Source organism: Cajanus cajan, chromosome 9, assembly GCF_000230855.2.
Source record: "Cajanus cajan strain Asha chromosome 9, NIPB_CcT2T_4, whole genome shotgun sequence".
In the NCBI taxonomy this organism is placed as follows: domain Eukaryota; kingdom Viridiplantae; phylum Streptophyta; class Magnoliopsida; order Fabales; family Fabaceae; genus Cajanus; species Cajanus cajan.
In genome coordinates, this window is record NC_138525.1 from 22,996,526 (window position 1) to 23,068,614 (window position 72,089).

Sequence of the window (72,089 nt, forward strand, 5' to 3'; positions counted from 1 at the left end):
GATGAGGGCGTGGTCTCGAATCTCATCCACAATATCTAGATTTGTACAAGTCTCTTTCGAATTGGTGTGTTTGATGAAGTGAGCTCGGCGAAATGATGGCTCTTCGATTTCTACTAGGAGCATTGCATCCAATCCGTACACCAAACGAAATAGGGTCTCTTCGGTAGTTGACTGAGGCGTACGCCTGTAGGCCCAAAGCACCTCAGGTAGTTGTTCGGCCCATGCACCCTTAGCCTCTCCAAGTCGCTTCTTTAACTCGGTCAAAATCACTTTATTGGAAAATTCGGCTTGGTCGTTCATTTGGAGGTGTTCGACTAAAGTGACCTTGTGGTATATTCCTAGGCCTGTTAAGAATTCGTTTAACTTCCGATCGGTGAATTGGAGGTCGTTGTCCGTCACCAAGACTGTTGGGATGCCAAATCGAGTGATGACATTCTTCCATAGAAATTTTTTAACTTGATGGGTTGAAATGTTCGCTAAGGGCTCGGCTTCAATCCACTTGGTAAACAAGTCCACGACCACAATGAGGAATTTACATTGTCCTTTTTCCATAGGGAATGGTCCGAGTATATCTGCCCCCTAGGTGGAAAAAGGCCATGCTGGGGGAATACAATGTAGTTGCTCGGCAGGTTGATGAATCAAGTTGCCATACTTCTGGCATTGCTGACACTTCTTCACAAATGATGAGTAATCGGTATTCATTGTCGGCCAATAGTACCTGACGCACAGGAGTTTAGAGACAGTCGTTCGTGCTCCAGAATGTATTTCACAAATGCCCTCGTGAACTTCACGTATTACATAATTGGCCTCTAGGGGTCCAAACATTTGAGGAGCAGGGTAGAGAACTCACGTCTATACAACTGATCGACGATGATAACATATTTGTTAGCTTGTGTTCTTAGTCATTTTGCCTCCACCAGGTTGTCTAGTATCACTACAAGAAATTTTGAAATTACATACGACCAAAATTCGTGGGTAATGCAAAAAATTCGTGGGTAACATTTCATTTTCGAAGGATTATAATCCGTGGGTAACTCTCCGACAGAATTTCCCACGGATTTTATCCGTGGGTATTGTTGATAATATTTTTAAAAAATATTTCAAAATTATATTAAATAACATCCTTATTTTGTGTAACCATCCCTCATATATGACCTTTCAGCAACTCCACTCCATGACACTTCACGCAACTCCTCATTGGTCAGAACCCTTCACCAATCCGAGCTCTTCATGGGTAATCCTTTTTGAGATATTCGTATGTTTTAGGATCAAAGATTGACCCCACAAACCCCATAAATTAACACAAGACTTTTTAGAATGCCTTGTCGTCACTTGAACATTTTTCTAGAAAACTTCCTAGAAGGTCACCCATCCCTAAATTACCCCATGTTATGTTAAGCATGCTTAACTATGAAGTTCTTAAGGAATAAGCTACCAAAGAGTAGATGCATGTTATTGGTAAAAATAGTACAAATTAATTTCTTTAAGTCATCTTCAATTATACAATCTCATACTTGTGCAATCTTTGGATCCCTCTCATTTGAGTATATCTCACAAATTACAATTTAATATAATACTATAATTTTTATCTAAATTAAAAAATATTAATATTTTAGTTTGTATGTTTCACAAGTTACATTTTTATTTATTATAATTAAAAATTATAATAAATTATATATAAAAATAAATATTATAGTTAAATCAATAAATTATATTTAAAATTTGTATAAATATATATTAAATAAAATTAGTAATTAATCAAAGAATAATTAAATTCTATAAATAAAGCACAAATGTCTTTCTTGTACCATAGCATTTTTAGCATAATTTTAAAAATTGGACCGGTTATCAAACCGGTTAAGGTACTGGGTCAATAGATCAAAGGTTGAATCGGTGGGTCACTAGTTGAATCGCATGACTTGATTTTTATTTTTATTTTTTAAAATATTCATTTTAAATGTATTTTATACTTATAAATTTTAATAAATTCTTATCTTATTTTAAATTTTAATTTTTCTATCTTATTTAAAATTATTTTTATTTTTATTTTGTAAAAATGTACATAAAAAAATTACATGTTAAACTGTATATTAGTACAAATTAAAAATATAAATAATATGTACATATATAATATGCTTGCAATTGATATCACAAAATAATATATGTAATATTTACATAGATATTATATTATTAAATATATAATTTAAAATTAATAATATATTATAAAAGTTATTTAAGTTGTATATATTACAAACAAATACATTAGAACAAGTAGTCATTGTTATATTTCATAAGACTCTTTGCTCTTCCATTAAGAGATTCAATTATTATTATTATTTTTTGTGGTTTATGGTCCCTTAAAAAAATAAAAATAAAAAATAAAAAAATGTGGTGGAATAGGTTTGACCCACCGGTTTGAACCGAAAAATTGACCGGTTTAATCCAGTTTAAAATGGGTCGACTACATAATCGATCCAACTTAAGATTTGGACCGACTGAATCACTAGTTCCCGGTCCAATCGATCCGACCAGCCGATTCAATTTGATTTTTAAAACATTGGTTTTTAGAGACTTTTCTTTAACTATAAGAATTTTATATATTTTTTTAAAAAAATTATCTAATTTAGTTTTTATTTATCATTATTACTTATAAATTAATTTATCATTTTTAACATAAATTATTAATAAAAAAATAATTACCCACAGATACATTAGTGGGTAATTATCTAATTTAATTTTTATTTATCATGATTAATTATAAATTAATATTATTATTTTAAAATAAATTATTAATAAAAAAATAATTACTCACGGATTTATCCGTCGGTAATTACCCACGGATAAATCTATTGGTAATAATTTAATTTAATTTTTATTTATCATAATTACTTATAAATTAATTTTATTATTTTTAAACTAATTATTAATAAAAAATAATTACCCACAAATTATCTCATTTAGTTTTTATTTATCATAATTACTTATGAATTAATTTTATTATTTTTTAAATAAATTATTAATATAATTATCTAATTTAATTTTTATTTATCATAATTACTTATAAATTAATTTTATTATTTTTAAAATAAATTATTAATAAAAAATAATTACTCATAGATAAATCCGTTGATAATTATCAAATTTAGTTTCTATATATCATAATTACTTATAAATTAATTTTATTATTTTTTAAATAAAGTATTAATAAAAAACAATTACCCACGGATTTATCTATGAGTAATTACCCACGGATAAATCCGTCAGTAATCACCCACAGATAAATTCGTGAGTAATTATCTAATTTAATTTTTATTTATCATAATTACTTATGAATTAATTTTCTTATTTTTAAAACAAATTATTAGTAAAAAAAAATTACCCACAAATGCAGTTGTCGGTAATAACGTCGATAATTTCGTGGGTATTGTTGAAATTATTTTTAAAAATCATTTTAAAATTATATTAAATAATAATCTTGTTTTATTAAAAATAATATAGTTCAAAATTGGTAAAATTATTATAAATGTTAAGAAATTATCTTTTAATTTTAGACTATCATGCATCAATATCATTTCTCTAATTATATATTTCTCAATTTAAATAAAATTAACTATATAATATTAAAATATATTGATAGTAAATTATTATTTTATACTATCATTTAATTATAAATTATATATATATAATATTTGGTATGGTAAAGTAATTAGCATGAGAAAATTAGTTAAGTATTTAAGAATTTAATTTGTTAATCTTTTATCATTAAATTTTTAAAAGTTACCGACGATTTTTTTTTCCATTTTTTTATGAACAATATTTTAGACAGATAATCCGTGGGAAATATCTGTCTAAAACATCATAATTTTCCCACGGAAAAAATCCGTGGGTAATATCCATCTGAAATTTCAGACGGAAAAAATCTGTGGGTAATATCCATCGAAATCAATTATATTTCAGACGGACACATATCCGTCGGTAATGTTATTTTTCAGACGGAAATTTATCCATGGGAAAAAGTTCGTCGGTAATAAGTATTTTTTTTGTAGTGTATGATCCCATGGGTGAAAAATTTTAAGTTTTGTTCGCCAATCGATGGGGTCGGCACTACTAATCGAATCCGCATCCACATTCCCGACTATTTCTGCTTCAACACACTGGGGTGGTTGATCTCTTATTGGATGATGGTTCTCAGTTGGCCTGGCTTCTTACTCGCAGCCAATCTAGCCAATTGATCAACTCGGGCATTGTCCTCACATGGGATGTGTGCGACTGATACCTCTAGGAACCCCACCTTCATCTTCTAATAGGCATGATAATATTTGATCATGTTGTGATCTCTGACTTGGAGAGTACCGCCGACATGTTTGGCCACGACTTTAGAATCAATCAAGCATTTAACTTTCGTAGCTCCCATCTCCTCTACTAATCTCAGTCTTGCCAGTAGGGCTTCATACTCGGCTTGATTGTTCGAAGCCTGTACAGAATCATAAGGATTGTTCTAGAATCATGCCCCTCGTCCCTTCTAAAATTACTCCTGCTCCGCTTCCTTGACAATTTGAGGAGCCGTCTACGTGAAGAGTCTACCAGTTTTCCTCAAATGTGTCATGCAGATGAAGCTCATTGATGAAATTTTCTAGGCATTGGGCCTTGATCAGTCCCCTCAGCTTAAACACGATATCAAATTGAGACAACTCAACTAACACCAAGCCATCATTCTTCTGGCCAATTCGAGTTTTCCCAAAACTTTGGAAATCGGGCAATCCGTGTGCACAACGACCCTATGACTTTGGAAATAATGCCTGAGGCGTCGGGACGTATGCACTAGGCCGAGTGCAACCTTTTCTATTAATTGGTAGCGGGTCTCGGGGTCGTGTAGTAATCAGTTGATAAAGTAGATGGGCATTTGACTGTCCCCTCTCTCTTAAACTAAGACCAAACTAACTGCCTCTTCAGAGACAGCTAGGTACAATTCCAACGGGCTTGAGGGCTCGGGTCTCGTCAGGATCGGTGGTGACGCCAAGGTCATCTTCATTGCTATAAACACAATTTTGCATGATTCATTCCACAAGAAGGTGGAACTTTTCCATAAAAGCTTCGTCATGTAACTAATCTTGTTAGACAAGCAGAGGAGGAATCAGGATAATTAAGGCGATTAACCTTTCAAACAATCATTGTAATTATTTGAGGTTGCTCGGGCTCCTCATGTCTAAGACAGTTTTGCATTTGTCTTGGTTAGCCTTGATCCCTTTAGCGGATAGCATGAACCCCATAAATTTTCCTCCTTTAACCCCGAAGGTGCACTTCTCGGGGTTGAGCCTCATGTTATGCTTATGCAACTCACTAGGTCGGCTATATGCTCGGTTACAGAGTTGAACTTGACCACCATGTCATCCACATAGATTTCAATGTTTCTTCCTATTTGCTTCTGAAACACCTTATCCATCAGTCTTTGATAGGTCGCCCCAACATTTTTTTAGCCCAAACGACATAACCTTATAACAAAATTTTACGATCTTGGTGATGAATGTCGTTTTCTCTTCATCATGCGGGTGCATCTTAATTTGATTATAGCCAGAGTAGGCATCGAGGAAGCTAAAGATTAAGTGTCCAGAAGCTCTATCGACTAGATGGTCGATGCAGGGGAGTGGGTAGGCATCCTTAGGGCAAGCTTTGTTAAGGTCAGTGTAATCGATGCATATCCTTCATTTCCCATTTGTATTTTTCACCAAAACTACGTTGGCCAGCCATGTGGTATACGTGATCTCCCTTATGAAGTTGGCTTGCGATAACTTTTGTACCTTCGCCTTCACGACCTTTCTCTTCTCGTTGCCCATTTTTCTCTTCTTCTAAGCGACTGGTCAGGCGTCTCGACCTACGGCAAGTCGATGACAAAGGAACCTAGGGTCTATTACGGGCATGTCTGATGCCTTCCATGCAAATAAATCTTTGTTATCACAGAGAACACATTTTATCAGGTTCATCTCGACTGTGTTTAATTGGGACCCTATGTGTGTGGTTTGTTCGGGGGCTTGGTTGAGCTGGAACGGCATGAGGTCCTCTACTAGCTCGACTCTCTCCTCCTCATCGACCTGAGGGTCGAGGTCGATGTTATCCATCATTCCTTGTTTTACTACATTGACACCTTTCGTTGAAGGGAGGTTAATAATGGGTTGTATCTTCAAACTAGAGAAGTAGCATTCCCTAGCTATTTTCTTATCGGTGTGAACGGTTATCCCTTGAACTTCATGCACAAGTGAGGGGTTGAAATAATGGCTCCAAGGGAATTAATGGAGGGTCGCCCTAACAGGATATTGTATGATGTACTGTCGTGCACCACAATATAACAGATTTTGACTTCTCAGAAAATTTTCTGATCAAAGCCAAAACGAGTGTATAGGTCTATGCACCCTCTCGTCATTACTCTTTCCCCCGAAAATCCTACCAGGGGTTCATTGTACGATTCTAGGCTTTCCTCCGGAATCCCCATTTGCACGAAGGTATTCTAGTATAAAATATCTGTTAAACTCCCTTGATCAATCAGAGTCTTCTTTACGATGCAATTGTGCACTTTAATAGAAATTACCATAGGATTGTCCTGAATGGGGTACACCCCGTAGAAATATCGATCAGAGAATGTTATGCGCGGCATTCGGGGTGTCTTCGGGTGCTCGACAATATTTACCGAATGCATGGCCCGAAGGTGCCTTTTCCGCGCCAACGAGGTGGCTCCTCCTCCTGCGAAACCTCTAGTTATGGTGTTTATCACCTTTCTTGGTTGATCATTACCTTCCCGGGAGTTCCTGGAATGTTCCCTCTACTCGGCTGAGCGGGATCGGCCTTTATGATCCCTTGCTTGTTGTGCTTCACTACGGTGGTAGGAGTTTTCTCTCGGTGGTTGACGATGGTCTGACGTCAAGTTGTGGTCTCGATGATTAACAAAGTTTCTCAAGTGACCTTGTTTTATGAGATCCTCCAATTTGTCTTTCAGTGCTGAACATTCCTCGATCGAGTGCCCTCTATTACGGTGGTACCGACACGTCTTTGCTTTGTCTGCCCTAGGGGAGGTGTTCGCACGTTTCGGTATAATGAGGATCTCGGAGGCAAGAGCCTGCTCCAATATTTTGGTCCTACTCGCATTGGGAGGCGTATATGTTGTGTGACGTGGTCCGCGCAGGGGATGAGTACTTATTTGCTCAATATTCCTCTTTTTAACGGGCTCTCGACTATCATTTCTTTGACCATAACCTTCGTCAACCCTAGCTTGATTTCTTGTTTCGGCCAACTCCTCCATTTGCATGTATTTTTTCCTTGGCATCGAAGATCGTTCATGTCTTCAAGCGGCTTTTTGCATAGGCTGTTCACAAATGGTCTTGGTTTTAAGGCAGTACTCAATCGATCCATCGCCACGGCCGGGTTAAGGTCGCTGATCTCCATGGCGATTTTGTTGAATCGGTCCATGAAGTTTTTAAGGTTTTACTTTTTCTCCTGTCAAATCCTCGCTAGTGCAAGTGAGGTCGTCTTGTACGACTTGCTAGTGGCAAATTGTAGGGTGAATTGAGATGCCAATTCATTGAATGAGTTGATGGAGGAACTAGGCAGGCGTGTGAACCAGCTCAATGCCCTACTTTTTAGGGAAGTGGGGAATATACGACATAACGCGACATCATCTTGAGTCAAGAGGGTGACTTGGTTTAGAAATACATTCAAGTGCTCTTCGGGGTCGGTCAATCCATCGTATTTCTCAATGGGCAAGCTCTTCTAGTGGTCATGTAGGGTAGATTCCATTATTCTCCAGGAGAATGGGTGTCTAAGAGAATTACTTGCAGTGCCAGCTTTGCCACTCACCAAAGAGTTAGCGGGCGTTCTAGCAACCTGGTCAGTTGGAGCATGATAGGCTGATTCTTCTAGGGGCGTAGGAGTGTTGGGGATCCAGTTTCTATTTAGGCTTCGAAGCTCAGCATTTTGGCGGCGGAGCTCGGCCAATTCCTTGGCGTCGACTTCTCTCTTCCTACGTATAATGGCCATCTCTTCATGCAATAAACACAAGTCGTCATTGAGATTTGGCTGGTCTTCGACGTTTGGTCGGCCTTCATGTCATGTGGGCTCCTGTTGCGTCTAGGGCATTCCATAAGGGTACCGCTCTTATCTGGGTATGCCAAGATGGTGTTCAACGTTCGGGGGTGGTTGGGTCGATGTTGAAGGTCCTTTGCGTGTAGCTACCATGTCTTCATCTCAGTTGGTGGAGTTAAAGGGGCTGAAAGAGTCCCTTCGGTCCCACGGTAGACGCTAAATGTTCATGTATTAGGAGACACACCATGCATATCACTGAATTACCATAGTCTTGATTCTCGATCGAGGCCTTCGCGTTCCACTCTACGTAGTCCGAGGAGGGGGTGCGTGCAAAAGACACTCCGACGCTTAAGTCAATAAGTGATCGGCATATTAAATGCGATAGTTCAGAATCAGTTACATACCTTATTGAGGGTCTATTTAATGCGATAGTTCAGAATCAGTTACATACCTTATTGAGGGTCTATTTATACTAGTTGTAGTTGGGCCTTGATTAGGGAATGGGCCCCGAAAAATTAGGGGATTAAACTGGTGTATTATGTAAATAATCTCATCTAAATTCACATGGCCTAATTTCGCATCGTCGAGTATGTTGATATCGTTGACCAATGTTGAGTGCATTTTTAGGCTTGTTTTGCACTCAACTTTTGGCACTCTTTTTGGGTAATTAGAGATAATATGTATGTTATTTCACTCTTTTTATTTAAATAATTAAGTTATATTATAAGAGTAGAGGAGTAGTAGCAATTTTAAGGAATTTCCTCATATTTTTGCAGAATTTTTGGCTAGGCAGAAATCCACAGCTATAGCTGTGGATCTGGAGCTCGGGCTGTGAAAATTTGGGGAAAAATTGTGAAGTTCCAGAGACTTGAAGCTATAGCTGTAGATCTGGAGCTCGAGCTGTGAATCTGGAGCTCGAGCTGTGAATCTGGGGCTCGAGCTGTGGAAATCTGGAAAGCTGAAGCTCGAGCTGTGAATCTGGGGCTCGAGCTGTGGAAATCTGGAAAGCTGAAGCTCGAGCTGTGAATCTGGAGCTCGAGCTGTGGAAGTCTGAAAAGGGTCCAGAAAGTTGGAGCTATAGCTGTGAATCTACAGCTGTAGCTGTGGAGATAAAAATCACTTTTCTGCCCCTATTTTAAAGCTGATATAAACAAAGGAAAAGAGAGAAACAGTGGGGTACAAAATTAAGGAAAGAAACAAGAAGCACATGAGCACTCAATTAAAAAGAGAGACAAGGAGCCTTAAATTAAGGAGAAACAAACAAGGAAAAAGGGGAAAATCATTAGTGGAAAAACCACTAATTGAACCAATAATGCAAAAACAGCTGTATATACATTGATTGGAGACTACAGCTGGAAAGGAACTGATTGGGGGCTGCAGCTAGGGAGTCACGTACAGGAGCTCCCAAAAACCTCTGTTTTTCATCTGCAACTTTGTACTCTCTTATGGAATTGGCTGCAGAATTTGTAATGGCCATGAGTGGCTAATTTCATTGAGGATTGGTTGGATGTAACTACTAACTCTTCTCCTTCTTAAATATATGCATTTTAATCTCATTATTTGTGTATGATTCTTTACTTAATGCTTATATCGGCTTGATCACCCGTTGTATGAATTTTTGGTTTTTGAATCCAGTTGGAAAACGTTTTTGAAAACCCGAACTGAATCTTGCACCTAATCAATTCTTGTTCTAGGGATAGACTTGATTTGGTTAGTCACATTGTTCAAGTTCTTGTTCTTAATGCGAAGTGTTGAACTCAAAACATAGAGGAATCATGTTTTGAGCTTAATGACTTTAGGATTCAACCTTGAGGAATCTTGTTGGATTACTTAATGAACGTGGAAATAATGGAATTAGAATAGCATTTATTTTAAGAAGATATATGAGTTAGCAAGTGCTTCCGAACCAATCCTTGTTTCTTAATCATTGTCCTTATTACATTTGTTTTATTGTGTTGTTTTAATCTATTTTCACTCATCTGAAATTTGAACATCATTTTCTTATAAATCATTATAGTAAGAATTACTAATCACTCAAATCCCTGAGGACGATCTTTAAATACTACTTCGAAACTTGGTTCACTTGCCAAGTGATAGGTTTGCGAAAATCTTCATCAAGTTTCTGGCGCCGTTGCCGGGGATTTGGTGCTATTTAGTAATTCTTAATCTTGTGATTTTGTAATTGTGTAGATAATCCATTTTGTGAATAGCTACAATATAGAGATATCTGTCTTGTTGTGTTTTGTGGATTCACCTTCCTGTGCAGATTTCTTAAAAATTGTATGAGAGGAAAAACTCCAGCTGAAGAATTGCATTTTGACCCTGAAATTGAAAGAACAGCAAGGAGGAATAATAGCAGAACAAGAAGGCTGAGACAGTTAGAGAGAATCCTAGAACAACAGCAGGATTTTCCAAGTTCTTCTACTTCATCAAATCAACCAATGGCTGAAGACGGAACAGGAAATAATAATGGTGGAAATGGACCAACTAGGCCTCCCAGAAGGACCCTAGGTGATTATGCACAACAACAGGGTCCTAGACATTTCTCTAGCATTGCAGCTCCAAACACTTCTAGAGCCATGGAGATGAAACCTGCCTTCCTTACCTTGGTTAGCTCACAACAATTTGCTGGCCTTGATCATGAAGACCCATACTCACACTTATCAAATTTCTATGAGTTATGTGGAACTATGGGAATTCCTAAGGCTGATGAGGAAGCTGTATATTTGAGGTTGTTTCCATTTTCTTTGACAGGAAAAGCTAAAGTTTGGTTACAATCTCACCCAAATCAAAGTTTGACAAGCTGGGGTGATGTGGAAAATAAGTTTGTGAACCGATTCTATCCTTCATCCAAGTATATTAAGGCCAAGTCAGAAATCACTACTTTCAGGCAAGGTGCAGATGAATCATTATGTGAAGCCTGGGAGAGATTTAAGTCATTGCTCAGAAAATGTCCTAACCATGGGTTTGAAGATATAGCTCAACTTAATTTCTTTGTCAATGGAATCAAACCTGAGGTGAAGATGTTATTGGATGCAGCAGCTGGTGGCACTATGATGACTGTGAGTCCAGAGGAAGCCACTCAAATCATAGAATCTCTGGCATCTTCTGATCACCAAGCAGAGCATGGGAGACATCAATCTCATAAAAGAGGAGTTCTCGATCTTAACACTAATGATGCAATTCTTGCTCAGAGCAAACTGCTGTCTCAACAGATCGAAGCATTGACTAAGCAAATGGCCAAGATTCCGCAACAGCTTCATGCTATTGCTTCTTCTTCAACCCAACAAAATCCTTCCTTAAAATGTGATTTTTGTGGAGGAGATCATCCCAATGGTCACTGTTCAGAAATTCCAAATGAAGAAGAGGTCAACTATGTGGGGAACCAACAACAAGGAGGTAATTTTAATTCCCGTAATTATAACACTAACAATTATATGCAGGGGAATCAAGGTTGGAGAAACAACAACAACAACCAAGGTTATGGATGGAGGAATGAAGCTGGACCATCCAATAGGCCACCACCACAACAACAACAGCAACATCAGCCTGCTTATCCTTCTATGCATGAAAGAACCAGCAAGTTGGAGGATACTCTGAACCAGTTCATGCAGGTGTCTATGAACAATCAGAAGAACACAGAGGCATCTATCAAGAACTTGGAGGTGCAGGTGGGTCAGCTAGCTAAACAATTAGCTGACATGTCTAAAGGCCCATTTTCAGCCAACACCAAGACCAACCCCAAGGAGTATTGCCAAGCCATAACAACAAGAAGTGGAAAGGTGGTAGGTAGTGATGTTGGGGTAAGTGAGAAAAATGAAAAGAAAGAAAATGTTGAATTGAGGGGGGTTGAGGAAGAGATTGAGAAGAATGAGGGAGAAAGCAATAAAAATGAGAGTGTAAATAGTGAGAAAATAAGAGAGAAAATTGAGATTGAGAAGGAGAAAAATAAAAAGAAGGGTAAAGAAGTCAATTCTACTGTTCCTATTAAAGACTTACCTTACCCTCATGCTCCATCTAAGAAAGAAAAGGAAAGACAATTCGCAAGGTTTCTGGACATCATCAAGAAGCTGCAGATTAATATTCCTTTCACTGAAGCCATGGAACAAATGCCCACTTATGCTCGGTTCATGAAGGAATTGTTAACCAAGAAGAGAAGAATTCTTGAAGAGGAGACTGTGGAGCTTGAGGCAGGTTGCAGTGCTATTATACAAAAGTCTCTACCTCAAAAGTCCAGAGACCCAGGCAGTTTCACTCTCCCTGTATCAATTGGTAATCTATCAGTGGGTAAGGCACTTTTAGACCTTGGAGCCAGTATTAATTTGATGCCTTTATCCATGCTGAAGAAGATAGGAGAAGTAGAAGTGAGACCTACAAGAATGACCTTACAGTTGGCAGACAGATCTATTAAGCTTCCATATGGCATAGTGGAAGATATGATAGTAAAGGTTGACAAGTTCATGTTTCCAGTTGATTTTGTGATCATGGACATGGAAGAAGATTCGGAAGTCCCACTAATTCTGGGCAGACCCTTCATGAAGACAGCTAGAGTTATCATAGACATGGATGATGGAAAGCTGAAGGTGAGAGTCCAAGATGAGGAAGTGAGTTTCAATGTATTTGAAACAACGAAGTTTCCAAAAGGCAACAAAGATTGCTTTAGAATTGATGTATTAGATGATGTGTACTTGGAAACTCAAAATGATTTCAAGAGCTCATTGCCACTAGAGAAGGCTTTGCCTATCTCTAATGAAGAATTGGAAAAGGTCATTGGTAAAGCTTGTCATCTTCCAGTGGGATTGGAACATAAAGCATTTTGGGCTTTGAAGGCCTTAAATTATGATTTGAAGGCAGCAGGGGAGAAAAGAAAGCTTCAATTGCATGAATGGGAAGAAAGGAGATTGAAAGCTTATGAGTCTTTTAAGTCCTACAAGCACAAAGCCAAGATATATCATGACAAGAAGATTCTGAATAGGAACTTCCAACCTGGCCAGCAGGTATTATTGTTCAATTCCAGGTTGAAACTCTTCCCTGAGAAGATCAAATCTAAGTGGTCAGGTCTTTTCTCAATTAAATCTGTCAAATCCTATGGAGCCATTGAACTTGAAGATCCTGCCTCTGGAAGGAATTGGCTAGTTAATGGTAAGAGGCTCAAGCATTATTTGGGTGGTGAGGTGGAGAGATCCACTACCAGCACACATTTGAAGGAGCCATGAACAAACAGGATTGTCAAGCTAAAGACATTAAATTAGCATGTTTTTGTTTTAATTTCATTAAGTTACTTAATTTTAGGATAATTGTGCTTGATGATTTACATGTTGTGGAATATGTTTAACATTTCTGGTTTAGTAAGTTTTGTTTGTGTTGTCAGTTAAGATTTTGGATGTCATTTTGTTTATGTGTGTGTGTTTAATATGTTGTGTGTTTATATGTTTTACATATCTTTGTTTATGTGGGGTTTGTAAGTAGTTTAATGATTTGAAGTATGGAGTGAAAGATCTTTGTGCATAGAGAGGTTTGGTTCAATGTTTATTGTGGTGTTATAATGGGTTTTGGCTAAGTACATGTTAAACTTAATATCTAGTATGGAATTTTGTGATGCTTTGAGATTGGGCTGACTGGCAATCCTTGGTTTTTGGGGCATAACTCTGTCTGTGGTTATCCAAATGATACAAAATTTATGTCAATAGAAAGATAAGATAAAATACTATAACTTTTATGAAGAAGCCATTTTCAAATTCCTTCTTCTACCATGTTAAATGTTCTAAAAACCGCAACAGTTTTAACTCACGCTGGCAGCCTGACCCATGTTCACTAAAACAGTCATATCTGGAGTTATAGACCTCCTTTTTGGGTGATTCCAAAACGAATGCAAAGCTAACATCCACAGCTACAACTTTCATGAAGACCACATGACCAAATTCTGTCATATAGAAGCGCCAAATTCCACAGCTAGAGCGCCAGGCTCACAGCCATAGCGCCAACTCGCTGTCTTGGCACAAATGACATACTTAAGTTCCACCGCTCCAGCGCTGGCTTCACAGCCATAGCGCTAAGTCTCTGGAGTTCCTTCTTGAACTCACGAACCCTCACAGCTGAAGCGCCCAAGGTCACAGCTAAGGCGTCATGTTTCTGTTTGGTCCAGTTTTACATGCTAAATCTCACCGCTGTAGCGCCAAGAGTTGTAGCCATAGCGTCAACTCTCTGCCCATTTCTTTAGAACTTCAAATTCTCACCGCTCCAGCGCTGGATTCATGGCCTTAGCGCCAACTTTCTGGAGTTTACTTTGGTTGTTCAAAATCCCAGCGCTGTAGCGCCAGCTCCATGGCCATAGCGCCATCTCTCTGTAAGTGCCATAATACTCAGCGCTCCAGCGCCAGGCTTCACAGCCATAGCGCCAAGTCTCTGGAGCTCCCCTTTGATTTTGAAACTGCACAGCTCAAGCGCCAGAACCCACAGCTAAGGCGCCAACTCTCTGTTTGATAATTTTGTGTCTAAAATTTCACAGCTCCAGCGCCAGTTTCCATGGCCTTAGCGCCAAGTCTCTGGAGATCTCCCTTGAGCTCAAAAATTCCACAGCTGTAGCGTCTCCTCCACAGCTATGGCGCTAAGTTTCTGCCTAAGATCAGTTTGCATATTAAATCTCCAGCTCAAGCGCCAAATTTGCAGCCTTAACGCCAACCCTCTGGAACCATTTTTGGTTTTAAACTCATCCACCGCTGCAGCGGTGGTGCTGGAGCTTGAGCGGTGGGGCGTGGAGTAAGTTTAAACAAAAAGGAGAGGAACAATTTTGAGGTCACATTTTTCTTACATCAAAACCCTCTCTTGGTACATGGATTACAAGAAAAAGCTCTCATCTTTCTCTTCTATTTCCTTGTTGCATGAAGATGGTTGTGAGATCTTAATCTCTTTGAACCTTTCTCATAATCTTTCATCATTTATGAACTTTTTGATTGATTTGGAAGTACACCAATGTGGAATTGCATGAGTTTGGGTGTTTGATTCTTCAATATTGCACATGCATGATCCTTCTCATTTTCTGCCTATTTTGTATTTGAAGAATTTCCTGAATGAGAAAAGTACTTGATTTGAACACAATGAAAGCTTGGAAAAAAGGTGATCACTGAAATGTTTCATTTTGTGAAGAAATGTAAACCTTGCATGGTAAGAATTCACATGCAGTTGTTTTTCTTTCTCATGTACACCACGTGTTTGGTTAAATGCTTGAGTGAATTTGTGTTCTTTAATTCAAGTGTAAAATCATTGTGGTTGGTTAATCATGGGATCTAGTAGGAAATATTTGCTTGTTCATTGGTGGCTTTGTAATAACTTTAGTGCTTCACATGTTAGAATGTTGATTGATCATTCCTTATGCCCCATGAAGAATTGTGATTTATTTGTATGATCAATCTGTGGATTAACTTGGTTGCCAGAATTGGTTGTCAAATTTTTAGATAGTTTGTTCAAAAGGTGGCAATTCAAACGGAAGTTCTAAAGCCACTCATAAAATCCCCGATGCACCATCCCCACCATCACCATCTGAACTGGCCTGGGGACAGTCCTATATTTTCTGGAGGGGGTGGAGATCAAGGTGAACAACTTCATGGTGGGGAGCAGGAGCATGAGCAGGCAATGATAAAGAAAAAGATGATGGAGGGTCATTGTCACCCTCGTTTTGAGGAAGAGAAGTTCCACTTTAATTTTATGCCATTTTAAATTCCAGTCATTTTAAATTCTAGTTATTTTAGGTTCTGTTTTGTTAATTGTTTGAACTATGTGGTAGTTTATATACTTTTTGTGGAAAAAAAAAATGTTTTGGGAAAAATTGAAAATCATTCTTGAAAGGTAGGAAATGAGGTGGCTTTTAGATCAACAAATAGTGAAAACACATCTTTTGATTCACCTTAAAATGGTTTGTTTTGAGACTTGTTTTGAGGTTGCACTCATCCAACTTTGTTTGATCATGAAATTGTGAGTTATTTGATTAGCATGGCATGAAAGATCAATAAATGAACATTTAGCCAAGCTGGTGAGTGAGAGTGACTAAACAATGCATATGTCATATATATTTCCACTTTTGAGAGCCATCATCATAGCATATGTGTTTGCATTGGTTGAATCTTGAATGATTGTTCTTGTGAGAAAGTTTTGGACAGGATCAAGGCATTCCATTATAAATAACTGAAATCTTTTTAAGCCTAGAACCAAACAGCCAGCCAGAATTGAATCTATTCTTCAAAACCTGTTTGAGCTTTAACCTTCAAATCACCTTAAACCTTTCCCAAATGCCAACTCATCACCCTCCAAAACTTTTGAGAGTGAAATGAAAATGAATTGGGAATTAAGTTGGGGTAGTTGGTTAGAGTTGTCAAGTTGAGAGAAAATGGAGAAAGTAAGCCAATGCAATTTGAAGGGAAGAGTCATCTCTCTTTCATGTTTTTCTACTTATAGTCAAGTGTGCTTGTTAGTTTCATCTTACCATTATCCTGTATTCAAAAAAAAAAAAAAAAAAAAAAAAATCAAAACAAATCAAGAGCCAAATAAGCAAGCACCTGTACAAAAAGTCTTAAAAGAGAGAGAGACCTCTTGAAATCTAGGCAAAGAACTTTAAGGAAAGAGGGTGTGTAATTAGAGGAAGATTTTGGGCTGAGAGATTTGGTTGGAGTTGAATATTTAGAGTGAGCAAAGTGGAGTGTTTGGTTCATGTTCATTTTACTCTCTTGAGTTTAAACCCTGTTAATCTGAAAAACCACATTCCTTTGTTAACCAAGCCTCAGTCAACCCTCAACTTTCCAAAAAAGTCCTTGTGATCCTTAATTTCTCTCAAAGAGTAGTACTGAAGAGATGATATCAATGCTTATGTTCATAGAAATGATGAATGGACTTGAGAGAAACACTCACCCTGGAGAGCCATTGTTGAGAGAGTATGTTCAGATATTGGTTTGTAATGTTCATGCTATGATTTGCCTTGCAATTTTTGTGTTTGGGCATGGTTGTTGTTGTGGGCACCTCAGTGAGTAGAAATTGGTTTTTGATGGTGAATTGATTGAGTGTTTACCTATTGTTGATATAGAAGAAATCTTATGGTAGGAAGTAACCTTTTTGGTTTTTGATTGGTATCTTGTTGGGGACCAACAAGAGATTAAGTTGGGGTAGTTGTTGAGTGCATTTTTAGGCTTGTTTTGCACTCAACTTTTGGCACTCTTTTTGGGTAATTAGAGATAATATGTATGTTATTTCACTCTTTTTATTTAAATAATTAAGTTATATTATAAGAGTAGAGGAGTAGTAGCAATTTTAAGGAATTTCCTCATATTTTTGCAGAATTTTTGGCTAGGCAGAAATCCACAGCTATAGCTGTGGATCTGGAGCTCGGGCTGTGAAAATTTGGGGAAAAATTGTGAAGTTCCAGAGACTTGAAGCTATAGCTGTAGATCTGGAGCTCGAGCTGTGAATCTGGAGCTCGAGCTGTGAATCTGGGGCTCGAGCTGTGGAAATCTGGAAAGCTGAAGCTCGAGCTGTGAATCTGGGGCTCGAGCTGTGGAAATCTGGAAAGCTGAAGCTCGAGCTGTGAATCTGGAGCTCGAGCTGTGGAAGTCTGAAAAGGGTCCAGAAAGTTGGAGCTATAGCTGTGAATCTACAGCTGTAGCTGTGGAGATAAAAATCACTTTTCTGCCCCTATTTTAAAGCTGATATAAACAAAGGAAAAGAGAGAAACAGTGGGGTACAAAATTAAGGAAAGAAACAAGAAGCACATGAGCACTCAATTAAAAAGAGAGACAAGGAGCCTTAAATTAAGGAGAAACAAACAAGGAAAAAGGGGAAAATCATTAGTGGAAAAACCACTAATTGAACCAATAATGCAAAAACAGCTGTATATACATTGATTGGAGACTACAGCTGGAAAGGAACTGATTGGGGGCTGCAGCTAGGGAGTCACGTACAGGAGCTCCCAAAAACCTCTGTTTTTCATCTGCAACTTTGTACTCTCTTATGGAATTGGCTGCAGAATTTGTAATGGCCATGAGTGGCTAATTTCATTGAGGATTGGTTGGATGTAACTACTAACTCTTCTCCTTCTTAAATATATGCATTTTAATCTCATTATTTGTGTATGATTCTTTACTTAATGCTTATATCGGCTTGATCACCCGTTGTATGAATTTTTGGTTTTTGAATCCAGTTGGAAAACGTTTTTGAAAACCCGAACTGAATCTTGCACCTAATCAATTCTTGTTCTAGGGATAGACTTGATTTGGTTAGTCACATTGTTCAAGTTCTTGTTCTTAATGCGAAGTGTTGAACTCAAAACATAGAGGAATCATGTTTTGAGCTTAATGACTTTAGGATTCAACCTTGAGGAATCTTGTTGGATTACTTAATGAACGTGGAAATAATGGAATTAGAATAGCATTTATTTTAAGAAGATATATGAGTTAGCAAGTGCTTCCGAACCAATCCTTGTTTCTTAATCATTGTCCTTATTACATTTGTTTTATTGTGTTGTTTTAATCTATTTTCACTCATCTGAAATTTGAACATCATTTTCTTATAAATCATTATAGTAAGAATTACTAATCACTCAAATCCCTGAGGACGATCTTTAAATACTACTTCGAAACTTGGTTCACTTGCCAAGTGATAGGTTTGCGAAAATCTTCATCAACCAAGTCGGCCGATCCTGATATTACCGAGTCGACTGGGTCGACCGCCTTAGATGTACTCGGCTGAGTCATCCACATTGGCTATACTCGGTCGAGTCAGTTACCTTCTGGTATATCCTCCACCACACATCTAGTGACCATGTGCAACCTTGTTTGTCTCATTTTTTCATGGCTTCTCACGGTTCCTCTTCAAAATCAAAATTTGTAGCGACTTTTATCAATGTAACATTGATCCCATATGAAAAGTTGACTATGATAACTAATTACAATACTCGAGCTGCCACTATCCAGTTGTGGTTCCATGGCGAAAGTCATGTTGAACACTAAAACAACTAAGCCAAGGACATTCCCAATTTCTTACCACAAATTGAGCTTTTTGGCAACAAATTAATGACTCTTTATGCAACATCCTACAATTCTCCATTACTCTCTACTTTAGTCACAAGACCAAGCTTATCTTACCTATTAAAAGGTTTATAAGAAGGTCAAGAAAGTTTATTCCAACAATGTCCATCACCTCTATACTGTCATAATTATTTTGATGAATACAAAATTAGAGAACATGGCTATATAGACCTATATTGGTAATCTCAATCATTTAATTGTTGATTATGCTTCTCTCGGGCCATTACTAGTGATGTACAAATTATAGCCAATTCTTTATGGTGCTTACTCTTGTTGGTCTCTCACTTGACCTTAATGTTGTCTATAGTCAATTTTTGTCAAGTTCAATTATTCCTACCTATGACTTGGTAAGTGAATAATTGTTATGTCGCTCTACTCCACATGCTTTGAGCCCTCCTCTATCTCACTTGGTGATTCCTTACCTATTGTCTCCCAATTTCCTAATCATGGTGGATACAATGAGGGTTGCAATGGTCAACGCCTTCCTCATTGTAATTACTACAACATGTATGGCCATGTTAAAGTCCAGTGTTGCACCAAGCTTAAAGAGAAATCAAAGCTTGTGAAAGATGCACAAGTTGCCAATTATACTCTTATACATATGTTATTATTTTCATTATTGAGTATAATGATCTTCTTTAACTTTGAGCAGCCTACTCGCCTCTTATACATGTCATGGTTGCGACTCAATCTATAATCACATAGCCTTTGTTTCTTAGGATTATTCTCTTGGAACTAGATTCTTGACATTAATGTCTCTAATTACATGATTGATAACCATTTTTTTTTATCTCGTTTGTCCTTTTTAGACTTTTTGTCTTCTGTTACTCTCTTATAGACGGCTCTAGATCCTAGTTCATGACATTAGATAAACACATTATGCTCTCAATTACTTTCTCTAAATTTTGTCTTATTTGTCCCTTGTCCATTTAATTTGTTTTCAATTAGCAAATTTACACCGTTGATTACTCTATTTTGCTTGTTAATAACATTGTTCTTGTTCAAGATCGATTTGCCAAAAAAATGATTGTAGTAAGACATAGCATGGAGGATTATATCAACTCTCAATGTCAGTTCCTAGGGTCTCTCATACTTCCCCGCATCTTGCTCATCAATGTCTTGATCATCTTAGCCCAAAAAAATTACATCTTTTGATCCCTAGTTTCTCTACAATTATGTCTACTCAATGTGATTCTTGTTAGCTAGGCAAACATATTCATCATACTTATAGTCTCAATGTCAATAAACATGTTACGCTAACTTTTGCTTTAGTGTAATCTAATATTTGGGGTCCTAGTTATGTTTGTTCAACTTTAGGTTTTTGTCAATACTTACAATCCCCATCTAATCATTATACTTACAAATCTTCATCTCAATAAACATGTTACATCACCTTTTGCTTTAGTGTACTATAATATTTTAGGCTATTAATTGAGTTTGTTCAAACTTAGGTTGTTTTTATGTCATATTTATTGATGAGTTTCCTTATGTACTTAAATATTTTAAATGAAAACATCTTTAAAGGTTTCTTTTGAATGAAATCCATAATTAGTTTGGTGTTTCAATTGAATTTTTGCATGATAATGCTAGCAAATATATGTTTTCCAAGTCTTAGACTTTTCTAACCTTGTAGGGGAATCTTCATGAAATGTCATGCACTCACACACCACAATAGAATGATATTGTTGAATAAAAAAAATCATTACTTGGTTGAAATAAATTGTAGCATCCTCTTTCATTAAAATGTTCCTCTTCATTTATGGGGTGATGCACTTCTTGTTGGGAAAGTAATTCAAGTTTCAAATAAACTAGTGAGTGAAAATTCCAAGAGATATTTCATGGATTTGTAATCTTTAGAATATTAATTACATTTATAGATTCTTATCAATTTGTTTTTAATATCTTTTAGGGGTTTATTTCCTTTTTTTTTAATTAGAAGGATTATAGTATTCAAATTCTTTATTTCAATTCTACTCTCTTTCTTTCTCTCTCTTTATATATATACATACATACATATATATATATATATATATAGAGAGAGAGAGAGAGAGAGAGAGAGAGATGTATATTCAAAGAATAAGTTTATCTAGATTTATTTTGTTTAATAACTCCTATTTTACATAAAATTTCAATAATTTAATTATTGAATTTAAAGTTTTTAATGCATAAATCAAGTATGCAAATTTTTAAAAAATTTGACAATCATTTAATATTTCATTTCATTAATTCAAATCAACATATAAAATGATTTTATGAGTATTTGTCCATTTGAATTAATAAAATGAAATATCATAATTTGGACTAGTTAATTAGTCATCCGTGATCTCTACCTCCTTGGATTGTGTAGTAGTATAACAATATTATTTTATCAAAAAGTATACATTTATAATTATCTTATTATTATATTTAGCTAAATATTATTATTACAGTATAATTATATAAGTTTCAGCTTCACTATGTTTGAGACAATTAACGGTAAATATATATCGAGAAAAGAGAATTAATATATTAGAAAATAATTTGACCTTTAAATGTTAAAATTTTAGAGAAAAATGTGTTTTTGCATATTAAACCTATTTTCCGCATAACATGTACAATTCTCTAAAATGCAGTCGCATTTTCAGTTAATACGTACCTCAATTAGCATTTTCGTTCCTTTTATATTACTTTGGCAGCTACTACTTAGTAAAAGATTACTATTATATACCAAATTAATTCTTACTGTTAGTCATAATATTTATTTTTATCAAACTTATTAATAATTTTTATTTTCTCTGTCTTTTAATTTTTCAAAGTTTTATTTGTGAACAAGAGAATGTTATAATCTACATAATTATATTTATAACTAATAAAAAATAAAATATCCTTTTACACTCACAAAAGAAAATGTTGTCTCCGTACATTGCACGGGGAACACTAGTTAGAAGTTCAAATAATGATTTCTGAGAGAAAATAAAAGCGTTGGATCGATTCTGGTTCTTCTACGGATAATTTTTTTGCTATTGATGACTCAAGCGATCTCATCATTCCCTCTTGAGAACTAAACTAACTGCATAATGATTTCACAATCACAAAATAGAGAGATAGAAAACAATGTTTAAAAATCAATACTAAGCTGATTTGGCATGGATTGTTTGTTGATATATATCACCTTGCACATGGAAGAGTGCTCAAAAGGGCTTTTAAGTGTCTATTTTCTCATTTATAAATTGGCAAAGTGTGCATATATCATTAAAGTCTCACTTGAGAGTCAAGTTGAATCATACCTACTAAATATAAGAAAGCTTTTGGTAGAAACATTAAAAGTGAACACGGTAGGATTTTTATTTTATTTCTGAGTTTAGTTTGGTAGAAATTGTTGGGAATATGAGGGAAGAGGGAAGTTAAATATAGGAGAGAACTTCATCAATCGGTTATTAGAAAACAACACAAGTGACTTGATGTTACATTTTAATATAAAATTATATTAGATTTATGAGTCTTTCTTATTTATATGTTATTTAATGTATCTAATTTCATTTAATGTGAGACTTTCATTTACACTTGTATATCAACAATTTTTCCTTCAAGCACATAGTATACTCCTATCAACCACATCTTAAACCAAAACCTTAATGTTTCAAGTTTATGAGCCTAAGCGTGAGTCATTTGATCAAATCATTAATTAGTTTTGATATCAAATATTATAGAAACACATGAGTGGGATAAACTAGGGAGAACTCCATTGCTAAATTATCAAATCACACATGTAAATTAAATACCACGTCTTAACTCAATACGGTAATACATAAGGTTTATTGTTCTTTTTCATTTGTATGTTATTTAACATTTTTAACTCTATATCTTATATGAGACTCTCATTCACATGATTACACCAACAAAAACATATTTTACTTTTGTTTCATTTCATTTTTTCTCCTTTTTGTCTGCATATCAAAAGCTAAGCAATGTGAAATACATTTAACCATTGGTTGTATATGTGGTCCAATAATCAATTGAACCTACAAGAACGTGAAAGATAATATTATTAACAAAATTGAGGTCTCTCTTTGGCTCTTTTGAAGTTCAAAAGGACTGATCACCAAAAAAGAGCTGACATGAGATCAATATTGGGTCTGTGGTCACTGAATGGAATGTCTTTCATTTTAAACAAGAGGATATCTAATCGTGTCCCTTGATATATTAATTGATTTTAATCTATTGAATGTTACCACCTAATGCTCATGCGTGAGAATCCTTCACATCCACGCATAAAGTACATATACAGAGATGTACAAAGAATGTAATTTGCATTAATGTTTGTTTAATATATGATACATTCATGTGTAATATATTGATGTACATATATATATATTGGGATGTTGAATGACATGATGCAACAAAGTTTTACATAATTAAAATAAGAAGAAATGAACATAAACACACACAAAGTCTCAATTAATATCCATGAGAACTTTAGGTGATGATAAAAAAATGAGTTGAAATTCAAAGTTAATAATATCATAATATTATAGAAATATGTGTGAATTTCTGATGCACAACGATAACATAAAATATATTTTTTTTAAAAATATATTTATACAAAACAACCCACCAAATGATATACATGGGGAATAAATTCTTACATTGAATTAGGGCATAGTTTGATTAATTTAGATTTAAGAATCATGAGAGTTTCAACTTAAAGTGAGAATGAAAACTTACTCCTCTAGCTTGGCATCTTCGTGAAATAGTAAGGATATTATAATGCATGATGAGAATATAACTATATAATAGCATTATTCATATATGGAGGTTTTTGATCGTGAGAATCATACATTAAAGAATTATATATTTTCATAGTCGGTTTAGGCATCAAAACCGTACGCTTTGATTCGACCCTTTTGGACTTGGTGAATAAAAAACGTGGTCAAGATATTATTACTTAAGAGTTCATGTAACGACTCCATTTTGTAGTTTCGCAGTAAACAAGATTTCCTTATTCTCCCCCTTTTTTATTATTTTATTTTTATTCTTTTAGATATCTTTTGAATTCGAGTAAATATACTAGCTTTTTTTTTTCTTTAATTCCGCTATAACAAATTTTTTATGAACTTTGTAATATTCAAATATTTCATTTTTTGTTTAACTTTCAATTTTCATTACTTTTTTTTTGAGGGGTCAATTTTCATTACTAAAATACTTACATGGCTAACGAAACTTTATTAATTAGTAGATAGACACAAGGCAATACTAGATTGAACTTCATTAGTCACATGTAAGGTTTTTGTCATATTTTCTTTTAGCCTGCTACGAGTACTTCACATCCAATTGGATCAGAGATAAATATTTCTATTTGCAATACTATAACTGATGTTGATTCAAAAGATTTTTTTATCAAAAGATTTTTGCATATAATAGAGATTAAATCCGAGATTTTATGCTAAATAAATCATCTCAGAATACAAAATACTTAACTATACTTTGTCAATTCATTAATTGTAATCCATTAATTATAAGAAGAGTAATATGAATGACTGATAAACAGAAATAGATATTACACGCTTCATAAACAGAATTCTTTAAAAGGATCTAAACGAAAAACAATATATTGCATAACTAAAATTATGTTCGAACCATTAATTTTTAATTCAGCCAAATTCTTTCAAAGTATGACAAACTTAAAATGAGATTTACCTATTTTTTTAATGACAACACAATTGTATAAAACCTAAAACTACATGTATATTACTCAAAATTTTCACCAATACGAGGTCACTATATATAAGGAAAAATTATTAGGTAATTTGGAATATCATGTGTCAATAGTCCTTGTCATATTTACATGATATAAATTTCTTCTATCCCATAAGTGTTGTATAAGAAAAAAACAATAAATGATTATTTTATCTTTTTATGTAATATAAATTATCTCTTTTTTATTTATATTCTTAATATATAATACTAACTCGAGTCATTTTTTGTAAAAGAAAAAATTATAATATAAAATATATTATCACTTGTTTCTTCTAAAAAAGATCGAAGATAATATTAATGTTGTTGTGCTGTATTGTCTATTAAAAAAATTAATAATAGAATTAATTTTATAAAATTATTATTCTCTTTTATTTTATTTATTATCTTTTTTTTTTAATTTACATGTATAAAATAATTTAGTACGACACTCATTATGAAACAAGTGAAACATTTTAAGTTTTTTAATTTACCATAAAATATAATACTAGTAACATTTGATTACTTGTCAAATGCTACGAATTAGTTAGGAACCATTTTTTTTTTATCAGAAAAAGATAAATTATCATATGTACATATTATTGAAGACTGACTAATAATTTCTCTACACTAGGGCAATTGGGATTTATCTCATGCATGCATGATATACCTAGCTAGAATATAACTTCCTTGTACTTTAATGCATGTCAATTGTGAATATGAGGTCCAAGCGAGTATACTAAAGAAGCAAAGGATTACATTACAAGGCCTGGAGCCTCAATAATGTGAATATATTATATAAATTATTGGAAGCAAGCAGTGGGAAAAGAAGGGTTGGCGTTTGAGAGTAAAGAAATAATAGGGAAAGAAAAGAAAGTGTAAAGGTAAACACCTTGAAATGAGGGAAATGCTGGTAAAGCAAGAGACAAGAAGACAAGGCCTGGGCTTGAAATTCACGCATGCTTTGCCTACTAACAGCAACTTCCCTACTCACCACACCCTAACCCTCTCTATCTCAGACACGCCAACCCAACACGGCTAGCTTCAGCCCCACATCGCTTTGCTTTCTTTTCACCCTCAAACAAAGTTTAGTTCCCTTTTTCTTTAATGTCGTCATTGCCTACCTTTGTTAATTGCCATTGTTTTCTGTGACCTTTATCAATGTTTGTGTATGTACAGATTATAGAACCTCTGTCTGTCATATTGCAACGAACTATTTTGTTTTGTACAAAATTACTGGTTTTCACCCAGTAATATAGATGTAGTGCTTGTGTTGTGTTGTTGTTGTTGTTGTTTTTTTTTTTTTTTTTTATGACAATCCTTTAGGTTTATCGCTAAGAGTGACATATTTCAATATTGGTAAAAAAATATCCCACATAAAAATCAGCCACTTTCTTCATTGGTACCAATGATAGTGTATGATAAATCAAACAATGTAGAATGGCCAAAATAACCGAGGTTTATTGTAGTATAGTGTTTGTAGCTTAATAGGTGCATTTGGTTACTTAATTTAAGTCTAATTTGAATAAGCTGTTAGCTTATGAGAATTTTTTTAAGTGTTTAGTTCTTAACTTAAAAAAATGAAGCAATTTAGGTTGATATATATTAAATGAGGGGCACTTTGAAATAAATGAGGCGTTCTTGATTTTAATTATTTATGAGATAAATTTGATTCTAATTATGTACAGTGTTGCTATAGATACCTAGAGAAATCTATATATGACTTTTGGTTCAATTGTTTTTTGGTTCAGTAGTTAAATGATCAGTTTGGATACATTAAAACAGAGAGTTTAATGAGTTCTATAGAATATTTTCTCATTTTTCTTTTATATCCATTGTATTTTCTCTTTCAATTAGTAATTATCAAATGCTCAAACTTAAGTTTAATTAGACACTTGTCATTTCCATGATAAGTTCCATGTAATAAAGTTAGTCCAAAGTAAGTAGTGTTAAAGTTATCCCAATATGCTTAATTAACATGCCTAGCAATTAAGATTATTCTCTAACTCGTGAGATCAATGAAATCACATGTACATAAGAGACTCTTCTTGAAGTACATTTATCTTTCATCTTATCAATTCGAAAATTGGCCTTTATTTTCCTTTTAGTTAGCCGCTTATTAGCAAGACTTTAATATACACTCCACTTTATGAAAATAGAAAAGCAAAAATGCAACCAAAAACCAGGGCTGGTTATGTTGGAGAGCGTCCATTAAGGTCCCACACAAAAGATAATCAACTTGAAGTTAGCATCATAGACGGACAGGTAGTGGGAGCCAGATCACACAGTCGGCTACACACCAGAATTCCTCCTTTTGTACAGTACCATGCAAAATATTAAGTAGTGAGAAAGAAGATATGCATCTATATCACTAAATTAGCATTAACATTATATTCTTATTAATGTATAATAAAATATAAATATCCTCAAAATTATTAGATAATTGAGAATCACCAAGTATTCGTGATCTCAGTCAATTACACATATAATATATATTTAAATTTTTTAATTTACAAGAAAAATTTAATGATACCTGATTATATATCATGTAGAGACTAATTAAGAAGCATGTGATTTAAGATTACCTAATAATTTTTACTTCAAGAAACTATATTAATTAGTTCTCTCCTACGAGAATCTAGATAGCTAATTATTTCTTCTATCTCCCTCTCTATAAATGTAACCCTTTGCTTTCTATGTATCTCACCACTTAGAAATAAACCAAAAATAGTTGCATTGCACATAAATTTACAGCGATAATATCCCTTTTTTTTCATTTAATCATGGCTGCACCACATGATAATGATCCTAGAAGCAATATAGTTTCAATTTCAAGGGTTGTGTCTGTGCATCCCAAACTTGTGCAACCTCAGAGGGTTTTGACCCTTTCAAATTTGGATAGGCAGTGTCCAAACCTCATGCACTTGGTGTTCTTTTACAATAACCTGTCTCACCAAACGTTGAAGGACTTGTCCCTCAATTCAGTGTTTTCCAAGTTGAAATCTGGTTTGGAAGAGACCTTGACTCTGTGGTATCCAGGTGCAGGTAGGCTTAGGCCAAATCAAAGTGATGGCAAACTCAACCTGTGGTGCAACAACCATGGTGCAGTTCTGGCAGAGGCTGAAACATCTATTAAAATATCACAACTTGGAAACCTTTCAGAGTACAATGAATTCTTTGAGAATCTGGTTTATAAGCCAGCTTTTGATGGGAATTTCTCAAATATGCCTCTGATTGTTGCTCAGGTGAGACACGCATATACAATCTATGTACAATATAATACCTAATTGGTAGCTACTTAAGGTTATAAAATATACTAGAATAGCAGTTACTTGATATGATACATGAAAGAAAATTTACCTGTTTAGGGTTTTTTTGTATTTTTTTTTCATCCGTTTTACTTTACCCAATTGATTTCTGTCTTTTCTAATACCATTTCATTATGTCTCTGAAAATTACTCTTCTCCCCAGAAATAGTTATAAAGAAATGTTGGGATTATTTTTTTCTTTTTCAATTATATGTATGTATGGATGAAGCTAGGGTTTGTTCAGGTAGTTTTATAAAAACATGGAACATGTTCCCTTCACACTGGACAATAAGCGGGTTCGTAAGATCTTCGTGTTGCTATAATTTATTTGATTACATCTTTGTTAATTCTTGTCGTTCTTATCATTTTTAAGACAATATCCAGCTTCTGCAAGACGGAAAAACAGGAGAAAAGAAAAAGAGAAACCTTCTTCCTTTTGTGCCCTAAGTATATTAATTAACTATGTACTATATATGTAGCCAAATCACACAACTTCATTGGTATTTATCACAATTATTATGTCTTTTACTCCTATCTCTTCTTTTCCTTTAGGACTGTATTCACTCAATCAGTGTATAATGATTATTTCTCTTACTATCACACGAAAGTTGCGAGAGAAAAAAAATGAATGGAAGTGATAAATTAGACATAAAACCAAAAACACTAAATCATTTTGACAAATACAGGTTACAAAATTTGGTTGTGGAGGCTATTCAATTGGCATTGGAACAAGCCACTCGTTATTTGATGGACCAGCAACCTATGAATTCTTGTCTGCATGGGCTTCAAATTCTGAAATTGTGAAAGGAAGAAGCAGATCTGAAGAGGTTCCAAAACCAGTGCATGAGAGAGGGATACTACTAAGTGGTGCTCTTAATCAAGCCTCAAGAGGGACTATAAATTTCCCTTCAAACTCATCAAGTTTAAGTGGTATGAAAACAAGGGCCATGGCAATAGATCACTTATATCAACTCATAATGCAAGCAGCTGCTAGTGGACAAAAGGGTTTTCCGATGCAAATTGGAGGAGCTTCTAATCAAAAGAAGTGTGTTCTTAAAACCTACCATCTTTCAGGTGCCATGATAGAAGACTTGAAAAGGAAACATTTCCCCATGCGAAGAGGTTCTCTTCCTTTCTCAACCTTTGAGGTTCTTGCGGCTCACCTTTGGAAGGTAAGTCGTTAATGTCTCACTTGCTTTTTCCTGTGTGTTTTCTTTATGATGAGTTCATTATGTGACAAAGATATGACAGCCTGACACAAAAATTATTGTCTGGTTCATGACTACGCATGTCCAAAGTTCTTGTCAATTTGTGAGTGACACTTAAATAATTTTTATTAACTTTTTCAAAACATAAGTCCCATTGAAATTAGCAAGAACCATAAACGTGTGTTCCGAATCATACAATAATTTTCCTTTGCAAATGTTTTTAATATTTTTTTCGTCTTTATTATAAGATAGTTTTAATTGAATCACACGGATCAAATATAACTAATCATGTTAGTTGGTTTTATTGGATTTATAAAATAAAATTATGATTTATTAATTTTACTCTCTTTAATTATTATTAAATATTCATAAGAGAAAAATAAATTACAAATATCAATAAAAATAATAAATAATAATTAAAGAGTTTTAAAGGTAAGAGAGAAATACATATTTTTACAACTTTTAAAAAAGATGCATAAAATGAAAATTAAAATTAATACTTTATAAAAATTATAAAGTATCTTATAAAAAGAACCATTAATTCCCTTTAAATTGTGCCTTATAATAAAGACTACGGGGAATAAATTAGTCATATTCTAGTGTAAAAGGTTTCAGGTATCCTGGTAACTATATATTCTAATAATATTAACTATTTGTTGTTAAAAAAATGGTGAATAAATTAGACGATAAATATTTTTTTAATAAATTTCTATAAATATTAAAGTTTAAGTTGAATTATATTTTTAGTATTTTATTTTATTTTTAATATTATTTTGGTCTTGTAGCTTTCCAAAAGTTTATTTTAATCTTTTTATTTTTAAATTTCGGGTAATATAGTCCTTTTGGAACAATGCCTTTTTTTTCGACTTTGGAACACGGTTTTAAATCCTTCTTTTGCTAATGCCAAATATAAAATTTATTTCATTAGATTCTACTATATAAAAATTATTAAACTCAACTAAAGTTTCAACAACAAAAATTACAGTGATAAATATGATTAAAATTGCATGAAAATGAATCTAATGAGCAATAAGAAAACTAAAAAAATATAATATCATATTCCTTTTTAATTGCTCATAAAATATATTTTTCACACAATTTTTACTATATTTATATAAAAAAAAATTGTTTGAATGTCAATTGTGTACCATAATTTTCACTTAGGTGAATTTAATAGGATAAGTTTCCTATATTACATTAGTTAAAATAAATTCAAAATCATGTTGAAAATAATCACTTATTTCATAATGATCAAACCGACTCAAATTTAAAAATAAAGATTAAAATAATAATTTTAAAAGATAAAAAATTAACATGTATTAAAAATGAGATAAAAAACTATAAATATAATTTACTCTAAATTTTATTCATCTAACTTCTAAATTATATTATATAATTTTGTTGGTCGTGTATATAATTATAATAAATTTTAGATAATTCAAATATTTATAAAACACCAATCTAACAAAAACATTTACTTATAATTTAAATGTCATGATTATATGTTAAAATAAAATATTATAGTATAAAAAAATTATGAATGAAAATAGGTCATACTGTTTGACAAGAATCTATAAGTTGGTCTATACTTGACCTAGATCAAGCCTTACCTTTTAGAAAAGAGGTATAACTTTTATTAAAGTTTATTAGTTAAAAAGGTTAAATTTAAAATCTTTTAAAATATTTATTAGGTACATTAAAAATGAATAAATACATTGTTCAGTAAACATATATTAATTATTAAAGGTAAAAATAAAAAAAAAATTAATAAGTTATTAATTTTAAGAAAGTAACAATGAAAAAAAAATAAAAAAAAATAATGTCAAAACGACTATAAATATAGAGAGTAATTTTTTATCAATATTATTAAACTTTATTAATTTAATAGTTGAATTATACTATTGTGATGATCATGTATATTCTTGAACCAAATTTTATATTATTCAAATATTTGATGACATACAATCTGATAATAATTTTTTTCTTAAAATTTAAATATTATATTATTATATGATAAAATTAAATTGAATAATGTTATTAAGTATATAATATTTTTAATTAGTTATATATACAAATTTTAAATTTAGTTTATGAGAATTTTTAATGTAATAGTTGAATTAATAAAACTAAATGTCTATAAAATGTTATTATATGTTCATTTTGTCAAATTTGACACCATAGTCTCAATTTTTATCGGTAAAAATTACGATAATAACAGCAATGTTTGAATTAAGGATGTCTATGAAGTGAGATAGGACAAGTGCAAGTAGTACACTCTTACTATTTTCTCTATCGAATAAATATGCGTCTTATACACATCTTCATATCTATGTGAGTATTCTTTAAATGGGTACTCAAACTTTTTTTTAATATCTATGGATATTCATATATATATATATATATACATAGATATTTACTAGAAAAATTAGCATAAAAATATGCACAAAGTCTACATGAAATAAAATTTTCATAAATAAAAAATTGAATAAAAAATCTACATAAAAAATTGAATAAAATAAAATTTATAGAAAAAGCTTGCATAAACAAAAGAAAATTGCATAAGAAAAATTGCATAAAATCTTTTAACATACAGATATAAGTTAAAAAAAATTGGCTAAAACCCTAATTTGGTCTCTTATAATATTAAAAATTTTCAATTTAATCCCACTTTAATTTTTTATTTCAATTTAGTCCCAATTTATTTTAAAATACTTCAATGTGGGACTTCCGTCCAAATTTCACAAACAGTGTTAAAGGTCCGTGAGAATCACGCCCGTGATTCCAAATCATGACCGTGATTCTCACGCCTGGTGCTAAATCTTGGTGGGAGAGGGCTTTCTTCGTTCTTGTTCTCGTTCTTTGTTGTCCAGTCACCACCTCCGCTCCCATGGTCGCCTCTTCCTCTCCTCGCTCCCCTCCGAAGACATCGATGCAGCGAACGACATCATCGTGGACCATCGCGGCAACGCCTTCGTGATGAACTCCGACAAAAATTTCATTTGGAAGGTATCCGCCAACGGATCCTCGTCAATCTTCTCTCGATCTCCGATGTACACGGAGGCGACACGAAGAATCCTTCCGATGGTGATGCACCTTATGGTTTCGTAGGGCTGAACGGAATCGCCTACATGAGCAAGGGATACCTCCTGATGGTGCAGTCGAGGACGCAGTGGACGGCACGACGAAGGTGTTGTTGAATGAGGATCTGGTGGGTGCGGACGACATCGCGGTGAGGAAGGACGACATGGCGACGGCATTTCACCAATGAAGGTGTTGTGGTTGATGAAGAGCGATGATAACTCGGCGAAGGGAGCTGTGTACGACAAGGTGGAGGTGAACATGCGACGATTTCCGACGTCGATGGTGATCAGAGAACGAAGAACGAGAACAAGAACGAAGAAAGCTCTCTCCCACCAAGATTTAGCACCAGGCATGAGAATCACGGTCGTGATTCTCACAGACCTTTAACGTCTTTTGTGAAATTTAGACGGAAGTCTCACATTGAAGTATTTTAAAATAAATTGGACTAAATTGAAACAAAAAATTAATTAAAGTGGGACCAAATTAAATTTTTTTAATATTATAAGGAAACAAATTAAGATTTTAGTCAAAAAAACTACACAAATTAAAAAATTTAACATTAAAATCGAGATATCTGCAAATACAAATTTATATGATATTCGTCTCCGTCTAGTTAACATGTAAGTATAGAAAATATTCATACCCATTATTCATTAATAATACTTTTATTTTTTATCCGTAATAGATATTATTTGTGAATAGTCGCATGTGTGAATTTTATGCCATCCTTGATTTGAACCAAAAGCTCAATGCATTATACCATAACTCAGTTACAAATACTGTCAATTCATCCTCTATATCGTCACATAATTTTTTCCTTAATAGCATTAAATTTATTTATTCTATCACGTACATCATTAAAAGAGTTTAATTATTGATCAAATTGTAACCCCTCCCTGGGATAGTTAAATTATATTATCTTTCTTTTATTTAAAAAAATACATATTTTCTCCTAAAGACATTAATATATTATACACCTTGATCCATTTTAATTTAAAATGAGCCTCTCATGGAAAATTTTTCTATGTAACTTTTAGAGTTCTTGAGAAGCCGTCTGAACCCATATTATCAAATTTTGGGACATCAAAAGATGGAAACATGATCTTGATTGAAGCTCCAAAACCAATAATATAAGTATAAATTTTTTGTTTGCTACAGTCCTAAAATCAATAATACAATACTCAAAATTACTTCTCGATTATCTTAGAAATTGCGAAGAGAAGGGAAATACTTTTAAGAGCTTTGCTATAGTTGTTCACTACCATTAGCTAATAGACTCATTCACATTAAAATCGATTAAATTGTATTTAGAGCTATTAGAATCAACTCAATCGTGGAGTTATAAGATACTATACATAAAATTTTAAATTCTTCTTATTATTATCGCTATAATTTTTTATAGATAAAAAGATTAAATTGTAATATTCATGATAATATCTCCCGGGAAGAGAAAGTAATTTAAACATCTCACAAAAGAAAACAACTGTCCCCTCTCTTTTCGTCTTATTTATAAGGTCTATATCAAAAGTATCGTTTGATTTTTATTTTATAAAAATCTTAAATGTTTCATGCATTAATTATCATGTTCACAAGAAATATAATCAAAAGTCATTTCTCTTAAACAAATAAATAATGGATAAAACAAGAGTCTTGTTAATGTTATGAGTAATTTTAGAAAAATAAAATATAAATTTAATATTATTAACTAATTTTTTTCAATCCTAATGAATTAGGTTATTGGGTGTTATAAAAAGAATTGAAGAGAGCATAATTTATACTTAATTGTAATAACATAATATAACACACAAAAAATTAAGACATTATTTACCACATAAGATGTGATTGAGTAAACTTCTCTAAAAGTACTTTTAGAGGAGAAAAATATGCAAATAAATAAATAAATACATTTTTTTCATATATATATACATAAACTAATTTATAAATATTCTTTTATTAACTTCTCTAAAACATCGTTTTTAAGTTATGCATCTAAAGGGCTTATAGGAAAGTTAAAGCACTTATCCAGCCATGAATTATTCCAAACTACACACATATATATTTTTTATTTTCATTTTACAGGCAAGAACCAAAGCCTTCCAGGCGACAAAAGAGAAGCTGGTGTGCCTCCAATTCGCGGTGGACATAAGGGCGAAGACGTCACCGCCACTGCCGAAACCCTTCACCGGAAACGCCTACGTGCTGGCCTCCATCATGATGCCGGCGTCGGAACTGGAGCATTCAAGCCACGAAGTGATCATCGAGAGAATAAGAGAGGCGAAGAACAGCGTCAACAACGACTACGTCAAAGCCTACGTGGAGGCCCTAGACTCTCCGCCGCCGCCGCAGCCGCCGCAACAAGGTGGCAACCACTCTCTCCCTCCGCTCAACGACCTAACTGTGGTTTCCGATTGGACCAGAATGCCCTTCCACAACGTCACCTTCTTTCGCGCCAAACCCACCTATGCTTGCCCTTTGCGCACTCCCATGCCGCAGGTTGCGTACTTCATGCAGAGCCCTCTTGATGATTCCGCCGTTGACGTCAGAATCGGCTTTCACGCCGGAAACGATGTTGTAAGTGCTTTTACTCGCTGCTTCTTGAGCGTCCAGTGATGCAAATTAACGCACTTCTATGACTATGGATATATATGTCATTGTAATAATTGTGTTATTCAGAAGAGAACGCTTCGGTTGTCTCGTGGAAATTAAGATTAATAGCACAAGGCACAAGCTACTGTATACACTATACTGTTGTTTTTAGAATAAATCCTTACTTTAATCTTGGTGGTAAAGTGCTTTTTATTTGATCAAGTTTTCATAAAGTGGAATATATAAGTCTGTTTCAACCTTACAGATAAAAGTTGTTTATCATTTGCATACACTATTAATATCTTATCACTCATTCATGTAGGATATCTAATATTAATACTAGATGGTTTTGGGAAACTTAGACTAACTTGATATGAGGAAATATTTTTCACTTTTTAAAATTTGTATAAGAAACAAAGAGTGTTCATAGATGAAATTTTTAACAGATTTAAATCGAATTGATCTATTTTATAAAAGTGAATTGGTTAAATAATTTCTTTTTATATAAAATAGATCGGTTCAATTTTTTTTTAAATAAGGGTCATATTTTTTTAAATTGGATTAAAATAGATAAAAAAGAAAAACTAATCTAATTTATAAAAATGGGTCGGTTAATCAAATCAATTTAACAAAGTGGATGGGTTTGAAACTTTTTTCCAAATGAATTGAATTTTTTTTAATATGAATTAGTTTAGTTTGAACTTTTTGCACATTTCTATAAGAAACAACAAATTTTATTTATTTATTTTTCCTGTTTTAAAACAAATTTTTAAAAACAAGATGCAAAATAATAGTCATGTTATTTTTTGAAAGAACAAAAATAAAAATAGACAAAAACAAAATCAAAGCAAATGACGCATTCTATGAATTAATGACGTTAATTATTCTAAAAAAATGTTTTTTTAAGGAAAAAAAATGTATGTTAATAACTACTTTCTCTGTCACATAATAAGTTTCGTATCAAGAAAAGTCAATAAAGATATGAAAAGATAATAGTAATTTTATAGTTAATCTTATGATCAATCTTCTTTCATAAAAACGATGTAATACAAACTCACTTTCTATATAATATTATCAGGAATATAAATGAAAAGGAAATATATTGCATTGAAAAGTTAACATAATACTTATTTTAAAACTTATTTTTTGTTTTAATAATACACTTATTATGAGACAAATAAAATAATAATAACGATATTTTTCAAAGTTTTACTTTAATGAAAATCATAATTGGTTTATGTTACTCCTTAACATTAATAGAAAGTTAAAGTTTTTCAAAATTAAGAGACTAAATTAGTTTCAGCAAATTAACCATGGAACACGGGGATTAGTTGATATAGATGATTTTAATTTAATCGATAATCTCAAATATAAACTCTTATTTATAACAATATATAAAAGGGATATATCCATTCTAAATTGTTTTTGATCTCCAATTTATTGAGACAGTTTTATTCCTTTTTTTTTTTTTTTTTTCACTTCTACACAGTTTTTGATTAATGTAAAAATTTAAACTAAATTAACTCTTTTTTTATTGTAACTACTGTAATTATGTATTAAATTCAATTCATTCATATTTTTTTTTTTACATTTTACTTTTTATTTAAATAAAATACAATTATGAAATACCTCAACACCTAATATATATGTAATTATTTTAAATATTTAAAGAAATACTTTTCTCGCTTATAACAATTCTACTAGTTCATAGAATTGTCTTCAATTTGTAAAAGATATTCGTGATCTTGATCTTAAAAACAATTCAAAGCACATACAATACTTGTTCGAATAATCGTGATCTTGTTCGTATTTTTATCATGCAGGGTTGTTCGAATATATATTCAAATTATATAAGCGAAAATGGAATAAACCATCAATTATATTTAGTCCTAAAGTATTGCTTTATGTCTTATTGAGTCCCTAAAATAATAAAATTATATAAATAATTACTCAGTATAGTTCATAGGCTTATCGCTAAGTTGATAAATTTGACTATATTTTAGGACTAATTTGACGGATTTATCAATATTTTAAAGACTATTTATTATGAGTTTTAATACTTAACAATTATTTGTGTAATTTTCTGACTTAAATTGAAGACAGTATTACTTAAGTTGATTATTTAGTCCACTATAGAAGCTACCAGCTTATTGCTGAAATAATAAACGAAATATTTCTTTGGCCATTCATAATGAAGAAAACCGTAGTTTATTGTAATTATATTATTCTTCCATATGGACACTGACAAACTGTCTTAAAAAAACTAAACATGGTTAACTCCATAATGTGCTATAGGGCCCATAAACATAAACAAAAGTGCATTTTCACAAATTGAGAAAGCCCTTGCTAGCTGAAAGCAATAATCTAGAGAAAACTACCAATAAGACAAAAACTGGGAGAGAAAAAAGGAGGTAAACCAAAACTTGTCACGCTACAATTCATCAACAAGCATGACATGACATGATGCATCAATACACTGTCACGTTGATGTCCCCGCAGAGTCATTATTGTCGCATAAGTAATCATCCAATAAGTTCACCTTCCCTTGGTTCTGCTTCACATGACAATGTTGTTATTATGAGATATATGAATATAATATGTGCATGTACAAAGGTGCATAGTATAAAGAATTCACACAAACTAAGGGCTTGGAGAAATGAAACACATAATTGAATTAAATAACTTTCTATTATCTTCTTCATGTTAGTGCCAACCAAACTCAAAAGATCTATAAATGTTTTAATCAAATTCTGTGATCACATAGAAAGATAAACTACAGAACATATGCACAAAAAGGTAGACTAGTCAGAAATTAAAATGGTTTTAAGCCATTATGTGATTATTGATTGAATTGTAGTTAATTAATATGTTAAAAACAACAATCATGCAGAAACAGCTATTGTGAAACCGCATCAAATTGTATAAATTTGATTACCTGTGTCATCATTGAATTGACAAAGTATTCCAGTGAGCCAACATTAATGTTAGTGGCACAACTATTTTGAGACTTCTGTTGGTTCATGATGTACCCTTGGTGTGCTTTCAATGAGGTTTCTCCACTCAATCCCATAACTCCATCAGGCTTCATCTGAAATTGATCACAAAAATTGAAGCCCAAGTCTCTATTGAAGGTTGAGTTAACAGTAGTGTGTCCTTCTGTATCAACAGGGTTCACTGAAATGAGAGAGTCTATTGTATTACCAATAGCATTAGAATGGTAACTAGTATCATGATTGTGGTTATCCCACCCTTGTAATGGCACATTATTGCTCATTAGTCCTGAATTGTTTGTTAAAAAGACTCCTTGGGAAGGCATATCTGTGAGTGAATCATGTGATTGATTAGACATTGAAGTAATGGATGATGCACCACTCAGATTCACATCACTTGGAGGGTAAGAGTTTGTACCAGGAGACTGCACAGGACTTGCCCAAATATCACTACACCTACCTTGATCCATCAAAGGGATAGAAAATTGTGAATTCTGAGAAGCTAATTGAGTTAAATTTTGATATGCTCCACTCCCTTGTGTGTCTTTAGTCAAGGCATTATTTGGCATGGGAAAAGTTGATTTAGCATCAATAATAGGAGACAGGTTTTGAACAGGACCAACACTAACACCTTTATTATGTTGCAATTGATCAAGCCCTAGAAACGTTGGCATTCCCTGAATACCATTATGATTACCACCAATTTGGGATGATTGGAACTTGAGTGGATCATTCATAGAGTTGTTTAAATTTTGTGCATGACCCAATTTAAGATTTTCTGAAGAAGGTAACCCATGCACATTTAGACCAACAGAAGTGCTGAATCTACCAGTCATTCCACCAGGTGGAAAGGGTCTGAAAGCATTATTATGAAACTGTTGAGGACCAGAAAAAGTCTGCAAAGGCCTAAGTCCACTCAGAGAACCCATTCTCGAATAGGATGAATCTGCAGTGCCTAATGCTGCCACCATATTAGCCTGTTGGTTCGCCACACGGCTTATTCTTTTCAGATAAAGCCTATATTTCTGCAACCATTGTAAAACACAGTGAGATTCCCTAAGTGAAAGGGGTTATGTTACATTAAACTAAAGAAGAAAGGATGAGAAAATGCCTGGAGGTGGCTGGCCACATTCTCCCTGGTTAGCTTTTCAACATTCATCAAGTCAAGAATCTTTTTAGGTACAGCTTCTGCAACCAAAATAATTAACACTATCATGAGTCACACAATTTAGTAATGGACCACACCATGGCAAGATGTAAAACATAAGTAATGATCATAGAATTTTCATTCCATATCATAAGAATCTCAAGTCAACATTGGATTGCTATCATCCACAAAATATTCACAAAAGCTTGTTAATATAAAAATAAAGGAAACAACAATTGATCAAGCTCTTGCAGAAATTGATAAGAAATCGAGTAAATTACACTAACATTCTTTGTCATTTTTCAAGACTCACATGATACTCTGCATTTTACAAGGTGCATGATGTAATGCATTTTTTTTTTTCATGACAGAAGTGTCAATGTAATGTATTTCAAACAATTGAGTTACTGTAAAGGAAAAAAGGACTGTGGCATCACATGAATTCTAAAATAGATCACAGGTGAGTGTAATTTATTCTAAGAAATATGATAACATTGGTTATGCAATAATAGAAAGATTGAAGAACATACTCTCGATGCCTAATTGATTAACAGCAGAAACAAACTTGCGGTGCAGCTCCACAGACCAAACAACTCGAGGCTTCTTCTGAGTTGAAGGGTCCTCATTGTCATGGCTATTCTCATGATCCTCATGTTCATCTTCATCCTCATCCTTTCTCCTTTTGGAAGATTTTCCACTTTGATCAGAATTTCCTGTTGCTGCTGACTCTCTTCCATTGCAGCAATCAGCATCAGGTTTCTCTTGGTTGCTGGTTTTGTTCTGCTCCTTTGGATCAGTCTTCTTCCTCCTGATTACATGCTGCCAAATGATCTGTAGCTCCTCAATTCTAACAGGTTTCAGAAGATAATCACAAGCTCCATGAGTAATTCCCTTCATCACCATCTTTGGATCACCATTTACAGACAACACTGAAATCAAATATTTAACGATGTCAAAGGTTCATTAATCAAACAAATGAAGCTGCAACACATAGTATCTCAAGAAAATCTTCCAATGAGCACTTTATATTTTTATACCAAAGTTACATATTTATCAATCAGTTCTGAACATAGAAGTTAGAGTCGCATGATTTAGTGGGCTAAATTATTTTATCATTTGATGAATTGAAGAAGACTTTAAATTGTGTGATACATGAATGAATAGGTGCAATTCCATATCAAACACCATGTACAATTCCTTTTATGCTCTACAAACCAACACACAAAATCCTCAAAATCTTTGGTAGTGATGAAGTAAACAAAATGAACTTAAAAACATACACACAGCATCCGAAAACTAAAACCTGATACAAGAAAAAATTTAAACATCTTAACTGTTTAACTTCATTAATAATTATATCATTAATCAATAATGTGGACAAAAAATGAAAAAGAAGAACTGTTGGAGATTGAAAATATGATCATCACTTACTTATAACAGGTAGGTCCATCTCAAGCCCCACAAGCTCAAGCAGCTTAAATCCATCCATGTCTGGCATGTGCACGTCACTGATTACCAGGTCAAATTTGTTTTTGTTTTCTCTCAATAACTTCAATGCTGTTATTGCATTTTTCGTGGAAGTTACTGCAAAATCGTAACTAAAGTAAATATCATTCTAAAAGATGCAGATACAACCAAAATACAAAATCTAGTTAACAAAAACATCCCGCATCCAATGAAACCGATATGGTCAAATCTTTAAAACCAAAGCAACAACAGAAAACACCAAAGAGAGAGAAATACAAAAATGGGGAACTTCAAAATACAAATTATATCCAGACACTAAAATAACATTATGTTAATTAAAAGAAACTTCATTGACCGAATGTTTCGGAAACAATATCCAAGAAAAAGGGGGGAAAACAATAATTCAATAAAATAGGAAAATAGATATTTGATGAAAAAAGAAAATTCAAGTCCAATGACAATAATTTCACATATAGACAGATAAAGATACACATATCTCCAAATCTTGACGCATATCCTATGACAAGATCTACCAAATGAAAAACCAAAAACTAAACAAATTACCACCATCAATTTGACAAATTCAAATATTACAAACAAAATCCTTTATTGTTCCAATAACAATGTGTCGAGCAAATAATAGAATTCCCACATAGTTAACAATGCAATCAAAGATCAAAAAAGAAGAAAAGAAAAGCAAGAGCAGATGAAACTGACCATGGTATTGACACTTTCGAAGCAGAGTCTCCAAAACCTTGAGGCATGTTGGGTCATCATCAACAGCAAGAACACGCATTCCTATAGGAAACTGGTCTCTGAGATCATCCATCCTATGATCCTCCACCACGGTCATTGTGTTGCAAAAGGGTCTCAACTCTAAATTAACTTGCACCAATAAGAGTCTCTTGTTTTATTTCATGTGAGTGAGACCAAAACCCAGAAGACAATCTATGAAAAGAAAGAGAGAAAGGAAGATTTTAAGGAAGAATATCGTTGACGGAGAGAAAAAGGAGGAGTGATGAAGGGAAACAGAGAATAATTATAAAGTTGGTGTGCTTGTCATGTTATGTTATGTGTAACAGTTGAATGAGAAAGATACAGAATCTTCAACTAAATGTGTAGTGTGTGCACAGTGAAAGTTGATTTAACAACATGAAGATTGACCGAATTATAGGACCTTCCTTTCTCGTTAGATACCAGAAAGAACAAGTTCCAATCACCAATTCAAAATTTTCTGGGAAAATTCTCGCGTGATTTCCACGCTCTCAAAACACAAACCGTTCATATTTATTACAATTTAAGGTAATGTTAATATCTTCTGAGAAGATCATGTTGTGGTCATTATTTCCATAAATATATAATACTAAAAGGAAGCATTTTGTTTGTAAAAGATAACTATCATATTTTCATACATGAGACGAGAATTTATTTTTGAAAAATTATAAATAAATATTGCTCTATTTATAGTAATTTAAAAATATATTTAACTCTGGCATTTAAATAGACAGACAATATAATGTATAATTAGATCATTGGTTTTTATAAAAGTATTTTTAAAATAATACTTTTTATGCAGTATTAGTATAAATAATTTTATACTATCTACTAATAAAATTCATGATAAATATGATTTTAAGAATAATTGTTATAGGTGTAAAAAAATAATTTGTATAAAAATGAACAATCTTATATACACAATAGTTGGGAAAAAAAAAAAAAGTCCTGTCACATGTGAAATGCCAATTTAGAAACTTACTCGTAACATACTAAAAATGTTTTTAATTTTTAATTTATAAATATCTATGAGCGAAAAAAGAGCTAGAGCAAGCAACATATAACCAAAAAAAAGAAACATGTTTCATTAGTTTTTAGAAAGTGATCAATTCATAAGGTTTTAATCACTAAATATATAATGTGAGATTAGGTTAATAAAAACATGCTAATATCTATCATATTACCAAGACTAAAAGTATTTAGGATAAAATATTAAATTATTTAAAATTGATAACCCAATAAATATATTAATTCATAAGTAATAAGTCCTTAATATTAATAGTAAGATATAATATTTCTTACAATTTCGTTTTCTTTCTCTGGTTTAATTAGGATTAAAAGGTTATATGTAACCAAAATTAATAAAATAGTGATGAACAATTTATATAATATTCTGTTGGAAAAAAGTTTCAGCTTATTTTTAACCAATTTAATAAATAAAAAAAACTATTTTCTTTCAAACATATATATAATAACCGCGGCTTGTTAATTATTTAATAATTTTTATCTGGTTTGTCTATCATTCTTTTTATGTGATTTCTTATTGCAAAATTAATAAGCAATTTTAGGTAGGGACGGATTTACTTACATCATAGTGGAGGCACTTGCCTCCACTACCATTTTACACATACACAAATTTTTTTATCTAAAAATAATATATTTTAAAAAATAAAAATTATATTCTAATAATATATATATATATATTAAAATTATTGTATGTATAAAATATAAATTTTGATGAGCTATTCATTTATCTAATATTTGTCAAACTTGCAAATGAGATTAGTTCTCATATGTAATAAAAAATATTTCTTAATAACGAACTAATTTTTTAAAATAGTATAATTATAATATATATATATATATATATATATATATATATATATATATATTAATGCTCACACATATAATGTAATATATTGATTTTTGATCAAATAAAATTTACAGCATGCATGCATGCTTATCTTTGTACTTTCTATTTATTGTATATATTGATAAAAAAAATCAAAATAGTAAAAATTGTAAAATTGTATACATTGATTTAAAAATATCAAAATAGGAAAGCTCGGAAGATTTATGTTCTATTTATAATTTTTATTATAAAATGTGTTTTAAAATAAATTATCATCTAAAAAATTATATTGTATATTAAAAATATGTTTATATCATAAATAAATTAAACTTTATTTTTATACAATTTAACATATTTATTTTTATGTTTTTATTAGTGTTAAATTATTATTAACTAGGTCTTTAAGATTATAGTTCTAACCAAACATTTAAAAAATTTCTATGATAAATAAATATGTCATATTTAGAACATATATTTTTTAAAAAATATTAGGTTTAAATCTATTAAATTATAATATGACATAGTTTGACATAGTTTATTTTTATCTTTAATCGTAATTGTAGATATAAAAATTGTAAAAAATAATTATAATATATATTTATATTTTTAAAAGTTATATATAAAATTTTTAATATTACAAATATATGAATAAGTATTGCCTCCACTATCTAAAATTTCTGGATCCGTCACTGATTTTAGGCAATGGTAACCTAAATGTATTGATGGAAAAATATGTATTTGTAATATCTGTTATTATTGTACTATACTACTATATATAATTAAGTGTTAATATTCTATTTTTTTAATGTCAAAATTTAATTGTTTCAAATTATGCATTTATAATTTATTTGAGATTTAATGAGAATCATCGTAAGAAGAAAGTAAATATTCTTTCACCTTAATATTTTTCCTTTTCTTTTATTTTTAAAAAAAAAAAAAAACGGAAGACAAATCCGATTGTGTTAGGAATGTGATGTTTCAAAGAATCAGAACTAATTAATTTAAAATATTAAATTCAATTTCTAAGAGAAATTATAGCACTAGATAGCTATAAAATATGTTCTTCTTTTTATTTTAATAAATATAGTAATAAATTTAAAAATAATTCGGTTAGATATAATGGTCTAAAATAATTAAATGTCTTTTCTTTATCCATTCAAATGTTTTAATTTTATGTTTCTTTTACTCCAATTTAGAATATTATTCAAATGTTTGTATATTGGTACCTTATGTTTAAGGATGAGAATAGGATTGGACAAGTCAAATTTTAAATATATAAGTTAAATTTATTTTATAAAATTAAAGTCTAAATTTAACCTATTATTTATTATAGATTTTTTTATGTTTAATTTGATTTTTTAAAAATATAATATAATCTATTAGCCTATTTAAAAAATTATTTTATAATTAATTTATTTAAAAGTCTATTTTATATTAACAATGTTAAATAAGTCAATAAATTTAAATTTTAAAATAAGTCAACAATTATACTTTTTAAATAGATGTGCACGTTTTTGTTTAATTTGCATAATAGATCTTTTTTAATTTGCATGATAAAAAAATAATTTACTTTATTATTATTAAAATTTAAAATTTAAAATAAAAATTAAAAATTAATTGAGGAACAACTCATGCATATCCATACATATATACTCATGCACACAAACTGTAATGAAGAAAATAATCTTATTAAGAAAATTCTAAATATTTCTTATATCATATTTGAAGTATTTTAAATAATCAATCATGAAGATGAAGAAGAAAAAAAAAGTAGGTGTAGATGTAATTATTAGAATTTTTATTTTAATATCTTGACTTCATATAAATAAGTAATGTAAAATGTTTAAGTGTAGTAAAAATATAAAAAGTATTGATAATTTCAATTTTTATATTACAAATTTATTTAATTAATTATATTATTAATAATTAATTAAAAAATTAGAACTATATGGATAAGTTAAAAGTTATTTATCTTCTTGATTAAAATAGAATATATATATATATATATATATATATATATATATATATATAATCCTAAAATTTAATTAAGAATAAATATCTACTATGTTCTTATAATTTGAAATATTTTATCATATTAGTCTTTAAAATTAAATTTTGTCAAATAAGTTTTTAAATTTAAATACTTAGATTTTGATTAAAAGAGATTATGAATAAATGATTTATATTTACCTTATTCTAGAAGTGCTTATAAATTTATATAAATCTTATAAATAATCTAAAAGATGTTTTTGAACTTATTTTAATAAATTATTTAATATAACTTATACTTAACTTATGCAAGAACTCATTAGAAATATGCAAGTTCCAATGTCACTCATGTAAATATTTTTTTATTTTTAGTTTTTCATTCTTTCACTAAAATTCAATTTTATAATTTTTTCATCACTTCTTCCAAAAGTTTTCATTTCTCTCTCCAAAAGTTTCTTTATCTATTCTTCTTTTTTTTTCTCTTCTCCTTCAAGTTTTTTTTCTATCTCTTCCCTCCAAAATTCACACTTCCCCATTATATATTAAAAAAAAACTTGTAACTTTATTTTTTTCTCTAAAATAACACATCAAGAATATTTTTTTTTTTGACATTTATATAATATTTTTTATTCATTATTTTATAAAATATATAGAATTGATTTTTAATTTTTAAAAATTATAGCTCTTAATTTCTAATCATGGTTATATTTATATATATATATATATATATGAAATTAATTTTTCATATTTTTATTATTAATTTTAAAATAAGATAACATCTTATAATTACATAAATAATAATATATCCAAACACTTTAAAATTGTATAAAAAAATTAACATATATATACAAGTACAACAACTTATTGAATTTTAAGCAGCTATAACATTACATAAGAACTTATTATATAAGATCTTAAATAATTTGTTTGTTCAGAATGAACCCTTACTATCATTTTAGTTCCTAAATATATATTAATATTATCATTTTAGTCACACATTCTTTTGAATTTTATCTAATGTGAATGTCAATTTACACTTTTAGGGACTTATTTTACAATTTTCTATTTTTTATGATTAATATGACAATGTGTTAGAAATTGAATTAAGGACCAAAGTAAATATTTACTCTTAATACATTACTAAATGTTACAACTTCAAGAATAGCCTCATCTTTTAAGAGGTATAATTTCCAAAATTTTGACCCCTCCTTTTTTTTTATTAAATTGTCTAGTATTTTTCTTTTTGGATTAATTGAAACAACTTATTGCCAAAGCAGCATTTATTGTGTAAATGAATTTGATTAAATTTACATAAATGTTGCTTGTAATTATTCATGTGAATCATGTTCAATCTAAAAGAAGATGCAATTTTTAGCTAAATAATTACATGTATTTGATAATAATTAAATCATATAAATGTGTGGTGATTATAATGATTGTTTATCCATGTGAGTGTGAGTAATGGAATCTCCAAGGACAACTATTATTTGACATTATCACTGATATTTGATTATTACATTTAGAGTATTATATATAGTTATAATTTCAATCCTAAGGTTGAGGATTAATGGTGTGATAGGTATCTTGTAACACCCCAGTTTTCAATAAAGTTATTATTATAATTATAATAATAATTATTATTATTATATGGTATTTGGTCATAATTATTTTAATAATTATAGAAGAATATTATTTTGTACGTTTTAAATAATTATTGTTTTGGACAATTATTTTGTACGTATTAAATAAGTATTTTTTATTAGCATATTTAAATAAATATTTATATGTTTTAAGAGAAAGTTGATTTTATATGATATTTTGTTATTGAAATTATATTATTATATTTTGGGTCAGAAATATATTATTATTATAGAGGAAAAATATTTTATAATATTGTTGAGATTTCCGTTGAAGTACTTTTTATTATAATTATAGATTAGGTTACTTCCCTCAACGGACTCAAACACGGCAAGTGTACCGGCCGTACAAGTAGTAAAAATATCGTATCCACAGGGATTAGAAGGTAAACTAAGCATTCATTGGCTACTTGTGACTTGAGAACAATCCCAATAAATATGAATATGAATTTAAGAACAAAACTACTGGAATTGTTAAAACACAAATGAATGAATTAGAAATGAAATGGGGTGAGAAATGGTAAAATGGACACTTGAAGTTGTGGGGGTTTGATTTCACCAAAGAAACACTAGTGAATCCTATGTCTCTTGTTACATTCATTGTTCAGTCAACCATAAATTTACTCAGACCTAATTCCTTAGAGAAAGAGCCTAGGTGCAAAATATTGAATATCAATCCCTTGAGTACTCAATACCTCCACCTGCATTACCGGTTAGGGTTTTAAGACTACTAATGGGTCAAGCCCTATCCCTAGGTACAATTCCCACTAGGCATATATTCAGAACTAGTTTCAAGGATATTTCCCAATACTCAATGAAACCTTAAATCATGCAAAGGGTGATCAAGCCAAAGCAAGCATTAAGCATAGAATCATACACAACAAGGAATGAAACAACACATATATAACATTAAACACAAAGGGATTACAATAGAGTTTGTTGGTTACATCAAAACCCCAATACAACGGATAGAACCTCTCAAAACAAAGAGGGGAAAACTAAAATAGAGATGGAAGAGGAAAGGAAGAACCGAAGGAATGATCCACCATGGCCGTTCCCAAGCTCTGGGAATCCCTTCCGCAGCTCCTGGAGGCGCCCCTGCGTGAATGAGGGAGAAAACCCTCGAAATTTTCCTTTTATGCAGCCTGAGGAGACAAATTAGGGTTATTGCGCCCGGCGCGTTACACTTCGCGCCCGGCGCGGGCTTCCCCTGATGCTCAATGTGCTCGCGGCCTTGAATTGCGCCCGGCGCAATTCTAAATTGCGCCCGGCGCGAGGTTTCCAAAGGCTGAGAGTACTCTATTTTATGCCCGCCCGGCGAAATTAACACGGCGCCCGGCGCGGTTGCCTGCTCTGCTCCTTAATTCTTTTGATTTCCACTCCTTTGGCCTTTTTATCCTCAATTCTCTACTTGAATACCTGCATATACAAAAGAAACCAAAATGAGAACAATTAAAATGCAATGATACAAAGAATGGAAGAATTTGATCATTAAATCTTGTATAAAAACAAGTATAATTTAGGCTCATCAAATTCCCCCAAACTTAGAACCTTGCTTGTCCTCAAGCAAAAGGTAATTAATCAAGCAGATAACAAGCAATGCATGTGTGTCAAATTCCTTATTTTTGGTTCACTTACAATTTCATTTCACAAGCATGAACCTTAAACGAATTTTCAGCCACAATTATTGCAATGGAACATGACAATGTGCAAACAAAAGTTTCAAAAGAGATCAAAGAACTGAGAAAAGCTAATGACTATCTATGAATGCATCCTTACTAGGAAAGTGTTTCTCTCTATGCACACTAGTGTATAGGGGTGAGTGTTTCTCTCATATCTACTACTCACGCCACAGGATTCAACTTTGCTCTTCGTTTCCAAATGAAACCAATGGTAATACACATGCAGGCACTTATCACAAGGGCTTTATTAGGGCAATTTAAGGTAATTAGGGTCAAGCATAGCGGTTTCATGGTTTTTCAAGGAATAAGGGTGCTATAGCTTAAGAGAGTACTTGAAATTTCTTCAATAATTTCTTTCTCCATACCCCAATGTATCATTTTAGCACAGGCCCTCAACCAATTCCAGCCATTAGCCTTTATATGATGCATCTGTACACTTTTGCATCTTATTTCATTTTTTTTTTTTTTTTTTTTTTTTTTTTACTGACCACATACTTCTTCTTTCTCAAATTTCTTCATTCTTCAACTCCCCCAAACTTATTTGATGTCATCAATATACTCTCTTAACCAAAACAAGGATTTATGGTTAATTTTTCAAAGTTGGGATAAGTGGAAGGTTGAGTGTTTAAGCTTAGGAAGATATGGGTCAAAAGAAAAATAAATATGGCTTTTTGGCTTAGATGGTTATCAAAATATAGAAATGCCTTGATCATGTAAATACACTACACTAGCAAACCACCCGGGAAACTCAAGCAAAGTTTATCATGCAACATAAGTGTAGTTTCTCTCATCAGTATTTAGGCTCAGACCTCACTCGGTTGGCATCCACAAATTATCACGCTCAGCTCAGTCTATGATCAACATTGAAACCCGTATGCAACTAATCATGAACTAAAGCTCTAATATGACTTGAAAATGTCTAAAGTACACACACCATAAACATCAAGCAAACCTCAATCCAAAATTGATCACATACAAAACAAGTATTCAACAAGATTAAAAACCATGCTCTAGCAGGATATTCAAAAAGATGTACCAACCAGAGTAATCCAAAAACAATTAAAATACTGAAAATAACAACAGAAAAATAAATTGCAAACAGAGGTGAACTAAGGTGAGCTTCATCTATTTCCATCAAATTTGGTCATCTTCCTCAGTAAGTGCTCAACCGCATCTGCATCAGCAGCTCCACTCCCCCACATTTAGAAGCCTGGTCCCCAGGCCAACCAGTATATGCCTGCAAGTCCTAGTAACCAGAAGTTGTGAAAGAGTATAATCATGAAGAACATGGTGAGCATTGTATACAATGATGACCATACAATTATATCAAAAATGAAGAACAACCTTAGACCAAAATTAACCACAAAGAAACATGCTTGAAAACAGAGAAATATAGGTTCAGGAGAGTGCTCGCGCCGGGCCCAGCACAAACTCGCACCGGGCGCCATATCAGTAAAAGGCCAACGAGGTTCAAATTCTGATACCGCGCCGGGCGCAGCACAAACTCGCGCCGGGCGTGGTACTCTGAAATGGTCACATTTTGCCTAAATTTGCTTTGAAAGGAGCCTTGTAACCAACCAGAACCAGAATTACCTCATTTCTCACATTCCAAACAAAGTATAACCTATATTTACTCATTTCAAACATGATTCACACACTTAACAAATAACACAAACAATACATAACACAAACAACATATAACACAAAACATATTTACATATAAACAAACAAGTCACAAATAGCTATAAATACTCAATTTGCCATTCTAATCCCCGGCAACGGCGCCAAAAACTTGTTGAGATTTCCGTTGAAGTACTTTTTATTATAATTATAGATTAGGTTACTTCCCTCAACGGACTCAAACACGGCAAGTGTACCGGCCGTACAAGTAGTAAAAATATCGTATCCACAGGGATTAGAAGGTAAACTAAGCATTCATTGGCTACTTGTGACTTGAGAACAATCCCAATAAATATGAATATGAATTTAAGAACAAAACTACTGGAATTGTTAAAACACAAATGAATGAATTAGAAATGAAATGGGGTGAGAAATGGTAAAATGGACACTTGAAGTTGTGGGGGTTTGATTTCACCAAAGAAACACTAGTGAATCCTATGTCTCTTGTTACATTCATTGTTCAGTCAACCATAAATTTACTCAAACCTAATTCCTTAGAGAAAGAGCCTAGGTGCAAAATATTGAATATCAATCCCTTGAGTACTCAATACCTCCACCTGCATTACCGGTTAGGGTTTTAAGACTACTAATGGGTCAAGCCCTATCCCTAGGTACAATTCCCACTAGGCATATATTCAGAACTAGTTTCAAGGATATTTCCCAATACTCAATGAAACCTTAAATCATGCAAAGGGTGATCAAGCCAAAGCAAGCATTAAGCATAGAATCATACACAACAAGGAATGAAACAACACATATATAACATTAAACACAAAGGGATTACAATAGAGTTTGTTGGTTACATCAAAACCCCAATACAACGAATAGAACCTCTCAAAACAAAGAGGGGAAAACTAAAATAGAGATGGAAGAGGAAAGGAAGAACCGAAGGAATGATCCACCATGGCCGTTCCCAAGCTCTGGGAATCCCTTCCGCAGCTCCTGGAGGCGCCCCTGCGTGAATGAGGGAGAAAACCCTCGAAATTTTCCTTTTATGCAGCCTGAGGAGACAAATTAGGGTTATTGCGCCCGGCGCGTTACACTTCGCGCCCGGCGCGGGCTTCCCCTGATGCTCAATGTGCTCGCGGCCTTGAATTGCGCCCGGCGCAATTCTAAATTGCGCCCGGCGCGAGGTTTCCAAAGGCTGAGAGTACTCTATTTTATGCCCGCCCGGCGAAATTAACACGGCGCCCGGCGCGGTTGCCTGCTCTGCTCCTTAATTCTTTTGATTTCCACTCCTTTGGCCTTTTTATCCTCAATTCTCTACTTGAATACCTGCATATACAAAAGAAACCAAAATGAGAACAATTAAAATGCAATGATACAAAGAATGGAAGAATTTGATCATTAAATCTTGTATAAAAACAAGTATAATTTAGGCTCATCAAATATACATGTATTTATTTTATTTAATTATTTTGAGGAAAAAGAGAAGTGGGTTAGAAGAGAAGGAAAATGGGTTGGGTTCACCCAACCCAATGGATTAATTTTAAGAAGTCAGGTAGCGTTAACCCTATCTACCTCATTTGCGTTCTGAAGGGTTAGGAAAAAAAAAGGAGAAACAAAGAGCTCTAAGGAAGAGTACTCAGGAACGACCTTAGATCACACCTTTGTCTTCTGCTCATCCAGTTAAGGGGGGAGTGAGAAACCTCGCTCTGGGTGTGGGATTGTATGCTGGGTAGTGGGATTGGCCTCAATCCTGTGTTTGCTGTATTTTTATGTGTGCTCATGTATGAGGGGTTTCTCCCAATTGTATCTGTTTTGCTTATTATTTTTCTTATATGCAATTAATTATATGACTTGAGATCTCTATGGGTTCCTATGGGAAACCCTATGAGAAAACGGGCAAAATATAAATGTTTTCTATTTTGCCTTCTGATTACTTTGTTGTGTTCCTTGTTGGATGTGATGCATGAGTATGTGGTTAATTTTGAAAATAAATATGTTTTAATATGATCTAGAGTGCTCTATGGGTTCCTCCGGGAAACCTTATGAGAAATAGGCAAAATATGAAATATTTTCTGTTTTGATTTCTGATTTTTCTGTTATATTCCTTGTTTGATGAGATGTAAAAATATGTATTTAATTTTATAAATAAACGAGTTTTGATATAAATTAAAGTGCTCTGTGGAGGCTTTGTGAATATGATGATGTAAAGTGAAATGTGATTGAGACATGGGATATGAAATGTGATAATGAAATATGATGACGAAATGCGATGATGTGATATGACCATGGGAAATGATAATGTGATATGAGAATGCATAGAGTACATGCATCATTTGCATAAGTGTTTTAAGGGTACGATATGGAATACACCGCCAGAGAATGCCCCCTAGTGTAAAAGCTTTGGGGATTAGTCCTTGGGGATAGCTCGGTTTGGAAGTCCTAGTCTCGCCCATTGTGTGCATGGGATGTATCTTGCGCAGCTTAGCTATCCCGACGAGACTCTGGTAGTATATCCTTCTAGTGAGAGTGCGCAGAGGGTGTGACCCGACATGTACTCCTAGACTACTCTTCGTGTATTGCTAGCGGCAATATGCCATGTGATGTTTTACTGGCGCCACATGCATGATAATATGTAGTTCGTGTCCATGCATGTGCATTCTTATTATTAAATGATGATAAATTACTATTTGTATGACTTGGATGATTAGATAAGCTATTGTTGTTGATTGATCTATGAGGTAACTGTATTGTTTGTGTTTGGCTATCCGGTGTGCGTTCCTACACCGTAAGCCAGAGTGAGATGTTTCTCACTCCTTTCTTTTGTGTTGTTTCCCTTGTTTGATATACAGGAGACCATCAACAGCATGAGGCTGAGGATGTGGACGATGGAGCTGAGGCTTCTATGTGAGATTTTGCTCTGATAGGACATGTGACATCGGGACATAGATAGAATTAGAATATGACATTGTTTATGATTTATTAAAGTATATATTTTGGAAAATTCAATTTTTATTCTTTGTAATTTTATTTGCTATTTGGATTAAGGACATGAATGTGAATTCTCTACTCACATGATTATTGGAATTGTCGTTTCAATTTTAAATATTTTTTTCATCCAATAAGATATTTCTTTTTATTATTATATATATATATGTTGGAGTAGAGGGTGTCACATATCTTAATTAGCTTTGTTTAATTTTTTTTTTTTTGAAGCTATTAAGTTTGCGAGAGAAATAAGGTTAAAAAATATTATTTTTAATGAATAAATGGATTTATGAACAAGTTCACATATTTGTTATTAATTCAATTTTGGATCCTATAATGAGGATATTTTTTTGTTTTTTTATCAAGATAAGAAAATTATTTATGAATATCAAATTCAACACCCTTAAGAACTAGAATATTTGTAGTCATTGTTTTTTAGTTTTTTGAACTACTAAAGAAGAGGTAATACTATTTTAGTATTTATGATATATTATTTATTGAAGAACATAAGGTAAATGGTATGATGATTTTGACAACTCTCAAACCATAAGGAATGTCAATTCAGAATAGTAGATTTTGAAATAATAAGTGATAGCGCAAGCTTACATTAGATAATAAAGTTTAGAACTTGTCCCATTTAAAAGGTAATATGGAGAGATATAAGATTTTCTTGTTGCTAAGCACTATACCCAAAAAAATTAAAATTTTGGGAATCGTATAAGTTTACCTAACTAGCGTGAATTATAGAGAGAGTAATTCATGACTTTATTTGTATACATCCAAAATTGACATATAAAGTATAATCATTTGATAGATACTTAAGCAATTTAAGTATAAATTATTAAAAAAATCATTAGGATTATTAAAGATAACAAAAGTGAATGTGATAAAAAAAATGAAGATCTAGGAGTTACAAGATCATTAAGAATTTAGACTTGTTTTTTTTTATGATGCAAATGTAGTGGACATCCAATCACATTGCTATGATTGAAGTATTTGCGTTACTTTGTTGCAAATAGTAAAAGGTACTCAAATACCACTTAAGTTATATTGTGACAAATGAATCAGTCATATCATACTTCAATAACAATATAATGAATAATTTATTAGAAAGTTTATTGTCACAAATGTTTGTTCTTGAAAGAAAACCTTCAAGATAAATAATTTTTAATATAAGGTCATTTTTGTTATGTTAGTTGTTCTACTAATTAAGAACTTGGTACTTATGATACTTTACGAGCAAGTTACTACTTACTTATTGTCTCTAAGGTTACCTTTGTTTAGTGGGTCTTTCTTTGAGTTCTATGTTTTTTATACAAACATTATTTTATATTTGGTTTCTCCATAAATAATGAGTACGAGTTTATTAGTCATTTTTGTTTGTATCATGTGTAAAATTATTTTGCACCTAAAATTTTTGGGTTGATCTCACAACAGACTAAAGTTAAGCTAATTGGAAATAAGCATAATTGAGATCACATTGCAAGTAATTTTTGCATTAATCATTCATATTGATACATGAGATAGACCAAACTATTAGAGTGAAAGTCTAAAGATAATAGCACCTAGATGCACACAAAGAATTGTGATATAATTATTACAATATGCAATCCAAGTGAAAGATTATTAAAATTTTATATCCTAATAGTTATTATGGGCTAATATTATAAACAATTATATTAGTTATATATCATTAGTGGGCTTTATTTTATGCTGTCAAATTAAATGAACCTGTAAAATACTAAATTAGATTATATGGACGTAATAGTGAGCAAATATCAATGTTGACCCATTAGGAAACAATGAGAGCCTTTCTAAGTTAACAAGCTATAAGAAAACTATGGTTTCTAATATACCAAATTGTAATTCACATTCCTTTCTTCTCACCTGAAAAGCGAATAAGGTCTCATTAGAAAATCCTGAAGAGTGAATAAAGTCCCATTAGAAAACCCAGTTGAAGAAAACAAATTCATTGATATTCTTTAATTACATTTATAATTAATCATGATAGAAATTGTTGAAAAATATTGTAATAAGGAAATGACTATGAATTCATATTTTTATTTTATCAAGACAATTTATAATTTTAAGATCTTTTTAACGATTCGTCATAATCCTTACACTAGACGTCATATCTACTAACAGTCGAACATCAAATAACTTAGGGTTATATACCTACAGATATGAGAATATGTATTGTATTGCAAACATAGAAAAATAAAACAACTACATAAATATGTGCAATATAAGTACAATAATCTTGTAAATATAAATTATACAACTTAAGTTATCGGTCAAGCAATTAATATTATCTACACAAGAACCACCCCAAAAGGTAGTCATCAAAAAGAACATCCAACTCCAACACCATTGAATGGCCTCCATTACATAACTTCGTACCTATGTTTGTCTTACTTTCATACCATGTATAATCATCACATTTCAAACCACATGGAAACATACAAGGTTAAACTAGAGTTTTTAAGAAATAACATATATACAACATTCAACATAAAAACATCAACAAATACATTAGCACATTTTCATCTAATCTCCAACGCTATTAACATGTATCATCACAATACAACCAACATATATGAGCATAAAAAATACAATCTACTACAAAACAATATCAACTCAAATATCATAATATTAACAACTCAAATTGTTCGTCACAATAATTATATTCATCATCACATATTCCAATTAGGAGATCTCCTACAATATAGAGTGAATAGTTTAAGCAGCTTAACCCTACCGAACCAACAACATAGCAAGATTTTTTTGGGCTTACTAGATTAACAACTAATTGGATATAAATCCACAACACAATAACTTGGTTTCTCGGGTTTTACCACTTAAACAAGGAAGCCTAGTATCACTGTTAGGATAAAATAGTTAGGTACAGGCCTACCACGACATTAATTAGCTTAATTAAGCCTCCTATGGGATTATCCCACCAACTACCCTCCAAATACTACACCTTTCCAATAAGTGATTAGGAACTAAGTTCCCAACTTCGTACTTTACTCAATTGGTCATTGGTGATCAGTATAGCTCGACCTGATCCTATACTTTTATACACGTGTGTCTCAACCTTCCCCACACACAGTACCAACTAAGTCCTAAAGAAGATTGAACATGATTATATCAACTTCAAAGGTTAGCTTCTCGAGAAAGCTTTTCAACAAATTGGAATCTTGGAGTACCACCACACAATATCTACATAATGGGATATGCAACTTTTAAAATTTCTCCCCTAGTCCTCATTTGGTCATACAGCTCAATAACATGACAACTTCTTATATATTCAACATAGCTACAGAACCAACACACAACTTTACAACTCATAACACACATCTCAACTCAATCATCATTCGTCTCAAAACATCATCATACACAACATTATTATCCCTACTTAGTCATCAAACAACTCAATCATCAAGTATTCAACAATTCATCAAATAAATCAACATATTATCATTCAACAGATAGTGCCTAACACAACACACTTTGCCCCCAATGCCATTGAGGTAGGAAACTCTCTACCTCGTCCATGCTCCGCACTACACAACCTACACCTGACATGGATAAGGTAGAGATCCCTAAGACTACACGTCTAGCATGGCAAGGTATCACGTTGGACCCCATCTCAGGTAGGGAGCCTCTATCTAACTCACCCAAATGTCATCAAAAGAAAGCTCTAGCTTGGTCACGTTAGGTGTCACTCAACCTTGGGTTCGCTCACCAAGTAAGAGACCTCCTAAGATTCTCACATTCGGCGTCACCCCAACCCCAAGACAAGTTTCTCTCCTCACACTCGGCACCATCAATCTTATGCCCGGTGCGAACAAGATAGAAAGTCTCATGTTGGAATGACGCCCAGTAACATGAAGGCATGCTCAACGCGATATCAGAATTTTGCATTTTGCAAAACCCATTTGGACCCAAAACTTAAAATTCAACAAGAATTCAACACATGCAACACTAAATAACAACTATACACATCACAATCAACACATATGTGGCTAAAACCAACATGCAACAACAAATCATTCAAAATCATCCCATTCTTGTTAAGAACCTTAAACCCCAACCTTCCTTTGAAACCCATTCCAATTGATCAACTCAACCATGAATTTTGAAATCCAAATAACACTCAACACCATAATTATCCAACAAATCCAACATACAACTAAGAAACCATAAGTCCAGCTTCCTTTACCTTAGAGTAGTACGATCCAAGGTAGAAGAAGAAAACTTGAAACTCTGCAACTCACCCAATAGATTTCAGCAACTACTAACTTGAATCCAACAACAACGCAACACTAGTAAGAATTATAAATGAAATATAGAAGAAGATTCTAAGTTGAAAGAAGCTCATGGACTAGAACACCACTCCTAAAATCTCTGAGAACTTGAGTTTGAGGTTCTGTTATAAATATAGACCTTATATACTCTTGCTTTAGGGATCAAACTAGCTCAAAACTCTCTAACACCACTGAAACTCTTAAAGCATCTTCAAATCTTAGAGCTTCTCAACATTAAACAACAAGCCAACTTAACAACACAAATTAATTAAAAAAATTATAATACTCAACAACTTACAATATTAAATTTTTATTGTATTATCCTATGAAATAGAACTGTAATTTTTGGCTTCTGCTTAAATTATAGAGAACATAGAAATAAAGATTTAAAATTTTCCAACAAAAAGCAAACATATTATAACCCACTTGGCAGTTGCTCGTTAGTGGAGATAAATTATTTTAACCCCCCATTGTTTGTTTTAACTTGCTATATGTGGCATGCTGCTATTTCATCCTATTTGTAATAATTATTCCCTTTCTATTTCTGTAAATATTAGATAAAATTATATTAAGTACTTTAGTTATAAAAATTAGTTACACGATTAATTTTACTTTAATAAGATTTTTTTATAGAAATTATATAATTTATGAATTGCATGAATTTTTTTTCTTTTTTAATCAATAAAAAAATTATAATCACGAGATAACATAATTTAATTCTAAAATCTTATATATTACTACAATCATATTCACTATTAGGCCGCTTTAATAATTCTATCACATGAGGTAATAATAATAATAATAATACTACTATTATTATTATTATTATTATTATTATTATTATTATATATAACACTTATTTTAAGACATTAATTTAATAATTATACATCAATGAAATATCCGCGCAATCTGGATATTAATAACCTTTACTCAACAATAAATTCTGTGCGCAATAAACGAATATTTAATATAATTAGGATTAATATCAATCTAGTGTCAAAATGGATAATTTCAATAAGAATTGTTTTGGTCGTCATTATATATATATATATATATATATATATATATATATATATATATATATATATATATATATATATATATATATATATATATATATCCATTTTTTCTTTATTTTACTTAATCAACCAGACATTATTTGAAACATAAATAAAGGCTTCTTTTAATGGTAAGTTTGCTCCCAAACAAAAAATAATCTTTGTACTGAAATAAAAAAACATGATTCGTGTTTTGAAGGAGTTTCTGGTTATAATTTGTTCACGTGAAAAACACTTTTAATTGCGCGCATGCATTGTAAAAAGCCAATGGTACAAGGAAACGTAGATAATCACTTAGTAGGGTTGGTGAAGAAAGTTAGATAATGACTAATAATCAATAATGACATCCTGTTAATCCAAAAAACCTCTACTTAACAAATCACCTCTTAGTTCAATGCCCACTATGTGTTGACTGTGGTCTTTGCCCTTTGGAGTGGACAAAACTTTATGATATGCTTCTAAGATATATATAGTTGCAAAAGTTGTATAATTAGAGGATGTTGATGTTTCCCTTTGTTTATCAAAGGGTTTCTATCATACTGGCCATTAATTGGAGGTGTGTATTGCATCTACAATACCAATTAATAATAATCCTATATTTTAATCTCCTCTAACTTAATGGACAAACAAAAACAAAATTTAAAAGTAGAACATCAAATTATTAACTGAGGTTATATATATATACAAGCATATATAACTTATGTAGTAAAAAAATAAGGTGAATTTATTGAAATTGTTTTCGTCATAGTTATTAAAACTATAAAATATACCAAAGTTGTTAGCATAAGTAAATCGATACTTTTAATTAAAAACTAAGATTTGATTATCCTCTTAAATATAAAGTTGCAACTAACTAAAAGTAGCATTTTATTCATAAAATGCACTAATTCAATAAAAGAATTATAACTCCTTATTATATTTGAAAAAAAAAACTATAAAAAAAATTTAGATTGTATCTTAAACACCCATGCCATGAGTACACAACCTCTCATACAGCTCTCTTAAAATCTCACATGCGTGAAGAAAATATTAAGAACATATTTAATTGTTTAATTTGTACCATGCAAGAACTATATATATATATTTAGTCAACTATATCTATGTTCTTTCCTAATGAATTTTTTTTTATCATTTTGCAAGACAATTGTATAATAGCTATGATTATATGGATTGGATGCTTATATATATTTATTGAAAAGAAAAGGAAATTTATTAGTAAAGCATTATATTTAACTTTCCATCATCACCATTGCTTTAGATACTTGAGATTTCTTAGCTGGAACTAGCAAACATGATGAAGAAATCAAGACAAGAATATTCATTAAAAAAATGGTGGAGGAGAAAGTTAGCTCCTTGGAGTTGGTTCCTCAAATCACATGTTGGAAGATCCTCGCGCATTAGATGTATCCAAACAAGATATTCTATGAGCTCATTTATGATTATCCTAAGCACCATCATTGGCCCTCCTCTAATATTCAAATAGATTTATAGCCTCTACCTTATATAATAAGCATATCATAAAGATTCATTCTTGCTACAAAATCTTGGGATTCCTTGCTTTTTGAAGGCACATGACTACCTCTTTACCAAGTTAATATTATTTCATATTTTTGTTTAAATGTTTATGCATATGCTCAAACAAACCTAGTTAATGCTGTATCCATGTTGATGTACATTCATGCATCTTGTATCATGTAAACATATATATCTATGTTGATAGTTTACTTCATAGGTACTCTAGTACAAGGATTAATGTATACTTTGTCCCTTCGAGAATAAAGTGTAGTATAAGGAGAATTGAAATTTACGATAACTAATAACTCTATAAATGAGGGACGCAGAGTTGTAATTTGATAACTAATTAAGAATGGAATAAGCACCCGTTAACTTTATTAATATTTTCTAGGCTAGAATTTTTTTTATTTCCACGTGTTTGGTTTATATAAAAATTATTTTAGTGAAGTTGAGGCTTAATTGATAATAATAAATGCTTAGTCCCTAATTTAATTTATCATAAAATAATTTAAGCCATTGAAGAATATATTTCACTCATAAAACTTTTAATAATAAGTTAATAATTTTAAAAAAAAAATATGTTTTAAGTATATGTAATTATGTTTCTAACTCACCATTTTAAAAAAGTTATCAATTTTAGATCCTTTACCTTTTACTTATGTTCTTTTTAGTACCTAGCTAGAAACAAAGAAATCTCACTTTTATATATATATATATATATATATATATATATATATATATATAAAGAGAGAGATCCACTTATTCAAAGGGTATTTACTTTACTTAATAATTTGTGTTCTATAACAAATTTTAATTATTCATCATTAAATTAAAAAAAATTTAATGTGCAAATCAAGTCGACAAATTTTGAAAAAAGATTTGAAAATTATATGATTCTTCCTTATATAAATTTAAAATGTATAAAATCCTTTTATGATTTTTCATCAATTTGAATTAATAAAATGAAGTATCAAATTTTTTAAAAACTTAGTAAATCTGATCAATGCATTAAGAATTTCTAATTTAACAATTAGATCATTGAAATTAGTGTAAAATATGAGTTATTAAATAAGATAAGTTTATCAAGACTTACTCTTGAAATAAGTAGATCGCTCCCCTCCCCCCACCCTCTCTCTCACTCTTTCTCTCTCTCTCTCTCTCTCTCTCTCTCTCTCTCTATATATATATATATATATATATATATATATATAAGAATAAATTTTAAGAAGTTTGAATGTTATTTGATATTTTATTTTATTAATTTAAATTGATGGATAATAATAAAAAAAATATTTTATATATTGATTTGAGTATATATAACGAAGTATCATATATTTTTAAATTTTTTAAAAATTTTAAATTTGATTTATGAATTCAAAACTTTTAATTTAAATTTTGGAATGCTGAAATTTAATATAGAACATGATTTATTGAGTAAAGTAAATCTACCAAAACTTATTCTTTGAGTAAGTAAATCTCTTATCATATATATATGTGTATGTGTGAGTCATGACCTATTAGCACCAGGTGTAAAAGCACTACAACAAATGTGCTAAATAATGGAGGTTGTTTTTGCGTTTAGTGGAGGTTTTTACCCTCCGCAAAATAAATTGCAGGGGTTTTCAAAAACTTCCGCAGTTACATTCGCCACAAGCAATTAGCGGGAGTTTTTAAAAACTTCCGGTATCGATAGTATTTTGCGAAAGTTTTTTTGTAGAGGTTTTAAACCTACACTAACTGTGGAGGTTTTCTAAGGAGGTTTTTAAACCTACGCTAACTATTGAGGTTTTTTAAAGGAGGTTTTAAATAAAGTAAATTTTTTGAATAAAGTAAATTTAATTGATTTAACCATTAAATTATGTGATATTGTACTCAAGATCATATATATTAAATTTTACACAATTCTAAAATTATTTAGCAGTTTGTAACATTATTTTATTTTAACATATAATATAATATTTAAAATACGTGTAAATATCTATTTTTAGATGATATATCTAAAAGAAATTCAAATAATGTAAAATTTGGTATACATAATTTTGAGTATAATATCACACGAGTCAATAATTGAATTGATTAAATTTATATTGTACAAAAATATTATTAAAAACATAAAATTTGGTATAAGTGCATGTTTAAGTACTTGGTGTGAACGTTCCCTCACTCACATAAACACACTTACATAATAATTTTCACTCTATTAACTAACTTTTAAGATTAAACTAGGACGATACTTGTGCATTTACACGAGATACTCTCATTTCTTTTTATGCTAAAAATACATTTGTTTATAAAATTATTGTTTTTATGACATAATTAATTTTTTTTAATTATTTAAAAAGTATAGGAAAAAAAGTATTCAAGTTTAATATAGTCTTAAGTATATATACTACCTTTGTTTCTAATTATAAGACCCTTTTAACTAAATTATATCCTTTTAAAGAATTATTTAATTTAGTTAAAAATATTAAATTTTTTAATATTTTAAAATATTTTTTCAAAATTAACCTTATCACTTTTCACTTAATCATTTGTCACCTAATTAATTATTATTTATAATTTTAAAATATGAAATGATAAATATATTTAAATATCTCACAACTATATTATAAATAAAAATTTATTACATTTATATTATTTATAAATAATATTTTAAATATTTCTTATAAATTAATAAAAAAAGTTATTGAAAATCGAAATAACAAAATACCTCGTGCCCAATCCTCTCCCGCTGTATCCTACCTCGTCTCCCCTAGAAAAGTAAGTTCAAAATTAACCCGGTCTATTTGATAATTAAAAAAATTTAATATATATATATATATATATATATATATATATATATATTTATAAACATTGTTTTCAGTAATAATTAATTTAGATACAATAAATGAAATACAAAAATTCAAGCATTATAAAAATAAATTTTTTAAACATATTACTTAAACAAATATGATTTTTTAAAAAAATTATCTAGGTTAAAAGAAATGTAAAAATTTAATAACATGTGGATAATTATTAAAAATGTAATTTTTTAAGATTTTTACAAATTTAATATTCCTTAAACATGTAAAATTTTAATAACATTTGGATAATTTAAACCAAGTAAAATTTATCATCATTATTGTTCTAGTAAGGGGATAGCAGCCAGAGAACCTTTAGTGAGGTGAACTCTAAGAGAACCTGACTGCCGTCCTGACCTAGAACATTCAAGAATGAGAAGAACCTAACTTTCACCAGTCCCATTTCTCCTTATTTGTATGGGTCTCATATACGTGATACGGAATTTGATCCTTATCCCCTTAAATGCGCGTAGATCCCTCTTTATAATGAGCCTATGAATCGTATTTTATAATTGTAATCAAATCTATGCAAGAATCACGGGAATTGTAACAACCCGCCAGGTCTCACACTGTCTATAGTGTTCAGATACAAGTATAAAATAAAATCTCACTACTAAACAATTATATATATAACGAGAATACACAACTAAAAAGTCCCATAATATATATAACTGAAAGTAGGGAAATAATACCCTATACAACAACTAGGTAGTCAAAAGCTACCAATCAATGAACTACAACGTCAGCCCTCCTCCTGAGTCTTGAAGCTCACCCAGTCCAGCAGAGCACCTATCCTGATCTGCTCGCGTACCAAGGTATGGTCATCACAGTCCCAATCACATAGGGAAAACACGCTAGGGTAAGCTCACAATAATAATCATAAAAAAATAGCATCAACATATAATAAACAACAATATAATTCTACTTTCAACTTGCAACTTAAAGCAACACAACATCTACAACAATAGATATACAATATCATCTACTAGCAACAACATTTTTAACACATCGCACTTTATTCAAATTGGCCGCTTGTAATCGGTATAGCTCGGCTTGACCCCTATATCGTGGTCGCTTCATACACGTGTGCCTCGACCTTGCCCACACACGGGACCAACCAAGTCCTGGAGTAGAACAACACATCATCCACTCCAAGGGACAACTTTCCAAGGAGGGTTTTTAAACAAATTGGGCTCTCAGAGCACCACAACTATCTCAATCCGCACAATGGGATGAGCAACTTTGAAAACTTCTCCTCTAATCATAGTGATCAACAACTCATCACAACACAATCACATAGTATTTATCACAATAGCTCAACTATCAACTCATTTATACAACATTATATACAACTTGAATACAACAACCCATGCAACATCAACTAATGCGTCGTCACACATATATAACTAGTTAGGAGATCTCCAACAATTGAGGTTGAGCAGTCTAGGTGGCATAAACTCTATCGAATCCAGTGTTTGACCTATCTCAACCAGGTCAGGTATAGGACATCGTTAGGAACTTCGAAGAGAACCAGATATAAACAACAATAGGCGATTGCTCAGGTGTGCCACTTAGACTCGGAGGTCCAGTACTATTGTCAGGACAGAAGGGTTTGGGTATGAGCCTACGACAGCCTTGGCTAGCATCACCAATCCACATATGGAGTTAGCCCACCCACTGTCCTCCAAGTACCACGCACCTTCCAGTACCTAGTCAAAGACTACATCTCTAACTAGATACCTTACTCGAATTGGTCATTCAACCATGACATGGATCGACTACTTCCATGTCGCCCACACAATACTAAGGGATTCAACTTTAAAACAACTTTCAACTTATCTCCTTAGTACTATGTATCTCAACATAGGACATATATCTTCACCATATGTCCCCAACTTTTCAACTTTACAACAATAGGCAGCCTTACAACTTTACGACAATAGACAACTTTACAACTTTACAACTTTACAACAATAGGCATCTTTATAACAATAAACAACTATAATCATCAATCTCAACTTTAACAACTTTAAGGCAACTTTCAACTTTACAACAATTGGCATCTCTATACTACTTAATTAAATAACTAGAACAACTATAGTCATTACAATATCAACTTAATGCAACTTAACGACTTTAAACAACTTCAAACAACTTTACAACAATAATCTACTTCAACTTATACATATCAAATTATTAATAATTCAACGATAGACAACATGTAAACAACTTAGTTTCATCAACCACACAAACTATAAACAACTTAAGCCAACAACTACTCAACTCATCTTCATTAGGCAACTTAACAACTTTATAAACAACTTCAACAATATACAACATATTCGACACAAATTACAAATCAACCAACATATTTAAAGTTCATCTATCATGCCAACTTACACAATGCATAAAGCTTCCCTAACCTGAATATTGGCTCCGAATAGCCAAGAATTCGGGAATAAGAAAAACTTTCCTCCAAGCTCGACTCCCAAGCTTCAATCCTTCAAAATCAAGCTTCTTAGTGGACCAGAGTCCTTCTCTCTAAACTTCTTTCCCTTCCTCTCCCTCTTTCCTTTCCTTTCTCTCCCTCCTTAATGCCTATTTATAGAGGTCAGGAGTGGCTAGAATGCCCCGTTTCGAATCCGGAACAGCTCGTTCTAGGCTCCTTCATCATGTGTAAAATTCACATGCAGAACGGCCCGTTCTGAAACCAGAACGGCCCGTTCTGGCATGTCTAGAATAGCCTGTTCCCAAACCAGAACGACCCGTTCTGGAGTTGAATTTAACTCACCATTCTAGGATTTATAGGTCAATTTAGTAGTTTGGAACGGCCTGTTCCAGTTTGAGAACGGTCGTTCTAAGCTACTAAATCACCCATCACCTTCTGAAATACTTACTACGTTACAGGAATCACAACCTTGATTATTTTTATTGGAATTCACTCGTCAATATGTTGATGATTAACCTAAAGTTCGGGTTGCTCGGTCGGATAGGAACCAGGAAGGTATGTACTGTTCGGTCAGCTCGGCAAATTAGAGATCTGGAGGGTACAACCATCTTGGCTCGAGCGTTAGCGACACGTAGAGCCATTGATCGGTCAACTTGGAAAATTGGAGACCCGGAGGGTACACAACCCTCTTGGCTCGAGCGTTAGCAACGCGTAAAGCCATTAATCGGTCAACTTGACAAATTGGAGATATGGCGGGTACACAGCCCTCTCAGCTCGAGCGTTAGCGACGTGTAGAGCCATTGATCGGTCAACTCGACAAATTAGAGATCTGGAGGGTACACAACCCTCTTGGCTCGAGCGTTAGCAACATGTAGAGCCATTGATCAGTCAACTCGACAAATTGGAGATCCAGACCATTGATCAGTGAACTCGGCAAATTGGAGATCCAGAGGGTACAATTATTTTACCTATAGTATATATAAATTTTATCAAACTCTTACAATAAATGTAATTGAAATTGTTATATAATAGTAAAACTATTTAAAATAATAATATTATAATAATTTTATGTAATAAATTTATTATTTTAATAATAAAAATTATTAAGATCCTATACAGAATAATAAATTAATTAACATAATAATAATGTTAAGTACGAAATTATCCAAAATAAAAAATAATTATCTTAACATCAGAATATATGGGAATAAATATATCTTTTTTTCTAAATTTTTTTAAAAAATTATCTTTTTATATTATTTTCATTTCTATATATAAGATCTAATTACCTAATTTATCAAGATTAAGAAAGAAATACCTTGTGTTTTTGCAATTAAATTAATTATATTTTTTTAATAAAATTAAAGGAGTGATTTTATAAAATATTTTGATATTAAATTTAAATATTTTAATGTTTAATTAATTAATTATATAAGGATCAAAATATAATATAATGTTTATTATTATTATTTTGAGGGAAGGGAAGGTGTAACTTGAGTTAGTGTGAGTGACTGTTAGTTGGGCTAAAGCGAGATTGAGTCAGTTTTTTTATTGTGCTCTTATTTTTTCTTTTTATGTTTTCAAGAACCACGAGGAAAGGAGTCAAAAGGAGATCATCTCAAAGACCCGTGTTCTCCACTTTTTGTTGGTCGAGGTAAAAAGGAGTGAGAATTCTTGCTCTAAGGCATGGGGTAATTGATGAGTAGTGAGGTTGGTCTCAACCTGTGTATGTAGTATGTGTTGTATGAAGGAGAAAATCCTATTACTTTTTGTTAGTGATTTTTTGTCTGTCCCATGACTCTTTAACCCTCATATTGCTGTTAATTGCAATTCTTTATAGTTAATTTCGTGTGATGAGCCTTCTTGGTATGTTTTAAGTTGCTTATGGTTCCTTTGGAAATCCTAATGGGACGTTTGGTTGGAGAGAAATTTTTTCATACCCACCCGAGAATCATGATTCCTGGAAATAGCTAAAATTTGTTTAGTTACTCATAAATATTTTCAAGAATATTCATACAAGATTCTCATGAATTAAAGATATTCATGTTTTGTTATATATAATAGTATATTCTTGGGTATATAATATATTTTTTTAAAAATATCCTTTGTTAAAATAATCTCATTATATATTTATTTACTCAAATCTTATTACAAATATGACATTAAACTATTTTAAAAAGTTGAAAACTTAATAAAATTATTTAAATATAGAATTCAACAAAAAGAATAAAAAAAAATAAAAATATTATATTATAATTAAGAAGAATAAAAATATATTATTTCATTTCTTACAAATAAATAAATAAATAAAGTGTTAAAAAATACCATTAAAATATAGAAACAAAATAGACTTTAATAATATTATTAAAATTGACAAGGTCAAAAAATAATGAAATACAAAAAAAAAAATAGATATATTGGAAGGAGGATAAATGGAAAGGGGAGAGCGAGGGAGAAAGAGGGACAAAGGGAGAGTAAGAGTGAGAGAGACAAAAGGGAGAAAGAGAAATAAAAGAAGAGAAAGGGAGAAGGATATTATAACCTTTTTACATACATAAAACTTTTTCCATAACTCAGAAAAATTGGATTCCCACCTCGCCGTGAGAATGTTTTTATGGAAAAGTGGGATAAAAATAAATCTTAAGAAACTATATTCCTGGGAATCTCTATTTTTTTAAAATGGCTACCAAATATGGGAAACCAATTTTTCCCGATTTAAGATTTTCGAGAAAGTAAAAACATTCCGTGTACCTAACTCCTCCTAAGGACATGCGTTTCGGTATAATGTATGAGTAATTGTAATTATCTATAATTCATGTCTTACTTGTGCTTATTGTGAGTGTTTTGAAGTGTTTTACCAACTTGAAATGATGATTGCATGTTTTGGTACACTATTTATAAATCACAATTATGCAAGTTTTGGGTTTCTTAGGCTCCATGTGCCTCTCGTTGGGTGTTGTGGTGCTCGAGAGTAGAGTTCAATCTGTTTTATTGCGTTAGGCACGAGATATGTCTCATCAAGCATTACCGAGATTGCGAGTCTTTGTGCCACTCACGTTGGGCATAGGTCAAGACTCATCGAGCGTGGGAGCTCCTGGAACTCCCTGTTGATATCTCATTGGCATAATGTGGGGGTCAAGCATGAACCATCTCGAGAGTTATGAGTGTTTTGTAGATGAGTTGCATTGGGTGCGAATTGACTTCTGTCGGGCGCCACCCCATATATGCAACTTGTTTTTTTACTCAAATTGAAGTCGATTTGTTAAGTGATTTGAATGTGGGTAAGTATGAAATAATCATAGATGCTCGATATATTGAGTGAATGAGATATTTGATTCATGTATATGGCAAATCGTTTGTATCATAAATAGTATGGGTGACAAATTGTTGAGTATGTGTAGTGATTCATCATATGATTGTGTTGTGTGTGTATGACATGCATCATATGTACACAAATCGGCAAATTGACAAATCATTTAATATACGGTACACATATCTTGAGATTGGTATCTAGAGATTTATGATTGATGCATTGTGAATGAGTTATTGTGTTTAATAGTATTAATAATATGCTAATACCATGCTATTATTGTAAATAATGTATTGAATGTGTTTGGTGTAACACCCCAGTTTTCAAAAAATTTATTATTATTATTATTATTATATGGTATTTAGTCATAATTATTTTAATAATTATAGAGAAATATTATTTTGTACATTTTAAATAATTATTGTTTTGGACAATTATTTTGTACGTATTAAATAAGTATTTTTATTAGCATTTTAAATAAATATTTATATGTTTTAAGAGAAGGTTGATTTTATATGATATTTTTTTTATTGAAATTATATTATTATATTTTGGTTCAAAAATATATTATTATTATAGTGGAAAAATATTTTATAATATACATGTATTTATTTTATTTAATTATTTTGAGGAAAAAGAGAAGTGGGTTAGAAGAGAAAGAAAATGGGTTGGGTTGACCCAGCCCAATGGATTAATTTTAAGAAAGGAGTCAGGTAGTGTTAACCTATCTGCCTCATTTGCGTTCTAAAGGGTTAGGAAAAAAAAAAGAGGAGAAACAAAGAGCTCAAAGGAAGAGTAATCAGGAACGATCTTAGATCACACCAAGATCATTCGTCTTCTGCTCATCCAGGTAAGGGGGAGTGAGAAACCTCACTCTGGGTGTGAGAATATATATTGGGTAGTGGGATTGGCCCCCAATCCTGTGTTTGTTGTAGTTGTTGCATGCTCATGTGTGAGGGGTTTTTCCCAATTGTATCTGTTTCGCCTATTATTTTTCTTATATGTAATTAATCGTATGATATGAGATCTCTATGGGTTCCTATGAGAAACCCTAAGGGAATGCATTGGTGATTGTAAGAGGAGATGGTTTGAAGAGGTAATTGTATGAGTTAATTGTATTATTTTAAATGTTTATTGTATAAATTAGAGTGCTCTGTGGGTTCCTGTGGGAACCCTATGAGAAACAAGGTAAAATATGAATGTTTTCTGTTTTGCTTTCTGATTGTTCTGATGTATTCCTTGTTGAATGAGATGTATAAATATGTGTTTATTTTTGAAAATAGACCAGTTTTGATATGATTTTGAGTGCTCTGTAGAGACTGTGTGAATATGATGAGATGATGTGAAAAGTGATGACTATGTGAATATGATGAGATGATGTGAAAAGTGATGACTATGTGAATATGATGAGATGATGTGAAAAGTGATAATGAGACATGATGATGTGATATGATAATGAGACTTGACAATGTTATATGAGAATGCATAGAGTCTTGATTGACATGCATCATTTGCATAAATGTTTTTAAGGGTACGATATGGAATACACCGCCAGGGAAGGCCCCCTAGTGTAAAAGCTTTGGGGATTAGTCCTTGGGGATAGTTCGGTTTGAAAGTCCCAGTCTCGCCCATTGTGTGCATGGGATGTATCTTGCGCGGCTTAGCTATCCCGACGAAACCCTGGTAGTATGTCCTTCTAGTGAGAGTGCGCAGAGGGTGTGACCCGGCATGTACTCCTAGACTACTCTTCGTGTATTGCTAGCGGCAATATGCCATGTGATGTTTTATTGGCGCCACATGCATGATAATATGTAGTCCGTGTCCATACATGTGCATTTTTAATGTTATATGATAAATTGATATTTTTATGTCATGGATAAGTGAGATGTAATATTGTTGTTAATTTATCTACGTTATACCTATTTTATTTGTGTTTGGCTATTCGGCGTATATTTTTACACTGTGAGCCAGAGTGAGATGTTTCTCACTCCCTTTTTTCGTGTTGTTTTTCTTTGACTGTTATACAGGTGATCATCAGCGTGAGACTGAGGATGTTGGTGATGAAGCTTAGGCTTCTATGTTGGGCTTTGCTCTGATAGGACATGTGACATCGGGACATAGATAGGATTAGTTTAAGATGTTCTTATTAAATTATTTTAGAAAACTCAGTTTTATTTCTTTGTAATTTTACCGGCATGTTATTTGGATTAAGTTTACGAATGTGAGTTCTTTACCCTTACGTGGTTGGAAATTTGGGTTTTAATGATGAAATTTTTTATTTTTTTTATAATTATTGTATATGTATGTTGGGGTAGAGAGTGCCACATTTGGCTATACATTTATTATTTAATGCTATGAGCTAGAGTTATAAGTTCTCCCCTTTTTTCCATGTCTTGTTGCTATGTATATTATTACTGGTGATGTTTATCAGGATATTAATGATGCTAGTAATGAAACTTAGACTTTGTGTTGAGAATGCTCTTATAGGATATGTGACATTGAAACTTAAACTAGGATTGCCTTTTAGATTATGATATAATAAGACTTATGTTTAGAATTTAAATTTCGCAAAATATGATTTGTTTTGAGAGATTATGTGACTCTCTTCACCTTATGTTGGAGTTTATATTTTGTTAATTATACATGGATTTCAGTATTCTAATATCTTGTTTCCTAAATATAAGTTATACATGTATGTGGAATACAAGGTGTCACAAAGAAAAAATAATTAATTTAGTTGATAATAATAAATTTGTCCTTTTAATTTATATTTTTTTCTTCTAAAACTACCTTTGTATTATTTCTCTTTCCTAATTAATATTCATATATCTTCTAACCAATTGGCAATATTTTTAAAATCAGACCGATTATTGAACCGATATAAGCATTATTGATTCAATGTTCAATGGTTAACCATGGTTTAATCATGATCAAATCAGTATTAATAAAATAATAATAATAATTATTATTATTACAAAAGTAATATTAAATAAATAAAATATTATAATTTCAAACACTAAATATAAAAATTAAACGTTATTTATAAATTATTAACATTTAATATACACATAAAATTCTAAATTATATATAATATAATTTTAAGTTTAATTTTTAATAAAATATAACAATATGCACTAATAATAACAAGTTTACATCTAAAATAAAATAAAATATCAAATTAATATAATATAAATTATAAAAAAGATATTAAAAATTATAAATTAAAAAAATTATTAAATTATATTTATGAGACAAGTATTAAAAATAAGTTATTTTAATTTATAAAGTTTATTAAATATTATTTTTATTAAAAAATTAAATTAATTTTTTTTAAAAATTAATTGGACCAGTTCAAACTAGTTTGACCATTATTTTCTTTTACCGATTTTGATTGGTTTTGGACCATATTTTGACCAATTCA

General features: G+C 31.7%; 2 protein-coding genes and 1 non-coding gene across 6 annotated transcripts; 1 reads left to right on the top strand and 2 right to left on the bottom strand.

Moving 5' to 3' along the window:
* Window positions 1–10,932: 10,932 nt before the first annotated feature.
* Window positions 10,933–11,038, bottom strand: LOC145952224 (small nucleolar RNA R71). The gene has a single exon (XR_014429903.1). It is a non-coding gene; the product is annotated as a small nucleolar RNA R71 (small nucleolar RNA).
* A 16,325-nt stretch (window positions 11,039–27,363) lies between these two features.
* BAT1 (HXXXD-type acyl-transferase family protein) lies at window positions 27,364–35,256 on the top strand. Its single transcript, XM_020349974.3, has 3 exons — window positions 27,364–28,096; window positions 28,846–29,331; window positions 34,528–35,256. Exons 1-3 carry the CDS (start codon window positions 27,635–27,637, stop codon window positions 35,056–35,058), a joined length of 1,479 nt encoding a protein of 492 aa, XP_020205563.1. The 5' UTR covers window positions 27,364–27,634; the 3' UTR covers window positions 35,059–35,256.
* A 1,967-nt stretch (window positions 35,257–37,223) lies between these two features.
* Window positions 37,224–41,955, bottom strand: LOC109790758 (two-component response regulator ARR10). Of its 4 annotated transcripts, none has more exons than XM_083063862.1 (7): window positions 41,816–41,955; window positions 41,356–41,586; window positions 40,603–40,755; window positions 39,702–40,100; window positions 39,136–39,212; window positions 37,970–39,049; window positions 37,224–37,585 (listed from the first exon to the last, which is right to left on the bottom strand). In XM_083063862.1, exons 2-7 carry the CDS (start codon window positions 41,489–41,491, stop codon window positions 37,514–37,516), a joined length of 1,917 nt encoding a protein of 638 aa, XP_082919988.1. In that variant the 5' UTR covers window positions 41,492–41,586; window positions 41,816–41,955; the 3' UTR covers window positions 37,224–37,513. The 4 variants fall into 4 exon arrangements, with proteins under 4 accessions (XP_082919988.1, XP_082919990.1, XP_020205567.1 ...); XM_083063864.1 differs by lacking the exon at window positions 41,816–41,955 and having other exon boundaries at window positions 37,970–38,352; window positions 38,443–39,049; window positions 41,356–41,809; XM_020349978.3 differs by lacking the exon at window positions 41,816–41,955 and having other exon boundaries at window positions 41,356–41,808.
* Between the last annotated feature and the right edge of the window lie 30,134 nt (window positions 41,956–72,089).

What these genes read in the sequence shown, in the direction of transcription:
- BAT1 (XM_020349974.3), top strand. Translation starts at nt 27,635, where the DNA reads ATGGCTGCACCACATGATAATGATCCTAGAAGCAATATAGTTTCAATT. An exon ending in TGCCTCTGATTGTTGCTCAG is followed by an intron (nt 28,097 to 28,845) that starts GTGAGACACGCA and finishes TGACAAATACAG; the next exon opens with GTTACAAAATTTGGTTGTGG. An exon ending in TTGCGGCTCACCTTTGGAAG is followed by an intron (nt 29,332 to 34,527) that starts GTAAGTCGTTAA and finishes TTCATTTTACAG; the next exon opens with GCAAGAACCAAAGCCTTCCA.
- LOC109790758 (XM_083063862.1), bottom strand. Translation starts at nt 41,491, where the DNA reads ATGACCGTGGTGGAGGATCATAGGATGGATGATCTCAGAGACCAGTTT. An exon ending in TCGAAAGTGTCAATACCATG is followed by an intron (nt 40,756 to 41,355) that starts GTCAGTTTCATC and finishes ACGATTTTGCAG; the next exon opens with TAACTTCCACGAAAAATGCA. An exon ending in ATGTGGCCAGCCACCTCCAG is followed by an intron (nt 39,050 to 39,135) that starts GCATTTTCTCAT and finishes CAATGGTTGCAG; the next exon opens with AAATATAGGCTTTATCTGAA.